Source organism: Petaurus breviceps, unplaced genomic scaffold (assembly GCF_028583685.1).
Source record: "Petaurus breviceps papuanus isolate PSGF00001 unplaced genomic scaffold, PetGlider_PUasm1.0 175, whole genome shotgun sequence".
Lineage (NCBI taxonomy): Eukaryota > Metazoa > Chordata > Mammalia > Diprotodontia > Petauridae > Petaurus > Petaurus breviceps.
This window is the reverse complement of record NW_027185764.1, coordinates 59,195,065-59,267,153: the sequence shown is the minus strand read 5'-3', so window position 1 is coordinate 59,267,153 and position 72,089 is coordinate 59,195,065. Positions and strand designations below refer to the sequence as shown.

Genomic DNA, 72,089 nt, shown 5'->3' with positions numbered 1-72,089 from the left:
TTCCAAATTATCACATACAAAAATTATTAATAGAAAATTGGGCTTATTTAGTGCAGAAGTTTTTCTCTTCCCACAATTTCAGAGCCTGACTGTGGACTTGGGGGTTTTGAAAGGAGAGGTTCATCTGCTTGCCTAGAGGTATGGGCTTCAGGGTGCTCAGGGCTGTTGCCTTGATATAGCTGCTATGCCTTCCCACTTTTGTCAGGTGGGGGAGGGTAACTCAAATTCCCTGTTATTCTTCAGCACTCTCTTTCCTTAATCTGATCTGGGACAAGAGGCTTTGACAAAATTTGTAGTTTTTAGCTGTTCTAACTTTTACTTCAGTTAGTTTCACTTCTATGTTCACTCCTTAAAAAGTTTTTTGAAAGTGAGAACTTTGAATCTGCCTGTCAAAGTGAGTGGGTCTCTGGAAAAATATCCAGTGGTGCCTTGTCCCCTCTCCCCTGTACTGGAGAGCTCAAAGCTTCACCTCTGAGGTGTCTCTTTTTCATATGTTTGTATTTTCCCAGTTTGCCTTAGTGCCAAATAGTAGAATAAATTCTGATTTATCTTTAGCATTAAATTAGGAGTGACACTTTTCACTTTTCACAATTCCAAAAATAACCAGAATGAATTCAATTACATTTTGGTGGAATGATATACAAAACTTTTCTCTTTTAGGCGAGGTAGGAAATAGTTAAATGTTAGCCTGCCTCTTCTTTGATCTGAGGGGGGAAAATTCCTTTTTAAATTTTTTTATCTCTTTCTCCACACTCAAAACTTGGTCAGAGTTGGAATGGAGAGAGAGAGATTTTTAAACTTTTTACTTTCAAAACCTATGTTCACATTGTGCAAATACTTTATACCTTATTTCTTTCTAATTCTATCCTGATACTTCTACACTCTTTGACTTGTCATTACCATCATAACCTAAACAACAAAATATTCTTCTCTCTCTTTCTCTCTCCTCTCCAGCCAGCTGCTTGTATTCAGCAGCAGGGGGAAGAAGGGAGAGGGGAAGAGAAAGAGATAACAGCATTCCAAGGAAGTTCAACTGTATTATAAATCTTATAGGGTGTCAGATTACTCACACTCACACTTATTTACACAAGGACACAAAAACAAAACAGATACAGAAAATGACAGGAAGAATCCTGAAACTCACAGAGAATTGTTAGATATTTGCAAAAATTAGACATTTGATTGGCCTTCCAGATGGTAACAGAGGTCAGGTAAGACTTACTTTATAATTTTCCTTTTTTCTGTTTCTATATATTCAGACTGTGTAGAGACTGCTGAATCACAGTTAATTGTTTGAGCCACCATTGGCACTTTCAGTTCTAATGTTAAACATATCTTTAATATATTCAATATAAAAAAGGAAAAATAGAGAAATTCTGGGGTCCCTCTTCTTTTAATCTTTCACTCATTTGTCTCCCTACTATCTCCCATTTTACCAGATCCACTGTACCATTCTTTGGAAACCAGGGGCAACAATATTCCACACACACTACAAACTCCTCCAGCTGTTCCTTCATGACAGTAAACCCCCTTTCTTTCACTACTTTCTTTAAAACTTGAAGATACTGTTCCTGATCTTTGAACTGTACCCCATACATTTGACCCATGGTGATAGAAAGTTTTTTGAAAATCCCCAAGGTAAGCCTAGATAAGGAAAAATATGAACTTCCCTACCTCCCTTCCTTTTCTTCATCAGGGTGCTCCTTTGATTGTGGGGTAGGGACTGTCTCATCTCCTTCATCCTCAGTGCCCCACGTTGGGCGCCAATTGCCAGCAACTGACATTGTAGGATGGATGGTGAACAAAAGAGTCGGGCTAGGAGAGCATGATGAGATCAATGCCAGTTTATTGATATTTCTCTTGAGTATATATAGAGTACTTGCTTACAGGTTTAAAGAATATCTTGTTTTCTGCTCAGTATGCTTGTGCTCCAATGCACTTTCCCAGGAACAACTTTTTCAAACAGGCTAGCTTGTAATTGCTTCCTTTCAGCCTCTGGTTTATCTCTGAGGACAAGATAACTTTTGCTATGTCAGTTTTACATAATTATCTGAGGGGAAAGTTTCAGGCTGTCTATCAGAGGGGACCTTGCTCCCTCCTACATCTAAGCTAGGTCTCTGAGTTTCCTCGGACCTTAATGCTCCAAGATATTTCAAACATGGCCTTCCACATATATGCATTTTATTTGCTCCATCCTAAGGAGAGACTCAATAGCCTTTTCCCCTCTTTTCTCAGTATTAGAAGCAAAATTAGCATAGAGGACTTCTGATCCATCTGCCTCAAATATATCAGCTAAAGTTTTTATACATTCTTGTCAGGAAACATCTGGTCTTGCCTGTATGACATTATCTATTACCTTTGTAGCTATCTCCCTTAGGCCATCTGTCAGACTCATCACTTTGTCTGACTCAGGGACTTTCCAGTGTCCCAGGTGAACTTTAGCCTGTCAAACCTGTCTCTCAATATCATTCTCCTGGAGGACATGGTTTATGTCCAGAGAAAATGACAATTTGGGGCCTATGGTATCTTTATACCCCAGGAGGTATGGCCTCTACCTTACTCATAAATTAAGTGAAGTTCTTGGGTGTAATTGTGACATTAATTTTCTCTGTAGGAATACCTCCCTTGATTAAAAGGGCTCCTACTTCTTCAAGCAATTTCTCATTCTCAGAGGGTTGACAAATCTGAAGTTCCCAGAAATAACTTCCTACTGTTAATTCCTCAGGTATTGCTATATGGTCAAATTCTCACATAGAATTAGAAAAACTTTCTGAGTCTTCTCACCTCCCTCAGTGGCCATAATTGTGCTTCCTTCTAATTCTTTCACTTTCTGCCCAGCATTCTTAAAAAGTCTTCATTGTTCAGGTCTGGATCTACTGCTAATATTAGGGTACCTCTATGCTTTTGAACTGAAAAAGCAAGATAGTGCCCTTCAATTACCTTACTTCCTGTCATTTCTCGAGTTTGCTCTTTGTGTGCCTGTATTAATTCACAAATATCAATGCTCTTAATAACTGTAGTGTTATCACAACAATGACCTAATATATTAGTATAGTGGGCCTAAACAAAGGAATGGTATAACAAAAGACATGAATTCAAATAATGAAAATAAGACCAACAACTTTCTCAGGTATCAACATATAGCAGTTCACATTAACACACATACAATAGCATTCAGACTTTTAAGAAATACACCATATCAATAAATTCAGCAATAGCTTAAGAGGATGAAGCCAGGCCAATCTCATTTTGATAAGCTTGTTCCAGGATACAACCAGGAAGAAACAAAATTATCTGTGACTAAAGAAAATTCAATTGCTCTGAAGAGAAAAAAGAAAAGAAAAATGCAAACAAAAAATGTTTTTAGTTTGGTAGGCTACCTAATACTTTTTCTCTCCCACACTTTTGGAGCCTTCCAAACACTGAATTGCTACAGGTAAGTTTATTTAATTTGGCAGTATAATTTTTACCCTTAGAAACCAAGTTAAGAACTACTCACTTTAATGAAAAATATGGAGTCAGAGTAGACTGGATTTACTCATTTTTTAAAAAAAGTTGTGACCCAGGAATCTTCTTGGATGCGTTTCAATTTGATCAAGTCCTGAATGTTTTGGAATCAACTCATGTGAAACTCTTTTCCTCTCAGGGAAATTCCAGATAGAAAAACAAACCTCCTGACCTGAGGTATTTTCAGTAGGGAACTCCAATGGACACCAGCCTAAATTTTGCTTCTTTGTGAATGCATATATTGAGCAACTAGACCCAAGTACTATGCTTTAAGTTGCTTTGGGTCTTGCTGATCATAGTACTATCTAGCTTTATTCCTTCAAACTATACTTTTCCCCCCCATCCCTGACCCAAGTCTCTCTCTGTGTTAAATTAAAACAGTCTCAAGGGGAGGGGGAGAGGCAGAGTTTATGTTAATGATCCAAAGACTGTGGCAAGGCACTGTTTTAACTTAATCACAGTCAGAGCTTGAACATGTACACTCACACATAAATTACTTTGGAGCTGTTTATTTCCTACCTCTTTCTTCTGATAAAGGAAATGAATTTGAGGTCCTATGAGGTAGACTACCTTGTCCCAGATTTAAAATGTGAGTCCAGAATTCACTGTTTTCCTATAAATCCCTTTGGGTACTTTGCAAGCTCATGTTTGTTCATTCACATTACTTTTCCAGGTGTCTCAAGGTAGGAGCACAGATGCCAAAACTGGAGCTAAAAACAGATGATGCCATGTCCTTGTTAAAAGATCAAAATCAATCCCATCAGTTATATCAAATGGGAAACCAGGATGTATGTAGATATGTTACTGGTTTAATTATGTTCTCTTTTTCTTTTTTTTTTTAAATCAAATGCTTTATTAACTTCTAGTTTACATCATTCATTTATACAAGCTTTTGAGCTACAAATTTTCTCCCCATTTTTTCCCTACTCACCACCCCAAAAAACCCCTCCTCCAATCTGCATTCTCCCATATCTTCTCCCATACCTCCTCCGACTTTCCAGTAGGGCATGGTGAATTTCTATGACCCAGTGCCTGTATGTCTTATTTCCCAGTTACATGTAAAATAACATTAATAACAATAATTATATATATATATATATTAAACATTTGATTTTAAAACTTTGAATTCCAGATTCATTCCCTTCCTTCCTTGTCACCCACCCTTACTGGGAAGATAAGCAATTCAGTATAGGTTGTACACGTGTAGCTATGTAAAACATTTCCATAGTGGATATATTGCAAAAGACTGACTATATTTCCCTCTCTCCTATCCCAACTCCCACTTGTTCTATTCTCTACTTTGATCCTGTCCCTTTTCAAAAGTGGGTGCATCCAACTTCTGTCCCCCCCAGCCTTCCCTCTCTTCCATCATCCTTCCTCTAATCCCCTTCCCCCCTACTCTCCTATAGGGTGAGATACCCTATTTAGTGTATGTCATTCCCTCCCTAAGCCAAATTCCATGAGAATAAGGTTGACCCATTCCTCTTTTGCCTTCCTGTTCTTCCCCTCCATTGTAACCATTTTCCCTTGCCTCTTATACATGAGATACTTTACCCCAATCTGTCTCTCCCCATCTCCTCTCATTATATTCCTGTCTCACCTCTTAATTTCACCTTTTAAGTATCATCCCTTCATATTAAATTGGTCCTGGGCCCTCTATCTATGTATACCTGTACACATATATACACATATTCACATATGTATTCATATGCCCATATACCCTCCTATATAGACATACATGTATGTGTGTATATATACACATACACATATATATATACATATATACACACATTTCTATTACCTTCAACTATTCTCATATTGAGAAAAGTTTCATAAGTTACAATTATTGTTTTTCCATGTAGGAATGTTAATAGTTCAACTTTGATAAGTTCCTTATGATTTCTTTTCCCTGTTTACCTTACCATGCTTCTCTTGCTTCTTGTATCTGAATGTCAAATTGTCTATTCAACTCTGTTTTTTTCATTATAAATGCTTGAAAGTCCTCTATTTCATTGAATGACCATATGTTCCCCTGAAACATGATACTCAGTTTTGCTGGGTAGGTGATTCTTGGTTTTAGTCCCAGCTCCTTTGACCTCTGGAATATCATATTCCAAACCCTTCGATCCCTCAGTGTAGAAGCTGCCAGATCCTGGGTTATCTTGATTGTGTTTCTACAGTATTCAAATTGTTCATTTCTGGCTTCTTGTAATATTTTCTCCTTGATCTTGGAATTCCAGAACCTGACGATAATATTCCTAGGAGTTTTCTTTTTGGGATCTTTTTCATGAGGTGATCGGTGGATTCTTTCAACCTCTATTTGGCCCTCTGGTTCTAAAACATCAGGGCAATTTTACTTGAGAATTTCTTGAAGGATGATTTCTAGGTTTTTTTTTTTATCATGGCTTTCAGGTAGTCCAATAATTTTAAAATTATCTTTCCTGGATCTATTTTCCAGGTCAATAGTTTTCCCAATGAGATATTTCACATTGCCTTCTATTTTTTCATTTGTTTAGATCTCTTTAATAGTATCTTCATTTTTCATAAAGTCACTAGCTTCCATTTGCTCCAATCTAATTCTGAAGCAATGATTCTCTTCAGTGAGCTTTTGAGATTCTTTTTTCATCTGGCAAATTTGGCTTTTTAATGCATTCTTCTCCTCATTGCCTTTTTGCGCCTCTTTTCCCATTTGAGTTAGTCTGTTTTTTAAGGTGTTATTTTCCTCAGTCAGGCTGTTGACTCTCATTTCATAATTTTCTTGCATCATTCTCATTTCTCTTCCCAATTTTCCCCCCACTTCTCTTATTTGGTTTTCAAAATCCTTCTTAAGGTCCTCTATGGCCTGTAACCAGCTTGTATTTTTCTTAGAAGCTTTTGGTGCAGGAGTTCTGACTTCATTGTCTTCCTCCTGTTCCATGCTTTGATCCTTTTTGTCCCCAAAATAGCAGTGTAAAGTTGGGTTGCTCTGTTTACTTTGCTCCCTTGTTTGCTCATGTTGCCACTCAATTGCTTGACTTTTGGGCTTTTTGCCACAGTAGGACTCTGCTACCACACAGGGGAACTTCATACCAAATTCTGGAGTTTTCTCAGCTGCCGAAGGTATTAGTTGGGTGACCTCTCTGAAGCCTCCACACACTCTGGCAAGCTGGTCGCACACCCCAAGACTTCTACCCTAGACCGCAATCCAGATCCAAGCAAGTTAAAGCAAGAGTCATTATCCCTCAGACTGGTCACTTGGTCCCCCTACAAACTGCAGACCAGGAGCTGAAGCTGCCATGTGGCTGTGGGCTACACAAGGCTTCTCAACCAGGGGTCAGAGGCTGACCGCACTCCCAACTACTGGATCCCAAAGTCCACACTACACTAACCTCTCACTTTGTCCTTAGCATCTATGTGTTGATAATTCTGGAAACCACCACACCTGCTTGTAATCTGAAGTCCCTCCAGCCAGTGGCTGGTCAAGGCTGCCCTGGGGCTAAAACCTCAGGCTTGCATGGGGCTGGGGCCAGCTCCCAGTGTGCTGCACTGGCCACTTGCTGCCAGCCCACCGGGCTGTCCTCAGTGGGAAGTTAGCTTCTCTGTGTCATTTTGTGGGTTCTGTAGCTACAAAGTTTCTTCAGAGTCACCTTTTACATGAATTGAAGGAGGTGAGAGCCAGAGCCCCGCAGAAGTCCTGTTTCTACTCCGCCATCTTGACTCCGCCCTCTCCCCCCCATGCCTCTCCACTCTCAAAAGTCTCGGTAAGATGACTGTCTGTGTGAATGTGTGTTTATGTTGGGGTGGGGTGGGGGGAAAGGCAGAACTATCTAAGCACAGTGGTGTTTTTTGTTTTTTTGAGGGGGGAAGACAAGGCAATTGGGGTTAAATGACTTGCCCAAGGTCACACAGCTAGTTAAGTGTCAAGTGTCCGAGGCCACATTTGAACTCAGGTCCTTCTGACTTCAGGGCCCAAGCTCTATTCACTGTGCCACCTAGTTGTCCTTTTTTTTTTCAGTTGTTTCAATTTTTTTTCTCAATCATTGTAAGGAGAGATGGGGGCATCTACCTGCCAACCCCAAAGGTAACATATGTCTAGGGGTCCTGTAAACCCTATTGCATGTATCCTAGTTATATCTGGACCCCATTGCCTAAGGGACAGCTATAGATTTAATTTAATGAAAAATATGGAGTCAGAGTAGACCGGATTTACTCATTTTTTTAAAAAAGTTGTGACCTAGGAATCTTCCTGGATGAGTTTCATCTTGATCAAGTCCTGAATGTTTTGGAATCAACTCATGTGAAACTCTTTTCCTCTCAGGGAAATTCCAGATAGAAAAACAAACCTCCTGACCTGAGGTATTTTCAGTAGGGAGCTCCAATGGATTCCAGCCTACATTTTGCTTCTTTGTGAATGCATATATTGAGCAACTAGACTCAAGTACTGTACTATAAAATACCTCCCCTCATACCTTGAGGGGGTTAAGGAAAGTCTCTCATTTATGCCATTGGCTAGAGACCCCACCAGTTGTGTGTCCTGCCCCCCTCCCAGTTTGGGGTATCCAAGCACTCCAGTTCCATTTAAGCACTTAACCATCAGATTAACTTGTACAGGGGAACAGTTACTTCAGAGAAAAGTAAGAATAAACATACACATATTTCCCCAAGACTTCAAGTACAAAAATCCCCCCATGCCACCTCAGTCTCTGGACAATGTCTACCATGTGCTAAGTACTTTACAAATACTTCTCAGCTGATCCTCACAACAACTCTGGTAGGTAGATGCTATTGTTATCCCCATTTTACGGTTGAGGAAAGTGGGGCAAACAGGGTTAAGTGACTTGCCCAGGGTCTCATAACTAGTAAGTGCCTCAGACCAGATCTGAACTCAGGTTTACTGACCCCAGGCCCAGTTCCACCTAGTTACCTCCAAAAAGATATCTGTATCTCCCCTAGAACCTAGCACAGGCTTATATGCCAGTATGTGCTTAATAAGTGTTGGCCAAATAAGTGAAAGCATGAATAAACAAAAGCTTTCAATTCAGTGGCTCAGTATTTTATGGACTTCCATAAATGCACAATTAAAATCATGTGGAAAATAAAATTAAATTAAATAAAACCTCAATATCATAGTTATCTTATAATTTGCCTGTCTTCTTCCTCCAACGCCAACATTTTGAGAAATACAAATTAAAATAGCTATGTTTCCAGTTCACACCTATCTGATTGGCAAAGATGATAAAAATGGAAAATTACAATTGTTAGAGGAAAACAGGTCCATTGAGCAACCTTTGCTGGAGCTATGACATAACCCAGCCATCCTGAGAAGATGTCACTATCTTGTGTAAACCCTTTGACCCAGTGATATCATTTCTAGTCATGTACCCTGAAGAGATAAAAGAAGGAAGAAAGGGATCCATGTGTACAAAATATTCATAGCATTTTGTTGAGGGAAGGACTGGAAACTAAAAGGGTACACATCAGTTAAGAGATGTCTAAACAAATTATAATTTATGGACTGGGCCATCACCAGTAATCTTGACTTATGTCTTGCCACTGAACTCCGATGCGTCTGGAGGAGAGAATGAGGCTGATGCCTCTGCACAGCTCTGCCTCACTTAAATCCAATTCACTCACGAGTCAAGACATCACCCTCCTGATGTTAATTTCTCTTTGAGAATGAAGGACAAACAACAAACAACAACAACAATAGTTTATGGCTGTAATGGAGTATTATTGAATTATAAGAAATAACAAAAAGGACTGATTTAGAGAAATCCAAGACTGGTATAAAATGATGCAGAGTAAAGCATTTCTATAACCTTCTGAGGTTTGCAAAGGTCTGTACAGATATTATTTCATTTTATCCTCATGAAAATTCTGGAAGGTAGGTCCTATTATCCCCATTTTACAGATGAGGAAATTGAGGTTAAAAGAGATTAAGTAACTTGTCCTATAGGATCATGCATTTAATAAGTATCTAAGGTTAGACCTGAACTTAGATCTTCCCGACTTCAAGTCTGGTGTTCTATCCACTTCACCAAGTAGCTGCTTATTTTTTCTTTTGCTTTGGTCGAGACCAGTGATTCCATTGGTTTAGAGAACTCCCAGTGAGGAAAATCCCTCTACCAAAGCAGCAACTGCCCCTTATCTTATGATTGTAGGAGAGTTGCCTGGGAACTGAGAACATTTGCTTGCCTGAAGTCACACACTAAATATATTAGAGGTTAAACTCAAGCCCAGGTCTTCCTAATTCTAAGTTTAGCTCTCTATCCACTAGTCAGGCTGTCTCAGAGGCATAATATTGAATTTATGGCAATTAATGATAATGATCATCTGGAGTGGTCCTGAGGAGAACCATCTAATTATAGCTTATTTTAGATTTGAAGATTCCCAATAGAGAAATCTTCCAACTTAACCTCTTGCTTCAACTCTTCTGTGTTACAGGGATCGTATTCTCTATCTAGATTCCCTGTGAGGAAAATAGGGAGATGATGTTACTGAATCATTTCAGTTGTATTTGACTCTTGGTGACCCCATTTGGAATTTTCTTGGCAAAGATACTGAAGTGGTTTGCCATTTCCTCCTCTGGTTCATTTGACAGATAAGGAAATTGAATAAAACTTGCCCAAGGTCACACAGCTAGTAAGTCTGAGGTTGGATTTGAACTCATGAAGACAATTCCAAACCCAGTGAACTTGTCACTGTGCCACCTAACTGCCCCATCTCCACTATTCCTACATGGGATGTGGATGCAACTTAGACCTCTACTAGCTTTTTTTGCTTTGTATTTTTAAGGGATAGAACATCATTTTTAGGATGGACATTTGAAAGGTCTGGAGACTCTGGGAACCATAAGGTTAGAGCTGGCTAGCTGCAGAAGTTTTTGCATCAGAGAAGACAAACATCAAGAATAGGATTGCCCAGATAGCCATTTTACCAGCAGATATGTACTGGGAGTTGTTTGGACAGTGTAGATCCAAGGTAAAATATAAAATACTTATTAGCATAATTAGTTCTGCAAATTGCTTTATGGTCTAAAGAGATTCAAGTATTAGCATCCCAAGAGATGAAAACAGTAGATTTAAGTTAAATGACTGAATCTTGTATTTAAGTTATTCTTGTTAATGCACACTGTGAATCTTTATTTTTAGCATTTCTTTTTGCGTGGGAATAAATTACTTGTCCCAGACCTGATTCATATTGTATATTAAGTGCTGTTCTATTCCTCCTTTTTTTGCTCAGGCCCTAAATGTGAGCAATAAACTGAGCTATAAGTGAAACCATCCCTGGGGCACTGGGGTGGGAAAGGAGGAAAAGGACCCTCTTCCCCTTTGTTAGAGGGAAGCTCCCTCAAGACTGAACCCAGTTCAACTATATAGCTGGGGGCAGAGTGGAAATTTCCTTGGGAAGAGAATGGAGTGCCATATTACCCCAGCTCCTGTGGGACCAACAATGGTTTCTCAAGGCTATTCAGGATATATTAGCTGCCATGTCACATTCATGGCTCACAATGAAATATAAAATCAGGTCTTTTACTCATGAACCATTGCCTAGTTGTGGTATTTCCCATCCTATTCTTGAGCAATTGACATCTGAATATCCTAGATAGATAGATAATAAATATAGGTGACACAGATATAGATGATATGGTTATAGATATATGCATGTCCATATTATAACCTGAATATGCAGATACATAGTCACAAACTATGATATTTGTAAAGAATGAATTGTAAGCATGGGCCTAGCCATTAGTGATATGTATGTACATTTAAGAAGGGAGAGGATGGAAGGCTTCATGGAAGAGGTAGAATTTGAGTTTGATCCTGAAAAATAGGTAGTTTGCCAACAGGTGGAGATGTTGAGGGTGCCATTTTAAGTACGTGAAACTATGTGTGAAGAAGTGAGGAAGCAATAAAAGGAGGGATATAGTCAAAGGAGAGTAAGTGGTCCAGTCTGGCTGGTACATAGAATATGTGGAGAAAAGAAACAAGTAAATAAAGCTGCAAGGTAAGATTGTGGACGATTGGTAATGCCAGTGCGAGGAGTTTGGATTTTCTTTAGTAGCAACTGGGAAACAGTGGAATATCATGCTCAGTGCTATTGTTGTTCAGTCATTTCAGTCATATTCAACTCTTTACAACCCCATTTGGGGTTTTCTTGACACAGATACTGGAGTGTTTTGTTATTTTCTTCTCGAGTTCATTTTGTAGATGAGGAAACTGAGGCAAACAGGGTTAAATGACTTACACAGCATCATACAGCTAGCAAAGTGTCTGAGGCTGGATCTGAACTTAGGTCTTCCTGATTATAGGCCAGGTGCTCTATCCACTGTACAACCTAGCTGCCCAATTAGTGCTATACTGTTGGAATATTAATCTGGCAGGGCACATGTAGGATGAGAGAGAATAAAGAAGGGAAGCCCATTTAGAGGATAAATCCTTAGTCTAGGAGAGAGGTAATGAGGGCTTATGAGTAGGAACAGTAATTACATAGTAAAGCCATCACTGAGATAGAACTGACAATACCTGACAACTTGTTGGATTGGATGCTCAGGTTAGGACTGGGCACTTCCTTTGTTCATGTATATAATGTCCTTCCTTACATGGAGGAACTGAATGGAATATAATATTCTAGGTGTGGTGTAACCAGGGCAAAGTCAGATGAGACTGAAATCTCCCTTGCTCTGGACTCCACAATACTGTTATTCTTGTTCATCGGTTCTCAAAATGTGGTCCAGTGGTGCCTGGGGGTCCTTGAGATCCTTTCAGGGGGCCCATGAAAAAAACTATTTTCATAATAATACAAAGATGTTTTTGGATGTAAGCCATACTAACAAAAAACTCAAGGTAAGGTTATTTTATCAGTTGTTTTAAGAATCATAAGAGGGTTCTGAAATTAAGAAATTTTGGTGTAACTTAACATTGACTTTTTAGCTGCCATGTCACATTGATGCCTCATGGTGAAATAAAAAACCTCGGTCTTTTCCCCATAAACCATTGCCAGTTGTGACTTTTCGCATCCTATACTCATGCAACTGATATTGTTTGAATCCAAGTGAATGAATTTACATTTAGTTCAATATTTCAAGGGATCTATAACCTCACCTCTGTGATTGCTCGTTCCAATGGCACAGATCCATATCTAGCCCTACCTTCTCATCGTGTGTAATTCACAGAGGCAACTAGGTGGTACAGTATACACATCTACTAGTTGTATGACTCTGAGCAAATCCCTTAACTTCTGTAAGTCTCAGTTTCCTAATCTGTAAAATGGGTATAATAGAGCCTATCTCACAAGGTTGTTGTGAGGATCAAATGAATTTATATTTGTAAAGAGCTTTACAAATCTTAAAGCACTACATAAATACAAGCTATCATTATTATAACCCACATTATTCCGTAGATATAACACACTGGATCTTTCAAACACACTGAAGACATCCATCCCTCTCAGTCTTTTTTGTTAACCTCTATTAAATTTGATCCTATGAAATAATAGCTAACATTTATATTGTTTTAAGGTTTACAAAGTACTATACATGTTTACACAAATGTACATAGTTTGACTATAGAGCCAATGCTGTAGCTTGTCAAGGTAGTTTTAAATTATGATTCTGTTCTCCAAGTTATCTAACCCTTTCAGTTTCATGTCATCCCCAATACCACCTCAAACCTATCAGATTGGCTAAGATGACAGAAAAAGAAAATAACAAATGCTGGAGGGGATGTGAGAAAATAGGCGCCCTAATGCACTGTTGGTGGAGTTTTGAACTAGTTCAACTATTCTGGAAAGAATTTTGCAATTATTCCCCAAAAGCTATTAAAATGTGCATACTCTTCAACCCAGTAATACCATGTAATGGTAATCTGAAGACCCCTTTCTGTATTGGCAAGTAAGCAGGTACTTAGCACTTAGTAACTAATCAAACCTCTGTGAAACAGAAGGTATAAACCCCTGTTCCCGATGTAACAGGAAGGGGTTGGCTGAAACAGGAAGTAGCTAATGCTGTATATATAAGAAAAGCCCCAGAGAGGCACAATCAGAATTTCTTGGGATAAGAATCTGGTGGCATAAGCTGTTCTGAAGAGGAGCCCAGGAACCCAGGAGCCCAGGAGCTTCCTCCCCCCAACCTGGATAAAGTAATTCTGATTTTTTGAATGAGCTGCAGAAGACTGAGGAAGCATGACCAGGATGCAGGGACTTTGTCTGTATGTGGCTTGGTTGAGCCTTGAATTCCTGGGAGCAGAAATTGTGAAGGATTTGAGATGGACTGGACCCTGTGAACTTCAGTGTGGAGCAGGACCTGCCCAGAGAGCTGGACAAGGAACTGGGAGCTGTCTGCCAGTGAACCCAGGTGACAGTCTAGTGAATCCAGGTAGAATCTGGAACCATAGAAGGGGATCCAGGGAATCTGAGAATCAGCCCCAAGTCAAGATAAAAAGACCTCTCTGTGGGTACTGAGTAATGATGAAATTGTACTTTACTAGTGACCTAGGGGTGGAGGGTTTGTGTATTTTCTAATGATTGAACTTAGTAATTAATAATACTTAGTAATTGATTGCTGAATAAGTGAGTTATTTTTGAGTTAATTTATTGTGCCCCATGAGTGGAAGACTTTGACTATTGTACTTTGAGATGATTGTTCTTTGTTCTAAATATTGTGATCAGTTTGCTGAAAACTATGTGGCCATTTTAATGATAAGCTGTTGTGAATACTATATTGTGATTTTCTGTGAATGTTTTGCTTTGATTTTTTATGAAATAAAGAGAGTCTTCACTATACTGTGTAATCAGAACCTTAAAAGCTGTTCACAGTAGCATTCTTCTGGAAAGCTGCTCATACATGACATTACATACCAGTGCTAGGTCTGTACCCCAAAGAGATAAAAGGAAAGGGACCCATATGTACAAAAAACATTTATATCAGTTCTTTTGTGGTAGCAAAGAATTGGAAACTGAGGGGATAGCCATCAGTTGGGAAATGGTGGAATAAGTTATGGTATATGAATGTGGTGGAATAGTATTGTGGTATAAGAAAGAAGGAAATAGTTTCAGAGAGACCTGGGAAGACTTACATGAACTGATACAGAGTGAAATAAGCTAAACTAGGACAATTTGCACAGTAGCAGCAATATTGTAACACTGATGAACTGTGAAAGACTAACTCTGATCCACACTAAGATTCACCATAATTATAAAGGATTCATGATGAAACGTTATCTACCTCCAGAGAGAAAACTGATGAGTTTAAAGTACAGATTGAAGCATATTTTTCTCTCCCTCTTTCTTTTCCTTGTTTTTTTCCCCCGCTTCAGATTATGGCTAATATGGGACTTTGTTTTGCATAACTTTGTATTTATAAGGGTTTCATATTTCTTGCCTTCTCAATAGGCAGGGGAGGAGATGGGTATAGCACCAAGCACCCAAGCATACCCAGGGTGGCTGCCAACACAGGTTCTTAGATCTGCTTTTCTAAAGGAAAGCAACTCAAAATGGGTTAGCAATCTTGCTTTAATCAAACATATGTCATTTACCTAGTTCAGGGGAAAAAGGTCAGCACCCCGAACTTCAGAGAATACAAACAGGTTACAAGCAGACAACAAATACAGAGAAACATCGGCAGACAGGCTTCTAACTGTCTGACCATTACATCCATACTTGGTCAGCTACCAGAGAGGGAAGCACCGACACCTGTGTTTTCAAAGCTGGTGGGGCTCAATGGCTGCCCAGAGTTTCATCTGGTCAAATCATATAACTCTTCCCAAAGTAAGCCCCAAAACAAAATCTCACATCAGGATATATATAGCCTTCTCCTGGTTCAGAGAATGTCACAACCCTCTTGACCCACTGCCCAAACACAAAGTAACAAGGTGTGGGTGTTCCTGAAAAACAAGTCTCTCACCACAGGCTCCATGTGACCACATCCAGCCTTTTAGGGGGCAGAGTATATTTTCAAATCAAGGAAGGTTCTCAGAGTCACTTAAGCCTATCAAAGGGCCTAGGGGCAGGGAAGATGTTAAATTCCCATTCCCATAACAATGGGGGAGGAAGAGAATTTGTAACTGAAAATAAAAATGAATTTCATGTTTCACCCAAATCTGATGAATCTAATGAGCACCCCATCTATGGCTTCATCAATCAATCAATCAACAAACATTTATTAAGCATCTGTTCTGTGCTCAGGTATTCTGCTAGATGCTAATATTGAAACAACTCAAGGAGTGTGCATTCTATTGGGGGAAGACAAGTACATATATAAGTATATTCAGGATAAACAAATTTTTTTTTAAAGCAATCAGGGTTAAGTAACTTGCTCAAGGTTACACAGCCAGTTATTATTTCTGGGTGTGGTGCTAAGTATCTGAGCCCAGATTTGATCCCTAGGTCATCCCAACACTGGAGCCGGTGCTCTTACTCGCTGAGCCACCTGGCCGCCCCTAAGCAATTGGGGTTAAGTAACTTGCTCAAGGTTACACGGCCAGGTGTTTCTGGGTGGGTGCTAAGTGTCTGAGTCTGGATTCGATCCCCAGGTCATCCCGACACTGGAGCTGGTGCTCTTACTCGCTGTGCTACCTGGTCTCTCCAAGGATAAACAAATTTAAAATAAATACAGGGTTATTAGGGAGGGAAGGCACTAGCATTTAGGGGAAGATAAGGAATAGCTTTCTTCAAAAGAAACACAATTTCACTAAGCTATCAAGAATTACATTAAAACGTCCAAAACCTCTAACAGTAAGAGATATACACATTTATCCTATCTATATCTTGTATGTACATAATTGTTTACATGTTGTCTTCCTCAATTAGACTCTGAGCTTCTTGAGAGCAGAGACTGTCTTCTGCATTTCTTTGTATCCTCAGCTCTCAGCACAGTGACCGGAACATAGTAGACACTTAATAAATGTTATCAGGGCAGCTAGGAGGCACAGTGAATAAAGCAGCAGCCCTGGAGTCAGGAGGACCTGAGTTAAAATCTGGCTTCAGACATTTAAAACTTACTAACTGTGTGATCTTGGACAAGTCACTTAACCCCAGTTGCCCTGCCCTCACAAATGAATGAATGAATGAAAGAATGAATGTTATTGACTGACAGACAGCAAAGGCTGGCACTTACCAAGGATCATAATAGCCTTTGGGGCTAGCTTATCAGTGCATGGTCTCAAATCACAAGATGCTGGAAAAGAAATACTCACAGTCGCAAGACTGGAAGTGCTTACTGTAGGATGGACAAAAGCAGGTGAGAACCAGCAGTCTTGTGGTACGCTCCTGCTATTTCTGAAACAAGCAGTCCATTCAGTGCATTGTCCCAGGCCTCAGCTACCTGCTCTATGACATATGTTGTAAACTCCACTGACATTTTAAAATGTCTATATATGGGAAGGACACTAGTCTTACTAGAAGTGAGAAGTGCTTATCAGGGCAGCATCAGCCAATCTATATCACATGTTGCAGAGCAAGTCACTGGTCAGACTCCAAGAAGTTCCTACCCTGAGAAGCAAGCCCATGTACTGACTCCATATCAGGTCTATGTCCAGCATATTCAGTGACCCCTAGACCAACAAGGGGAGGTGGGCTTCTTCCTCCTTTTCATTCATTTATCCATTCAGTCATTTAACAAGCATTTATTAAGCACCTGGCAGTCAGGTGGGTATGTCAATCTACACATTTTGCTGTTACTAATTGGGATATGACTTTGAAAGGAAAAAATAAAGCAGATAGATAGATGATAGATAGACAGACAGACAGACAGACAGACAGACAGACAGATAGATAGATAGATAGATAGATAGATAGATAGATAGATAAGAGTTATAGATAAAACACACCATCCATTCACCCCAAATAAGGGATTACTGACCACTTTATGGCTAGGCATTAAAACCATATTCCTACCCTGATTACATGATTTATTTCTCTTGAGATATTCTTAAGGGGTGTCTCTGAAGTGGTATCACAAGGCAGGAGTTACAGAAAAGTGATATAATACATACATAATAGATGTAATCAAGTGAGCCCCACCCCAATCAGTTCTGGCTAGACTATACCCCATGGAGCTGGGCTCCTTCTGGGGACATCTTTACCCTGGTCCTTTCCAGGATATTTGTTGGGACAGTTGGCACAACGGATAAAGTGCCTGGCCTGGAGTCAGGAAGACATATCTTCTTAAATTCAAATCTGGCCTCAGCAACTTACTAGCTGTGTGACTGGGCAAGTCACTTAATTCTGTTTGCCTCAATTTTCTCATCTGTAAAATGAACTGGAGAAGGAAATGGCAAATCACTCCAGTATCTTTGCCAAGAAAACCCCAAATGGGGGGCAGCTAGGTGACACAGTGAATAGAGCACTGGCCCTGGAGTCAGGAGGACCTGAGTTCAAATCTGGTCTCATACATTTAACACTTACTAGCTATGTGACCTTGGGCAACTCACTTAATCCCAATTGCCCTGCCTTCCCCCTTCAAAAAAAAAAAAAAAGAAAACCCCAAAAGGGGTCACAAAGTCAGATATGACTGAACAACAACATATAACACTAATAATAAAAATTTATTAGTTCAGTGATGAAAATTTTTTTGGATTAATAGAGAAAACCCAAAATAGTCCCTTGATGACTGTTTCCCTTCCTCCAGGGCCTCCTGTTTCCCCTTTTGTTTCTTCCTCTCTCTAAAACATGTGGCATCCCTCTCTCTGGGATTCCCTAGGAGGGGTGGAATAGTCCTGTGGTACAGTCATGTTGTTTCTGAAGTAACCGGCCACCTAGCACAGTGGCCCAGGCCTCAGCTGCTTGAACTGTGAACTACACAGTAAACTTGGCTGCAATAAATCCTGGGCAGAAAAGTTGAGCTGATCATACAAGGCAACCAGCACTGGTCTCAGGGGACTTAAGACTGGATCTCAAAGCCCTATTTACCTTTGTCTGCTTTATAATTCTTTCCTGAGCATAGGTGGCTAAATGGCAATCCTGAGATTGTATATTTCCAGCCTTGGAAGACACCTTGTGAGTTTGAGAATTAAGGAGTTTCTGGGTCCCTGAGGTGGTACCTGGTTACATTATGGAAATTGTCCCCTATATCTACTACAGCACTTTTTAGAGAAGATGACCACTAGTTGGAGGATAAATCCAAACCCTAGTCTGGTTTGCCAGAACACATGGAAAAAGGAATTATTTGGCTGGCACAGAACCACAGTAAAAGTAGCTATAAGTTACTATATACAATGTCTATTAATTCAAGATGTGGAGACATACATAACACACAAATAAAATGCTTCCGAGATTCTCTTTCCATTTGGTTGCAACAATCAGCAGATATTGATCAAGAACTCATCACAGCTTTATTTTCTACCTGAAATACATAAAAGAAAACCATATATAAGTGGTGGCAAACTTGTCAAAAGGCTTAAGTCTGTTGGAGAAAAACAATGTACAGGGAACATGAAGGATCCATCATGGTGGGCTTTGGGACAGAACTAAGCCAAGTGCCTGACCATGTTTTCACCAATGCTCCCCTCCTCCCCCACCCCATGGTGAGTCTGAGGAAGGGAAGTAGCAACAATAGCACCCTCGAAGGGCCCATTTTGTAAATGAAGTGGAGGAGAGAATGAGCAAGTCTCCATGGATGCTGCTGGGCCTGGGTAAAGTAGAGCTGAAGGAACTTGTGAACTGGTATATTGAACCTCCTACTCTTTTTTAGTTGTTTAATTCTTTTTTATTTTTTAGTTTACATCATTCATTTCCACAAGATTTTGAGTTACAAATTTTCTCCCCATTTTTCCCCTATCCACCACCCTAAAATAGTGATCCCACTGAATATCCCCTCCCCCAATCTGCTGGAATCTCCTACTTCTGATCTATTTCTAGGACACAAGCTAGGGTCTGTCAAAAGAAAAACTGGAAATGGTCCCTTCCTCTCCCAAAGAAAAGCTGTCTGGGTCTCCTCAAGTGAGCAAAGTGCTGGTATAGATAATGCTATTTATGAACTATTTATGGAGTCCCTGCCTAACTGGTCTCCCTGCTGGGCCCTCTCCCTTTATTAGGCTACACTCTAGATGCCACCCCACCTCATGTACTGCCCTGCAGAAGAGGAAGAAACTTCAGATATTGTTATTATGTTAGGGACAAATTCGGTTTTAGGGAGAATAACTCTTGCTAAGTGCTAGCATATACTGCAAAGCAATCTGCTACAATCCTAATGCAGAGAACCAGCACTGGCCCAGAAGATGTTAAAATTCTCCAGAGATTTTCTTTAATGTGTCTCAATTCCTTAGAGCCCACCCAATTAAACTCCCGGACTTCTCTGCCCTCAGGTTAGTTGCCTGCATAGATAAATATTGAAAAGTTAGTTATTCTAACCCCATTTGGGGGTTAGAAGTATGGGTAGGTTAAGAATGAGAGTTGGTAAAAGCTGAAAGCCCAATTGTTTAGTAATAGATGCTGTCCTTGGGCTGCTATCTTGATTCACTTCCCCCAAAGTGAAAAGTTTTCATTGTATCTGACAGGGCAGACTCACTCAGAGAGCACTTCCTTCTTTCTCTCTCCTTACGCCCTGCTCTTCCTCCCCATCTCCCAAGCCCTGACCCTTATCCTCTTTCCTCAAAGTAGGTCATAGAAATCAGAATCCGAAGGGCCGCACTCTCCAGCTCCAGAACTAGTGGGTCCCAGTTCAGTACTGCAGTGGTTACTTGGACTATTTCCACACTGCCTGTGGCTGTCCACTAAATAAGCCGGTGAGACTGGCAGCATGTGGCAAAAGCCCTGCCGCGGCCGCTGCAGATCCACGGGGCTCTGGGCTGCTAGAAGGACCTAAGGAAGAGCTCACTCTAGCATCCAACACCGGCACCTCACCGCACCGCAGGGAGCTAGAAGGCACGTCTTGGTTCTTCCCTAAGGTCTCTGATAGGAATGAAAAAAAAGCTCCTCCTATCTACCCTAAAAATCAGTAGGAGAAAAACAGAGCAGAGGTGTGTAACAAAAGAATGTGGAGAGGTCGGGGGAAGGGAATGAATAGCTGCAAAAAGATGCTTTTTCAAACTTTCTCCTGAAGTGAAAAGGGAGGAGTATGTGCAGTCCCGCTCAGGTGAGAATGAGTGGGTGGGTGGTGACGATATAGAATCCAGGGCGCAGGGTCTAGTTCAGAGTTGGGGGCGGGGCGGGGTGTCTTGCTATTAGGGTGCCCCTATTAGTGCACCCTAGCAGAGTCAGCGTCCGGGAGAAGACGAAGAGGAGGAGGAGACGCCGGCGCCCCTCCTTTTTTCCGACACGTCATGGGGTCCGCTGAGCTCCCCCGCCGCCTCCCGCCCACCCCAGGCGGAGACACCGAAGCAGCTCCCTCGCAGTCCTCACCGAGGACGGAGGGAGGGCGGGAGAGAGCCGGCGCCGCGGCGGCCGCTGTCGCAGCGGAGAAGCCTGCGGGAGAAGCGGAGCCCCGCCTGCCGCCTAGCTCTGCAGCCTCAGGGACCCCGGGGCTCGGGGTTGCCACTGCCTCCTTTCGTAAGTCATCTTGTGGGGGTGACGCTGGAGTGGGCGGGAGGGGAGGAAGGAACGCACGCTCCCTTTCCCTCTCCCTTCTTCTGGGGTCGCAGGGGCCAGGAGTAGGAGGATCTCTCTTTCCTCAGCCAGGAGATCAACTCCGAGGGCGAGTGGAGGTCCGAGGGCGGGAGCGGGGAGCGAGCCCCAACTGGCCCGGGGGATTGGCGAAAAGCGCCTGGTTCGCCTTACAGGGTCTAGCCCTCCAGACTTTGGCTTTTGGCGTGGCAGAAAACTTTGGTGAGGCGCTCTGCCCTGCGCTGCCATACGCTACCTTACTCTGTCCTTCCCCACCCCTGGCCAGCTCTGTTCTGCTCTGCCAGCACCTGAGGGCTCCTCGTGGACCAAGTCCCTGGGCCCTGTACTGCCAACCGGGAGGCGCGGTGGGAAATGGTACCGCGGAGAGCGCAGGCTGGTGGGGCAGGAAGCTGGTCGGGGTGAGTGTCCTTAACAACCAAAGCCTGCTGTGTTAGCTCCGGCCCGAAGCTGTGTCCGGGCTTAGGGAGCTGCCTGCCAGTAGGGAACGAGCGACGCTTCCAAGTGGAGCAACTTCTCTGCCTGGTGCAGCCTCCAGCCACCCCCGGACTACACAAAAGCTCCCCCAGTTGGGAAAGAGGAAAAAAGGGAGAAGGGAAACGAAAGGAAGGGCGGGCTAGTTGTGGAGTCACAACAGTCACCACGCCACGGGACAGCGGAGGGCTCACCATACGTTAGCTGCAGCCCCGGGGCTGCAGGAGCGCACAGCCCCGAGGGTTCTCCGCCTTGGGATTTTCTAGGGGATCTAGCGGGGAGGTGGGAGTTGAGGGTATAACCTAAGAGATTAACAAAAGGGTTTTCTGTGGACAACAATTAACTGCCTTACTTGCTGGCTAAAAAAAACCTGGTTTTGGCAGCCACGCCTCCCACCTGAGGCTCCTGAAACCCGCCACTCACTGAAACATGAATGACCACTTTTCTCTGCTTGCTTTCCCCTCGTGGTCTGAACACGTGCATTTGCTATTCCGAGTTCTACAACTTACCCCCGGATTCACCTAACGGGGCTGAGGGCGGAAAGGAGGTGGCGTGAAAGTGCCACTTCTTTTTTTATCTGCTCATCTTCAGATTCTGGAGAACACCTGATAAATGCCCCCCCCCACTGAATCAGTTCTTTCCAAGAAACTCACCCCTGCGGGAACCTCATCCTTTCTTCCTAGAACGAACTGTAAACCCACTGAGGTTGGGGTGGGGTGGAAGATTTCGTGGACCTCTATATCACTTCTCAGATATTCATGCTGAATTGCAGGTGAATTATAAACTAAGGGTTTCCTTTGTTTGTTGTTTTTGAGAGAGGAGGAGGGTCCGGGATTAGGAAGTGTTTCTTTAAATATTCACTCCTTCTCCCAGACAGATTTTGAGACAGATAATTCCGTAATCAGAAACCAGAGGGAGGAAGTAATTCTCCAAGCTACAAGTGGCTACCCCGCTGGGTGGCTTTTCCCCTCTAATTTCATTGCACTTTAGCCTTGCATTCCTGTCTTTCACTTGCCTGGACACCTGAAACCTTGGGGTGAGGTCGGAGGAGGGGAAGGAGAAAGGGAACCTTGAAAAGAAGGATGGACTTGAAGACACAGCATAGCATAGTGTTTGAAGTTCCGGATTTAGAATCAGGAACACCTGGGTTCAAATTCTGCTTCTGACAGTAGTCTGTGACCGTGAGCTGGTCACACAACATTTCTCCAGGTTTCAGTTTCCTCATCACTAGGTGGCCTCTGTCTTTAAATCTATGCTCTTCTGAACTAGCTATAGGATTTCTCACCAAATATGCATTTAGTTACTGGACCCTTACCTGAGTTAGAAGTTATGAAGCTGAAATATGAGTGCATTAATTCACAGCCTTCCTCTTGCAATTGTAACCTTCAGCAATCGAGAGTTGGGTGCGGCAAAGTTGTGGTTTCAATTTTCATGTTAAGTTTTTCATGAATGAGAATTCTTTATGTTCCTCCCAGGATCGGCCTAATAGGGAAAACTTATTGTCAAAACTGTGAGAGAAGAGAAGCAGTGCTCTTCCCCCCCACCCCCGCCTTCATTTTAGTGATTAAAGATTAACAACCCCAGTATTTGAAGAGAAAAAGAATTTCTTCAAATGTTATACATGATTTAGCAGGCTTTCATCAACCTGTTAAAAAAATCATACGTGTATCATACCCTAATTAGACCATCTGTGACTGTAAAATCATACATTAGAATTAAGCAGCCTTTTAAAAATCCTTTGTTAATAACTTTTCAAGAAAGTAAGATCTTTTAAAACAAGTGGATCCTTCTGGGGAGCTGTTTCTTTTACTTGCAGTGTCTATAACTCTTTTTCTTTGTGTGAAATTACTAGGGAAGGTAGTAAAGTTGAATTGCCAGTGTTTTATTGTGTGATTACTGTAATTAGCACATAGAAATGAGCCCAGGAGGGGGAAAGTGATATTGTATTGAATATCATATGAAAAGGTGAAACAAGAAACATTCATTTATGTTGGGAACAGGAAAGATTTCTTCAGTTTGGTACTTATAGGTATTATTACTTGGGTGGGGGGGTGATTCACAGGAGGTGGTAAATACTTCGGTCTTAGTAGATATTTAAGCAGATTTAATTACCTAGTTTCAAAAACAGAACAGAAAGGGGACAGGATGATGGCATAACTGAGTATTACATTATGATATTTTATATCAAAATGGCAGAATAAATTTATGTCATTAAGATTTGCTCTTGTTCATGTTCAGTTCATTGTTCCTGATTTCTGTGGTAGTCATCTTTGTAGTTAGATCACTTCTAACATTTATACTTAATAGGAAGAAGTTGGAAAATTTGGATTTTTTTTTAAAAACAATGAACAATACTCTTGAACCAGAACTTAACTCATTACTGAAATGAATCTCATCTATTTGGGAATTCTTTCCAACAAAGCAGATAGCAACCTATCCATACCTGTACCCCATCCTATACTCATTTTGTCTGTGTCCTCCCCAAAGTTTGCTACAGAGAGTCAACCCAATGTTCTGGAAGCCTTCCTTATTTTCTCTGGATCTGAAAGGTGCCAGTAGAGAACTCTGGTAACCCACCTATCAACTTTCTGTCATATAGTTCTTTGATGATATCCTTTATTTTTGTTCTTCAGAATTCTTCATTGGTTATAAGTGACAGCCTGCTTACACCTGCCACAAACCTTTCTATTGTCCTCTATGTGATACTTATCTTTAGTTTCTTCAGAAGACATGGTATTACAGGTTTTGATGACATATGACAACACCAGGGAGATATTTGTATTGAAAATTTGAACGTTTACTGTTCTGAAAAGCTCAGGGTCAATCTAAGTGCTTTGCAGTCTCCTGAAAGTTCTCCTTTTCAACTTTGGGCCCACATTGGCCACCTCTATTGGCTGCCCCAGATACACATGCCATTAGACAAGCTCTGTGGGGTGTCCATTCAGACGCTTGTTGAAATATGGGCAATCCATTTATTTGGTCTTTCTCATGGTGATGGAGAGACCAAACTCCTTTGAGTGATTGCAAATTTCTTCCATGAGATTCTGGTGTGTTAGAGGCTTAGTGGAGTTAACACAATATAATTTTTAAAAAAAAGCACCTGAAGGATTCCTCACTGAGGAGGAATCTCTTCACCTGAATTCAGTGAGTAGGATCATCTCCATCATGCTGGTAAATGCTTTTCATTGAGTATATATCTCTGTGTTTAATGCCTCACCTGATGTTTACTATCACAGGGTCCTTAAACAGGGTTACTTCTGTTGTTAAATCTTAAAAGAATAATAATAATATTCTAAAGAATATTAAATGATCCCCACATGTAAATGGGAAACACTGTATTGTAAAAGAGCTAGTAAGGTAGTGTTCTGTGCTACTGAGTTTAATTTTTTTTTCATAATCAACAAACAAGCATAATGGTATCTTATTCTAGTCATCTTTGATTCAATTGTGATCCAGTGTTGAATACTGTTTGTGAAAACCTTGCTTATCTGCTACAAACATCCTCATTGAAGACCTCAATGAGGTCTCAATTGAAACCCTTAATTCATGTATAGATGGCTCAGATAGATTATACAGATAGGACAATCGGAATATAAATTTGTTGTTGATCAGTCACATCTAACTCATTGTGCAAGTTTGGGGTTTTCTAGGAAGAGATACTGGAGTAGTTTTCCATTTTCTTCTCCAATATAATTTTGTAGTTATTGATGTTTTCTCTTATTTTTTTTCTTTTCTTTTTTGCAATCAGTAGGAGCCGAAATTTTCTGCATTCTTTGGCATATTTTGTAAACCAGTCCCTCAGTGCCCTCACAATCATATTGCCAACAGCACAGATCTCTGTATATACTTGATCACTTCCAGCTGCTTTTCCTGACTGTTTTCTCTTTAGTCCCATTTGTACTTCCTCTGTGAGTCCCTCAGGGACTGTGATATCAGGGTCCCAGTGTGGTGGTTCCACTATCCTTTTTGGAGAAAACCATCTTTTCCATTTTCCTTCTCTTTGTAGTTTACTTTCCATTTTCACGATAGATAGATAGATAGATAGATAGATAGATCCTTACTATGTACCAGGCACTGTGCTAAATGCTGGAAACTCAAATACAAGCAAAAAGAAAGACCCTACTGTTGTCAAAAAGCTTATATTCTAATGAGGGAGATGATACATCAAAGGGAGATGGAAAGATGGGAAGAGGAGAAAGAATGAGAAGGTAACCAAAGGTGGTTTGGGGAGACATTGACTGATCTCGGTTTAAAGAGAGTATGATGGTTAGCCTAAGGGCTTCCTCAAATGGAAAATCATAACTCACCAATCAGAGGAAGATTCCATGAGAGTGAAATGACTTTGCATGGTTGGATATCTTGCAAAACTTTCTTTAGATAGGTTTCACCTATCACTGCTTCTCTCTGTTGGATGAGCTGATACTGCTTATAATCATCCATCATCCTTCTTTGTAAGATTTTAAAGATCTGTTTGTATTGTATCCTGGTTTTGTATTTACCAGACCTCTCTCTCCACTTCACAAGCAATTCAAATGTTTGCTAACTTCTGTGGGTTTTTTTTTTTCATTTTTTGGTCTCTTTGTAATAGCAATTTATATTGATTTAACTACTGGATGACATTATAGCTAATGTCAATGCTTTTTCTGTTGTTTACATGTTTTTAAATTTTTCAATAATTTGTTTAAATATTCAAGGTTAAATCTTAGTTGTATATCTTATCTCGCTTAAAATTTCTGTTCTTCCTTTTTATTATAAATTCTGAAACGATAAATTGTCATTTGGACTGCACAGATAAACTGCCTAAGGGATGTACTAATATTGTATGTCTTTTCTGATATGTTAAAATTATAGTCACTTTCATTCTATGTGTCTTTGTTTGATGTCGGCCACATCTAGCTCTCTAACCCAATACTTAATTTCAAAAAAAAAATTGAAACATAGTTTAGTGCTGTTGCCTAGCGTCTTTCCAAAGTAAGAAAGTAATTAAGGTTTTGTAATAAAGCTTAATAGTGACCCTTAACATTAGTACTAAGAAAAGCTTTGCACCTTGGCACATCAAATGTTTCTACCTCCCATACACAAGGATTATACTGTGTTGACTTCAAAGAAAATTCCTACTCTGTTCCATTCCAATAGGAGTACATAGAGCGCTGGGTTTGGCATCAGGGTATCTGGGGCTAAATACTGGGTCTGCCACTTGTTACCTGTGAGATCTTGGGCAAATCACTTATCTCTCTGGACCTCAGTTTCCTTTCCTGGAGGACTTGGGCTTTCCAATAAAGCCCCTTCCACCTCTTCCTGTGACCCTCTGAGTGTTTACTGTTTTCCATCTCGTACTTTTGTAACCACCTTGTATTTGCACACACACAGTTCCCCTTTCTTAGAAGAGATTTCTTCATCCATTTCTATCTGGCAAAATTCTTTTTCTTCCTTCAAAGGCTAATTCAGATGCTCCCTTTTCCATGAAGACTCCTTTGACTTCCTCCTTTTTATTCTAATCTCATGTCATTCTCTTTAATCTTTCCTATACAGTTAATCTTAATCAGTTTCTAGATGTTCTGGTTTATAATTATGTATTTTTTCTAAAAAAAATGAGTTTTGTTGTTGTTCAGTTGTGTCTGCCTCTTTGTGACCATATTTGGAGTTTTCTTGGCAAAGAGACTGGAATGGTTTGCCTTTTCCTTCTCCATTTCATTTTACAGATGAAGAAACTGAGGCAAACAGGGTTAAATGACTTAAGTGCTCATGGTCACACAACTAAGAAGTGTCTGAGGCTGGATTTGAATTCAGAAAGATGAATCTTCCTGACTCCAGATGAGGCACTCTATCCACTGTGACACCTAGCTATCCCCGTCCCACCTCCCTCCTGCCCCAAAATGTTCTCTGATGATCATAATTGTTAGAACTGAAAGGAGAACTTAGCGACTGTTTAGTCTAACCTCCTTATTTTACAGATGAAGAAACTGATATCCAGGGACCTTAAGTGACTTGTCCTTAATTACTCCCCTTTGAGTATCAGTTTATGGACAGGAACTTACAGAGAGTACTTAATAAATATCTGTATTAATTGAATTGGATTCTATAATTTGTCTTTTGAGTTCCAAAGACCTAAAAAATTATATAACATAAAATAAAACTAGTTAATGAAACTTAATGTAATAATCATTAAGCCCCAAATTTGAGATCCCAGGAAGAAATACAGAAGGGGACTGGAGGATTATTTCTTTAGGAAATCTGAAAAAAATCACATGACACCTGGCAGAGACAAAAACAGGTAAATTTTGGCTGCGCTTTCACCCGGTAATCTTAGACCTCCTCAGTCTGCTTTCAGCCTATCCTTCCAGACATATTTTACATCACTCCCTTTCATGTACTTGAAGACTCATCTTCCTGAGTTCAAATCTGGCCTCAGACATTTCCCAGCCATGTGACGCTAGGCAAGTCACTTACCTGTGTTTACCTCAGTTCTTCACCTATAAATTGAACTGGAGAAGGAAATGGCAAACCACTCTAGGTATCTTTGCCGAGGAAACCCCAAATGAGGTCACAGATAGACATAACTGAAACAGCTGAACACTACAGCAAAAACTTTTATGTACTCTTCTTTTCTGGCCTACTTCCTGATCTCCAACTCTATCCCTTTGCCTGGTGCCTGGAATTCACTCAGTCTTTCTTCCACCTCTAAGAATCTTCTGACTTCCTTCAAGGCTCAGTTTACTTACTTAACTGTTTACTGGTTGTAATCCTCCAGGAGAATGTAAACTCCTTGAAGGCTGGTGTGATTTGGGATTTTGTCTTCATATCTGCCTAACAAAGTGCCTTAGGTGCTTAATAAATGGCTGTTGAATTTAATTAAATTATCAGTTAAACACAGCAGAAACTGACATTGAAATAAAATCAAAGATCAATCCTGATTTAAGAATAGAGAAGTGTATATGTTTTTTAAAATTTATTCATTTAAATTTAAAATACAGAACAAAACAAAACCTTTCCATGTACACAGCAGAACACGACAGGATTCAATATAAAACAATAAATTTCTATTTCGTGAAAACCCATGTAATAAATCCTACAAGTTGTTTTCAAAGCAACTCAGTTATCTGTGCTTTCTTCTAGGTTTTCTTTTGTTCTACTGTGCATATAATTGTTAACATTATTATATACAAGTGGATAGTGCAATAAAAGTCAAAGCTTATCCTTTTGAGGACTACTTCTTATACATCTTTTTACCATCCTTAGTACCTAGTATCACTCTGTACAGTGAATTCCTTTGTAAAAGGAATCAGATAATTGATAAGGTTCCTTTCTGCACTGGGTCCTTTGATAAGATCTATGACAAAGTAGTTATCAAAAAGTGTTCCCTGATGACCATTCATTTCTTTTTTTTTTTAAGCTATTGGGGTTAAATAACTTGCTCAAGGTTACACAGCCAGTTATTTCTGGGTGTGGTGCTAAGTATCTGAGCCCAGATTCAATCCCCAGGTCATCCCGGCACTGGGGCCAGTGCTCTTTACTCACTGTGTTACCTGGCCATCCCTGATCATTCATTTCTAGAACTGGAAGAGATTATGGAGGTTTTTAGTCTAACTCCATTATATTGCAGATAAAGAAACTTAAGTCATGGAAGGTATTTACTTGACTTACCCAAGATGACCCAGCCATGTATAGGAGAGCCACATCCATATCCTTGCTCTTCAAACTCCCAGCACTTTTATCTTTTCACTGTGAAGAACACAGTATTGTCCTTCAATCTTGTTTTCACTGATAATTTGCTTAATACATTCTGCTTTGTTTCTGAAGTTAGCAGAAAGATTAGGTTCAGCTCCTCCATAGTCAATAGATGACAATTTCAGAAATTTGAAATTGGTGGGGTTATTTTACAGAAATAAAGACAGAATACCATGATATGAGCAATAGCAGTTGTTTGTGGGTAGTTTGTAGCAATATGACAAAATGACAATATTACCTAATTTGCTTATTCAGTGCTAACAATTGAAATACAAAAGGATTACTTTATAGAACCAGAAGTAATAACAACAAAATCCATCTTGAAGAACAGAAGGTCAAAATCCTCAAGAGAAAATATTTTTAAAAGTGAGAAGAAGGGGGCCAAGTAGTGCCAGATCTGAAACTCTAATACAAAGCAGTAATTATCAAGGTCATTTGGTATTTGTTAAAAAAAAATGATCAGTGGAACAGATTAGGTATACAACATGTAGAAACAAACAACAACAACAAAAAAGACTAGCAAAATATTCTCAAAGTATGCAACATAACCCTAGCTATTGGGGTAAGGACTCATTATTTATGGAAAGCCATCTGGCAGAAATTTGATTTAGACCAATATCTCATATCATATGCCAAAATGGATTCCACATGAATACAAGAGGTAAAATGACATCATAAAGAAATTAGAGAAGCAAAAAAGGAAATACCTGGATGGAGAAGAGTTCATCAGTAAACAAGGACTACAGAGGATCCTAGAAGATAAAATGTACAATTTATGTTCTATAAATTGCTTCTCAGAAATTTGTCAAAACAAAACTAATGCAGTTAAAATGAGAAGAGAAATAATTAACTGGGAAAAATCTTTACAGCAAGTTTCAGTGCTAAAGGTCTGATATCCAAGATAGGTAAGGAATTAATTAAAATAAAATAACAGGAACCATTCCCAGTAGATAAATGGTCAAAGGATATGAAAGATGGTTCTCCAAGGAAATCCAAGCTATCAACAGACATATGAAAAAAGCTCTAAATCACTAATAGAGAAATGCAAATTTAAAAAAATCTGAGGGGGGCAGAGTCAAGATGGCAGAGTAGAAACAGGACCTCCAAGCAGCTCCAGCTCCCACCTTCCCCAATCCATGTAAAAGGGGACTCTGAATAAACTTTGGAGCTACAGAACCCACAAAATGACACAGAGAAGCTAACCTCCTGCTGAGGACAGCCCAGCAGGCCAGCAGAAATTGGCCAGCTCAGCGCTCTGCGAGCCGAGCTCAGCCACACACAAGCCGAGGTTTTAGCCCCAGGGTGGGTCTGACCAACCACCAGCTGGAGGGACTCCAGATCACCAGAAGCTGTGGTGGTTCAGAATTATCAACATATAGATACTAAGGACAAAGTGAGAGGTCAGTGCAGTCTGGACTTTGGGACCTAGTAGTTGGGAGTGCGGTTGGCTTTTGCCCCTGGGGTGAGAAGCTGCTGATGGCTGCAGAGTGTAGGGGGACCAAGTGACCAGTCTGAGGGGTAATTGCTCTTGTTTAACCTGCTTGGATCTGGATTGCAGTCTAGGGTGGAGGTCCTGGGGTGTGTGACCAGCTTGCCAGAGTGTGTAGAGAACTCAGAGAGGGCACCCAACACCCTCTCTCACCTCCAGCAGCTGAGAAAACCCCAGCGTTTGGGACGAAAGCTCCCCTGTCTGCTAGCAGAGTCCTACTGTGGCAAAAAGCCCAGGGGTCAAGTGACTGAGTGACGAAATGACCAGGCAAAGGAAGCAAAGCAAACAGAAGAATCCAACATTAGACTCCTATTTTGGGGACAAAAAGGAGCAAAGCATGGAACAGGAGGAAGAAAATGAAGTCAGAACTTCTGCTCCAAAAGCAGCTGGTTATAGGTCATAGAGGACCTTAAGAAGCAGATAAGAGAAGTGGAGGAAAAATTGGGAAGAGAAATGAGAACGATGCAAGAAAATAATGAAATGAGAGTCAACAGCCTGACTGAGGAAAATAACACCTTAAAAAACAGACTAACTCAAATGGCAAAAGAGGCTCAACAAAGCAATGAGGAGAAGAATGCCTTAAAAAGCCTAATTTGCCAGATGGAAAAAGAATCTCAAAAGCTCACTGAGGAGAATCATTGCTTCAGAATTAGATTGGAGCAAATGGAAGCTAATGACTTTATGAGAAATCAAGATGCTGTTAAACAGGTCCAAACAAACAAAAGAATAGAAGGCAATGTGAAATATCTCATGGGAAAAACCACTGACCTGGAAAATAGATCCAGGAGAGATAATTTTAAAAATATTGGATTACCTGAAAGCCATGATCGAAGAAAGAACCTAGAAATCATCCTCCAAGAAATTCTCAAGGGAAAATGCCCTGCTGTTTTAGAACCAGAGGGCAAAATAGAGGTTGAAAGAATTCACCGATCACCTGCTGAAAAAGATTCCAAAAAGAAAACTCCTAGGAATATTATAGCCAGGTTTTGAAATTCCCAAATCAAGGAGAGAATGTTACAAGCAGCCAGGAAGAAACAATTTGAATATTGTGGAAACACAATCAGGATAACCCAGGATCTGGCAGCTTCTACACTGAGGGATCAAAGGGCTTGGAATATGATATTCCGGAGGGCAAAGGAGCAGGGATTAAAACCAAGAATCACCTACCCAGCAAAACTGAGTATCATGTTTCAGGGGAAAATATGGTCATTCAGTGGAATAGAGGACCTTCAAGCATTTGAAAAAATATATATAAGAAAAAAATCTGAGATTCTACTTTACACTCATCAGATTGGCAAAGATGGCAAAAAAAAAAAAGGAAAATAACAGTTGCTAGAGGAGCAATAGCACACCAAGCACAATAATGCCCTGTTGGTAGAGCTGTGAATTGATAGTCATTCTAGCAAGCAATATAAACTGACTGAAAGTTACTCAATTGTGCATACCCATCCATAGCACTATTAGACTTGTACCCCAAAGAGTTCAAAGAAAGAGGAAAAGGACATATACCGTGTTTCCCCGATAATAAGACCTATTCCGAAAATAAGCCTTCCCCTTACTGTGTAAGATTCCTCTAAAATAAGCCCTCCCCCGAAAATAAGCCCTATTGAGATTGCTACTGTAGTGAAGGTGATCCCCTGCGCTACACGCTACATTGCACCGTCCCCCCCCGTGAAACGCACGCAGCGCTCCGAGCTGCATCCAATCAGAGCTGCAGCAGTGAGCGCGTCATCCTGTTCTTCCCCAGTGATTTGCTTATTGAATAAAGGTACATTTTTTTGTTCACATTTACCTGTTTATTAAAATTGCTGTCAATGTTCATTAAAATAAGCTCTCCCCTGAAAATAAGCCCTCTGGTGTTTTTCTGTCCAAAAAAATAATAAGACAGTGTCTTATTATCGGGGAAACATGGTATACAAAAACCATTATAGCTGCTCTTTTTGTTAGAGCAAAGCACTGGAAACCAAGGAAGAAGAGGAGTGTCATCAATCGGGGAATGACTGAGCAAATAACATCATATGAAAATGATGAAATATTACTATGCCATGAGAAATGATGAAAGGAATGGTTGATGATGAATGGTTGATGAGAGAAACCTGGGAAGACTTGTATGAACTAATTTATAAACTACTAAAGAGAAAGCAGAACACAAAGAACAATTTATACCATAACAACATTATATCTATATGTTATTCCATCATTTCAGTTGTGTTTGACTCTTCCTGACCCCATTTGAAGTTTTCTTGGCAAAGATATTGGAGTAATTTGCCATCCCCTTCTCCAGCTCGTTACAGGTGAGGAAACTGAGGCAGATGGGGTTAAATGACTTGCCCAGGGTCACACAGCTAGGAAGTATCTGAGGCCAGATTTAAACTCAGGAAGATGAGTCTTCTGACTCCAGGCCCAGCACTCTATCCACCTTTTCCACTTAGCTGCCCCATGTATAGATGTCTATATACTAGATAGATACTTTATATATATGTTTGATGTAACAATATAAAAAGATAATTTTGAAAGACTAAATTCAAGAGAACTCATGATGAAACATGTTCATCTCATGACAGAAGGGTAACAGACTCTGTGTGCAGATGTCATACATGGACACAGTAGGAATTTATTTTGTCTAATTATACATTTTTGTTACAAAAGTTTGAGGGTTTTTTTTGTTTTTAAGTGGAGGAGGGTAGGGGTGGCATGGATAGGCTTATCCAAAAAAAGGAAAAGAAAGAAGATTATAATAAGCATTTATAAAAAATAATAACTTTTATATAGTGCTTTTAGGTTTACAAGCTGCTTTATGTATGTTATTTCATTTGATTCTCACAACGACACTGTGAAGTATTATTATGCTGTCATTATCCTTATTTTACAGATGAGGCTGAAAAAGCTTAAATGATTAGTCCATAGTAGCTAAGTAAGTGTCTGCTGCTGAATTTGAACTTGGTCTTCCTGATAAATAGGAGAGTACAGAAGTAAGATAAGAAAAAAACAGATGAGAAGGACAGCCTTGAAAGTTACACCTAAAAATTTTTATATAGTTAGAAAAGAAAGCTATATAAAATCAAAATTTGTAATTTCATTACAAATGAAATTTGTGCAATTCTTGTCCTGTTTTGTAAATGGAAATGCTCCATTTTGTTTGGTGTTTAAGTTCAGAATTTTCAAATAAATCAATTAGATGAAATGAGATTTTATTGCAAGTCTCCAGATCACAGATCCAGCAAGGTAATTTTTACCCAAGACCCTACAATTTTGGTAATCCCAAACAAAATTTTTTTGAACACTATAAAGAACTTACATTTTCCCTTGATCTGTTACATTATTTTTATTTTTAATTTGGCTACTATTCTTACTGTTTTACTCTAGTTGTTCATGTATCAGAGACCTCATGGCCGTGTGTATTTAAAAATTATATAAATCATATGCAAAAATGAAATGGTACCCAAAGTGTGCTTTCTTCTATTTAAAAAAAAAAATCAAACTTCCTACAAGAGAGAGTGTGTGTGTATTTGTGTGAGTGTATGTGTTTATGTGAAACTATGAGCAATAATTTGATCATAGGAGGAAAAATAAGAAATGCTCTTTCCCTTCTTTTTTCTTCATCAACCTCAGCAAATCTTCCAGCTTCCAGGTCCCTTTTCTCACACCTTAGTCTTGCTCCTCCCACATACACTCAGAATCTGTCTAACACTCCCCAATGCTCTCAAATGGCCTTAACTAGACTCTGTAGTCCCATGTTACTCTCTTCTTGCTCAATTTTTATTCCTTTACCTGTAAGGTTCTTAGGATAATTTCAGCATTGCATATGGTTATGTGCGTATGCATATATGTACTATGCAAGTACATTTGTGTTTGGAAAATTGTACTTCTAAAATCCAGAATTAGAGCATGTTAAGAAATGAGTTATTAGAAATCTTCTATTCTACCATAATCTCTCCAATACTTTTCCAAGATACATTCTAAAAAATTGGATCCTAAGGGCCAAGGAAGGACAGACATGACTGAAAAACAACTGAACAATGACAATATCCATAGAACTCAGATAAATATAAGGTAGCTTGTCAGAATTTTAGACATGCTATGGATGGATCATCACAGTGAAGCAAACCATACCAGTTGTGAAGCCCATCAATCAAGCATCCAGGCATGCTTCTTTGAATTGGAAAAGCCAGACTCATCCCCAGAATCTGATTTACATTCATTTCTAGTCCTGGTCAAGCCTGAAGTCATTTCTGGAGCATACCCTGATGAAAAGCAGTGTAGCCTAGCAGCTAAGAGGCTGGTTTCATAGAGAAACTCAGAAAGACTTATATGAACTAATGAAAAGTGAAGCTAGGAGAGCCAGGGAGACAACACCCACAATCGCTACCACAGAACAATAAAAATTAATATGGTGAAAATATAAAGATTAGTCTTGGCTCCAAAGACCTATGGGATGTTGCCTCTCTCTCTACTTCATTGCAGGGATAGGTCCACAGGTGGGGAACATTGTATTTCATTCAGATTTTTCTTTTGATCAGTTTTACTGAAAAAATTTTCCCCCTTTTCTTTTTCTTTAAAAAAAGGTTTTTTTGTGATATAAAATTACTCTCTAGGAGGGGTTAAGGGAAGGGATAGTGGAGAAATTGAAGTGATGAAAAAGCAAAATATATCATAAAAATTGTTTTTCTTTAACAAGTAGCCAAGTAGACAGGTCCTGCCTCTGACATAGGTTATCTGTGTGACCCTGGACAAGTCACATAAACTTGAGGCAGCTCTCCAAGACTTTTAAGTTGCAAAGAAGGTATTGACCTGGATTGGTAGGAGGAAAGGAAGGAAACAAGCATTTATTAAACACCTACAGTATGCCAGGACCTTTTCAGATATTTCTTTTGATCTTCACAACAACCCTGGGAAGGAGGTGCTTGTGTTACCCCTATTTTACAGTTGAGGAAACTGAAGTAAAAAGAGGTTAAATGACTTGCCCAGGGTCATACAGCTAATAAGCATCTGAGGCTGAATTTGAACTCAGGTCTTCCTGAGGCTAGCTCCAGCACTCTATCCTCACTGCCTCTAGAGAGAATTTCCTCATCAAAGAGTCCCTGCTATCAGTGAAATCACAAATTTACTTACTGTCCCTTGATCAATTTCATCCTAGGAAAAGAAGTCTGAGCGACACTCCAGTCAAACTAAGCTGCTTTGATCTCCCAGGGGGAAAAAAATAGCATCAGGGAGATATAGATTTCACTTATGGGAGTTGTGAGGTCTCATGCTTCTGGCCCTCTGAGAGTAGGTCTTCTATCATTCTGGTCTGAGGTGTGGTGGATTTGCAAGAGCAGATACTGCAAATCAAGAGGTTTTTGTGTGCCTGGAGAGTTCCCTGTTGCAGTTCTGTCTCCCAAAGAAAAGGAAAATCTTCCTGATTCTTCCTGGGAGAGCATGGACAAATGACATTGATTAGCTGTTTGAGTCAACAGAACCTCCTTGAGGGTAGGAATGTTTCATTTTTGCAATTATCTCCTCTACACAGTTCCTGGCACAGGGAATAAATGCTTGTTAATTTACTGATCAGCTGATGAAGGGAAAACCTTCCTCTTCCCAAATTCACCGCCCTCCCCCCCCCCCCAACACACACCCCATTCTTATAGGATGAAAGAATTAGAACTGGAAAGGACCTTAAAAGTAATGGAGTCCAACTCCTGAGGCTCAGAGAAGTTAGGTGACTTTGTCTAGGGTCATACAGCTAGCAATAATAATAATTGTCAAAATAGAGTACTTTAAGATTTGTAGAGTGCTTTATATATATCTTATTTCAGGCCTGTACAACCTGAGCGTGTCAAAGGATTTTGGGTGGCCCAAGAAAAACTTAGAGGAAAACATCCTTTGTATGCAGAGGAAATCCTTTGACTGGCCACAGTTTGTACAGGAGTGTCTTATTTGATCCCCACCAAAGCCCTGTGGGTAAGTCAATCAGTCAACAAGTATTTATTAAGGATTTACAGTATGCCAGACACTGTGCTATGATAATCCTTATTTTTCAGATAAAGAAACTGGGTTGTCAACTTAAGTCACACAGTCAAGTTAGCAAGCATCTAGTAAGTGTCTGAGCCAAGCTAGGAACCCACCACTTCCTGACTCCAGGTCTAGCATTTATCTACTCAGTGTATGACCTAAAGCTTCCTTGAGCAGGCTTTGGAGGCAGGCTTTGGATATAGGCCTTTCTGAGTCCAGGTCTGGTACTTCATCCATTAAACCATCCAGCTGCCATTGGCCAAGTGTCTGAATCAGGATTTGAACCCAACTCTTCCCAACTCCAACTCTCCTTACTCCAGCAGGCTTCCCTGCTCCATCACCATGGCCCCCCTCCTATGAATATCACTGTGTTTCTTTGCTCAGGATTTCTGCTGTTTTGAAGAACAGTGATGAAAGGCTTGTGTTTGGCAAATTAGTTTTTAAGCTCATTATTTTTCACTTGGACACCATTGGAAATCTTGTAGTTGAAGGGGTTCTTTATTGAATTTGTGTTTGAAAGCGTTGCTCATTCAGTCTTCCAAGGTGAAGCAGATGATAATCTTCAGGGAATGCTCCTAGGCCTGATATGCTTCAGTTGCAGGTGCCTTGGGCAAAAATACCTTGTTTTCAAGGGCTAGCATCTAATTCCTCAGTAGATACTGTGGCAGGGTATTGTCTTCATTTATCAGTTGACCTTCTGGGATCAAAGAGAAGCTTTGTCAAAGGGGATGTTTTGTTTGCTTGTTGGCAGAATGACAGTATCTTCAGCATTGTTTTGGCTGCCTTGGAAATAGTTTTATCCAATAAGGATGAGAAAACGAATCATTTTGAGTTTGTAATATCTGGGAAATGATCACAGTTAAAGATCATTCTTAAGGAAAAGCAGTTTATGGCTTCTGTAGAGCACAGTCTCAGTTGATCTTCAGCTGTTTTTAACAGCATGCAGTTGGCTGTGATCCTCACAGAAGCCTTTTAAAGAAATTAATTGACTTTGAAATTTTGAACAGATAGGTCATAGAATTGTAGTTCTGAACTACCAAAGATTGTTTAGTTATGGCATCATAAGTTTTGAGGTAGAAGGGAGTTTTGAGCTTACCAAGTACAGTGCCCTAATTTAACAGATGGGGAAACTGAGGCTCAACAAGATTATGTGTATTGCCCAAGGTCACACAAGTTGCTTAATAGGACGCAGAACTGTGATTCAAGCTCAAGTCCTTAACCCGAGGATGGGGAACCTGTGGCCTCGAGGTCACATGTGGCCCTCTTGGGGTGCTAAGTGTGACCTTTTGACTGAATCCAAATGTCAAATCAACCACAGAAGGAAATGGCAAACTACCCTAGTATCTTTGCCAAGACATCCCAAATAGGGTCACAAAAAGTCAAACATGACTGAAAAACATGCCAGGCATTTTACAATTATTATCTCATTTGATCCTCACAACAGTCCTGGGATATAAGGGCTGTTATTATCCTCATTTTATAGATGAGGAAACTGAGGCAAACAGGGTGGAGTGACTTTTCCAAGGTCACACAGCTAGTAAATGTCTGAAGACAGGTTTGAACTCAGGGAGACGAGTCTTCCTGACTCCAGGCCCAGCACTCTCTCACTGTGCCACCTAGCTGCCCTTACTCCGAGAACATGCTAGTAAATAAATCACTGTAACCAGATAACATCGACCAAGAGCTAAAAGAATTAAAGGATGGAATTGTAGAACTACAGGCTAGAATGTGTTGCCTCTTGTTAAGTAAGTGAGATACTGACTGTAAGGTTAACTTCTGTTCACGAGAAGGGATTCAGCATTGACCCTGGGAACTACAGATATTTGTGACTCTTGCTTTGGAGAAGCTCAGAGAGGATTACTGAACAGAATACACAATTCCATTCCATATAAAAGTACAAGGAAAGACAAAATGTACTTGGAAGGAAAAATCATGCCTGTTTTCATCAACTCATAGAATCTTAAGAGTTGTAACCAACTCTAGAAGTTCTCCATTCCAACAAAAAACCCCAACCACCTACAGAATGGTGTAGGAAGACAGGGATGCCATTATATCAGAGGAACCGAGGAACTGTTAGTTGGTCCACTCTCGAAAACAATTTGGAGTATGAGAATAGGAGAAAGGTGATTAAATGGTTCATACCCTTTGATATCAGTCTCCCTCCTGGGCATACACCCTGACAAGAATGTCAAAAACAGAAAGGAAAGTTTTGTAATATACATCACAATATTCATTGCAACACTTTTTGTGCTGGGGAAGATCTGAAAACAAAGTGAATATTCATCATGTGGGAGATGGCTGAACAAATTGTGGAATTTAATGTGACAGATTATTATTATTATTATTATTATTCAATGAGAAATTATGATTAGAAGGAAGTCAAGGAAACAAGGGAATACTTGTATAAACTGATATAGGAGGTGAGAAGAACTAGAGAGGTAATGTATATAATGACTACAATAATGTAAATTAAAAGAAAACTAATAGGAAAACAAATTCTGAGTAATTGTAAAGAACACTCTTATGGCAGGTAGGTGACACAGTGGATAGAGTGCCTGGCCTGGAGTCAGGAAGACTCATCTTGATGAGTTCAAATCTGGCCTCAGGCACTTCCTAGCTGTGTGACCCTGGGCAAGTCACTTAGCCCTGTTTGTTTTAGTTTCCTCATTTATAAAATTAGCTGGAGAAGGAAATGGCAAACCACTCCAGTATCTTTGCGAAGAAAACCGCAAATGGGTTCATGAAGAATCTGACATGCTTGAAATGACTGAACAATAACAACAATGAACAATCTTGGTCCTAGAGAACAGAGAGAGATGCCTCCTTCTTGGTAGAGTGTTGAGTTTGTGAAGATAGAACACTGTGTATACTATTAAACACTATCATTGTATTAAGTCTTTGCTGTAATTTTTTTCTTAATTGCAAAGGAAAATTCAGCTTAATGGAATACAGGAGGTGGCAGTTGGGGTGCTATCCTGAATGACTATAATGTAAGAAACAAAAGATATCATCAACATTTATTTTTTTCTTAAGTTAATCCAACCCCTACCTGAAACAGACCTCTATAACATTTAATAAGCTGGAATTTGTTAAAGGGAGTCAGTAAGTATGCAAGTAAGGAGGAGGCTGTAGCTAAAAATGGTTTAGAACTTCAAGCAGTCTTTGTTAAGGTCCCACAGTAGAAGCTATAAAACTCATTACATCACCACAAACACGAGGGAAATACTTTGTTGTGGAAAGGAAACTGACTTAAAGATAGGAAACCAAAGGTAGGGATATATGGGCCCCTTTGTGGATGGCAAAGTGAGGTCTCTTAAGAATCATTGTTGGAACTAGTTTTATTTAATGTTTTTAGAAATAATCCAGAAAAGGTAGCATCTCTTAAATCTCCAGACTTATAAAGGGTTCAGAGTTTTTCTGATGAGTTTACTGATAAAAGGGGACTGCAGAGAGATTTCAAGAGGCTAGCAGCATCATTGTAGGAAAGTATAAGAAAATCCATGTAGGGAAAATAATTCAGACTCTACTTATGAAATGATGGGTCTTAAATCGTGAGTTATAGACTTGGAATAGGAACTAGCTGCCACTGTAGGCCTGCAGTTGCCAGTCCATGGCACTCATACCAAAGACAGCAATGTGATTCTTAGTGGTGCTTGTTGGCTGAGGATGTTTGGAATGGGAATTTCCTCCTAGTGCAGTGAGCTAGCCATCACCCAAGGTCCTCAGATCAGTAGTCAAAGGCCACTGGTCAGGAATAGTATGGAAGACATTCATGGTATAGGTACGGTGAGGGCTAGGTAGCTTCTGAAGTACCTGCCTGCTCTGTGATCTGTAACATTTTATTGTGAAAGAGAAATTGACTTTTCAATTCAATAAGAATATATTAAACCCATTACTAGATGCAAATCACAAAGAATACAAAGAAAAAATGAACAACAGTGCCTGGCTTCAATGGGCTTGTGTTCTACTTTTCTAGTTTGACCAGAGAAATATTCATGAAATATTATTACCTTCATTATTAGGGCAGCCACAGGGCACGGTGGATAGACCACTGGCCCTGGAGTCAGGAAGACCTTAGTTTGAATTTGACCTCAGAAACTTATTAGTTGTCTCCTAACCCTGTTTGCCCCAGTTTCCTCATCTGAGGAAAATGAGCTGGAGAAGGAAATGGCAATCCACTCCAGTATCTTTACCAAGAAAACCTCAAGTGGGGTCTGAAAGAGTCCAACACTAATGAGCAAGAAAAACTTTCATTCCTGACTCTCTTATAATGTAATGATTTTTCATCATCCATTTAGGTTAGAAATAAAATTCTGGCAATCGATCAATAAGCATTTATAAATAATAGCTAGCATTTCAATAGCACTCAAAGGTTTGCAAAGTGCTTGACATGCATTATCTCTTTTGATCCTTGAAACAACTCTGTAAAGTAGGTGCTATTATCATCTCTCTTTTACTGATGAGGAAACTGAGGCTGGAAGAGGTGCTCAGAGTCCTAACTAGAAAATATCTGAGGAGGGATTTGAACTCAGACCTTCCTGATCCCAGGTCTAGGACTCCAGGCATTGCACCACAAGCTTCAGTACCATGGGACTGACTGTGTGCTAGGTGCTAGGGAGCGATCCCTCCTCAAAGGCAATGTGAATACATTAAAATAACAAATTCTGGCCATAATATAGAACATAAAGGCCATCCAAATGCTGGGGGTGTCCGTCTTTATGTAGAGGTATCTATGACAATGAAAATCTCCAAATCTGAAGGTGGGACAAAGAGAGAGTTACATGCGCGGAGGGATTTTTTCCCCAGAGGGAATTCTAAAATAGCAGTTTTCAGTGAGCTGGATTTTGCCACTAGTTACTCTTCTGTTTATCTGTCATCAGTTATTCATTGATTACTCACACCAGTGAGTAATTGATGACAGAACTTGGCTCAACATAACCTGTCAGTCTCCTTTTTTAAAATCACTTTCACTTCCACTTGAAGATTGACATTTCCTAGGCCCGTTGCTAGAAAAACAAAAAGAATGCAAAAAAGGGGGGGGGGGGGAAATCACAAAACTCTCCAGCACTTCTCAAGATTCGTTTTTATGACTCCAGAGATACTTTCATGGTGACAAGGTAAAAAGCACTGGTATCCTCAGGGATAGAATGCTGGACCTAGAGTCTGGAAGACCTGAATTCCAATCCAGTCTCGGATATTTACTGTGGGTGTGACTCGGTCAAGTCACTTAACCTCTGTCTCTATTTCCTCATCTGTAAAATAGGGCACACACTTAGTAGCTGTTTGACCCTGTTTGCCTCCATTTTCTCATCTGTAAAGTGAGCTGAAGAAGGAAACGGCAAACCACTGCAGTATCTTGGCCAAGAAAACCTAAATGGGGTCACGAAGAATTGAAAACAACTGAAATGACTGAACCAAAAATGGGGGTAAGGCTAGTAGCTACCTCCCAGAGTGATTGTGAGGATCATAGAAGATAGTAAAGGTAAAGCACTTTGCACACCTTAAATTGCTTTGTAAATGCTAGATTTTGGTTTTTTTAAAGGTTAATATCTGTTTCCTGGGGTGCGGGACTCACGGCCTCAAGGCCACCTGTAGCCCTCTAGGTCCTCAAGTGCAGTCCTTTCACCAAAACTTTGGGCTGTACTTGAGGACCTAGAGGGCTACAGGTGGCCTTGAGGCTGCTGCTTTGCCACCTCTGCCTTTAAGTTAATTCAATTTTAAAAAATAAATAAAATGAAGGGCGATGTGGAAACCTGTGTAAAATGTTGCCTAGATCTAAAAATGGTGTAGATGTAACAGGGTGAAAGGACAACCTTCTACTCCTATGAAAGGATATTGCCATGCCATTTGCTAAAGTTGTTGTTATTGAGTTGTTTCCAAATCTTCATGACCACATTTGGGATTTTCTTGGCACAGACATTGGAGCAGTTTGCCATTTCCTTCTCCAATCCATTTTACAGATGAGGAAACCGAGGCAAACAGGGTGAAGTGACTTGCCCAGGGTCACACAGCTAGTAAGTCTCTGAGGCCAGATTTGAACACAGGAGACAAGTCTTCCTGATTCCAAGCCTGGTGCTCTGTACATTGTGCCACCTTGCAACCCTAATTTGGTCATTTACAAAAAGACTTTTGCTAATTTTTTTTAAGTCTTTGTTGCTCCCTTCATGGTATTTCCAGACCTCTTCTACATTGACTGCAAGTGCGTCGGACCCCCATCTCATGACATGTATCCAGCCTCCTGAATTTATTTACTTTGTTGTCTTTTTCTGCTTGATTCTAATATAATTCGTTACCTTGTCAGTCTTTTCTATTATACCTACAAACAGCACGTCCTGCAAAGTATACATACATATATCCCTTGAGATCTATTAATTACCTCTGATTTTTGATATAGTTTGGTCTTATCCAGGGTCAGAGACTTGAGAATTTTTTTTCTTTCTAGGAAGAAAACCTTAAATTGTTTACATAAATATGAGTTATTGCTGTTATGAATATAGAGGATGTCCCATATAGTTAGGTACTAACTTTAAAATATAAGGAAATTAAAGTTAAACATTTCATGAGAATGTTCAATAAATTTTAAGAAAATAAGGAACCCGTAAGTTTATGTAGGCATCTCCTTTCTTGTAGAATTTATGTGTCATGATCAGAGACAGTTTCATCTTATCACAGAATAGAAGAAACAGGAAGTTGGTGAGGGGCCAAGGTCTGAAGTAGCAGATTCGGGTGAGCTAAATGCCAGAGTCCTCAGTGGTCTGGACGTCACTGGAAAGATTTAAACTCTTTCACAGGCTTTAAATCTGGGAGCTCTTTTCCCCCCTTCCCTTGTTTTTGCATCTTGCCTTTCCTAGATACCCCCAGACCATTAAGTTAGTACCCAGTTGCTTCTTTTAATTGCACAAGAACTACATTTGCCAACCAAATTACACAAAATTGTCTGGTGAGGTCCCTTTTCTTCTTATAATGCACCACATCAGAAGACATGCTCAGCAATTTTTCATAGTCTGGAGTAGGTTTTTGAATGCTTCTCAAGAAAGGAAAGGAGATTCCTTGATATAACTCTGGTATGGTTGAAGATGAATGCTCATTGTTAAGACTTGCTTTGTCCTTGAGAAACTTTCAATCTTCATTTTATCCAATATTTATCATTGTTGGGTTGATAAGATAAATGAGTTTGTGATGTGCTCATAGGTTTCTAAAGTAAGCATCCCTGGGGGGGTGCTGGAATAATCCAGGGGGGCAGTAGTAGCCTTGGGTGCAATTAGGGGGCTTTGAGTAAAAATAAGGGGCAGTGGAAGCATAAGGAAAAAATAGAAGAGGAGAAAATTTTGAAAAACTATTTGTACGTTTCACCTGTTGTGTAACAGAGTTAAAGTTGTAGTGATTACATTATTTTCCAAATAAACACACAAAGTTATAACCTATCAGTGGTCAAGTCCACCAACAAATTTTAACAAGCAAGTGTTGGTAGGCGAGTATATGTACAAATTTTGGGAAGTCTAGCATTCTTTGGCAGACATGTATGCATGTAATGACTTGTTTACAATGCAATACTATATGGTTACACGATGTAATATTGCATTATCAAAATTTCAGTGTAGGAAAAGCCCCACAAATTTACAATAAATTATTAAATTTAAGATGTATCATTTAAAAAAACTTTCATATCTTTTTAAAATGATATAGATTTTTTTTAAAACCATTGAAGGGTTAAAGAAAGTAGATTTCCTGGGGTGGCTAGGTGGTGCAGTGAGTAAAGCGCCGGCCCCGAAGTCAGGAGGACCCGAGTTTGGGTTTCGGCCTTAGACACTTAACACCCACACAAAAAAACTAGCCGTGTAACCTTGGACAAGTTACTTAACCCCAATTGCCCTCCAAAAGGCAAAAAAAAAAAAAAGTCGATTTCCAGGGAGGCACTGAGTATTTTTTTTTTAAAGGGACAGAGGGGGCAGGAGTCCAAATAAGTTTGGGAACCTCTACTCTAAACTTATCACATATATTCCACTTTAAATTTGACTAATAGAGAAATGCTAACTACTACTTATTGTTCGCCCACTGCCACCAGTTCTCCCCACTCCCAAACACATGTAAGCTTGTGGACCAGTACTTAAGACCTTCTAACTGATTGGCCTTTAGGGAGAAGGATATTTTTTCCACAAGTATGGCATGAACTTTGTCAACACATTGATGAAGCTTAGTATTAGAAAAGATATATCTCCCAATTGATAAATGGTCAAAGGATATAAACAGGCAGTTTTAAGATGAGAAAATTAAAACTATCTATAGTCATATAAAAAAAATGCTCTAAATCCCTATTGATTAGAGAAATTCACATTAAAACAACTCTGAGGTACCATCTCATACCTATCAGATTGGCTAATATGACTAAAAAAGAAAATGACAAATGTTGGAGAAGATGTGGGGAAAGTGAAACATTAATGCATTGTTAGTGGATTTGTGAACTGATCCAGTCATTCTGGAGAGCAATTTGGAACTATAACCAAAGGGCTATAAAACTCTGCATACCCTTTGATCCAGCAATACCACTACTAGGTCTGTATCCCAGAGAGATCATAAAAAAGGGAAAAGGACCCACATATACAAAAAATATTTATAGCAGCTCTTTTCTGGGGGTAAAGAATTAGACATTGAGGGGAAACCCATCACTAGGTGAATGGCTAAACAAAATATGAATGTAATGGAATACTATTATCCTATGAGAAATGTTGAGGAGGGTGATTTCAGAAAAACCTGGAAAGACTTACATGAACTAATGCTGAGTGGAGTGAATGGAACCAGGAGAACATTGTCCACAGTGACAGCCGCAGTGTTCAATGACTGACTTTGATAGACTTAGCTCTTCTCAGCAGTGCAATGATCTAAGACAAGTCCAAAAGAGTAATGATGGAAAATGCTGTCCCCATCCAGAGAAAGAATTATGGAGTCTGAATGCAGATCGAAGCATACTATTTTATCTTTTTTGTTATTTTTTTTCTTTCTCATCATTTTTCCCTTTTGCTCTGATTCTTCTTTTACAACATGACTAATGTGGAAATATGTTTGATATGATTGTATATGTATAACTTATATGAGATTGCTTGCCATCTTGTGGAGCAGGAGGAGATGGAGAGAGGGAGAAAAAACATTTAGAACTCAGAATCATACAAAAGTGAATGTTGAAAAATTAATAAGACATCATAGAAAAGATATATAGTACTGCAGTGATGTCCAAAAAAACCCATTAGAGCCTAGTCCCACAGTGGAATCATTCAGCCAGAGGTCACTGGCCTATATGATTGCTGGCCTTGATACTAGCCATTCCAAAGCTGTCTGTGTCCCCACAGATAGATAAAACCTGAGCCGAAGATAGCTGCTGGGAAGGACATCCAAGTACTAACTTCTGCACCACCAACCTGAAGATACTCACCTTTTAGCACCACATGTACTTTTCATCACTGAAACTGATTTTTCCGTTGCATGTGGGCAGTATGCATGTTATATGGTGTATGTGCATGCACAGTGGACTAGTGGATAGAGAATCAAGCTAGGAATAAGAAGACCTGGGTTCTGGGGCTGTATCTGAAATGTGTTGACTCTGTGATCTTGAGCAAATCACTTAACCCTCAGTATCTCCAGTTACCTCTGTATATTTCAATTTCCAGAGTGGGTATAGGTCTGCTTTTGGAAGAGGGATTTCCCTCATCAGGAATTCCTTATTAAAATGAAATCATAAGTCTGGTAAGAGCACATGTGCATTTATATACATACAAACATGCACGGATATGTAGGGGTATGTATGTGTCTGTGTGTGTGTGTGTTTTTTAGCCAGATCTGTGATTTCAGTGGCATGAGAAACTCCTGATGAGGATTCTTGACCTCAGTACCCATTCTGCCCTGCCTGCCCCACTGTTTTTTTTTTTAATAGAATCCATTTCTCATAGTTTTATAATTATGGCAGCCATGAATCCCAGAGTTTCTATAGAGGGCAGATCAAGTTTCATATATTGTCCCATTGTCCTCATAAACCATTGAAATGTTCTAGAAATTTCTTATATTTGGACAGTAAAATTATATTGAAAATGTACACAAATCCCAAGAGAGAATCACAGGCTGAAAAAACAACTACTCATAGAAAGGGGCATTCTCTCCCTTATTATATAGATATATGACTTTCTAAGTATGCCTCTGACTAGCTTTAGAGTGTAATGTAGTGGTGACAATCAGGATATTTCTAGTAGTAAAGCCCAGGAAATCAGCTGCGTATGCTAATATAAAAACCTCCAGGCAATTTGTGGTAGTAAGGCAAAGTTGATTTTGTAGGAGGAGGTTATAATGAATTATTTCTAGGTGGTTTGTGGTTTGTAATGTGTTAAAATTATTTAGTCATGGAAATTCAAGTTTTAAAATCAGTTTACAAGCAAGAAAAGAAAGTGTACTTTTAATAAGAGTTAGTTAAAGGCCTATCCTTTTAAAAGAAATATGATAATCAGTCAATAAGTATTTATTAGGCATCTATGATGTTCCAGGCACTGCGAATGATAGACAATTAATATTTTTCACCAAAATTAGTAGCAAAATAAACATTAGTCACTTGTTCAGTCATTTCAATTGTGTTCAAGTCTTCATGACCCCATTTTGGGGTTTCTTGGCAAAGATACTAGAGTGGTTTGTCATTTCCTTCTCTGGCTCATTTACAGATGAGGAACAAAAGTAAACAGGGTAAAGTGACTTGCCCAGGGTCACACAGCTAGGAAGTATCTAAGGCCAAATTTGAACTCATGAAGATGAATCTTTCTGATTCCAGGCCCAGTGCTTTATCCACTGTGGCACATAGCTTACCTGACATCAGTCACAGTAAGATTAAAAAAAATAGCTTTTAGTTCTGTAGCTTTCAGTGTTTCATTAAAGAAATGTCACAAAAGTTTAATTCAACATGCATTTGTGGGCAGAGCCAATCTAGCAGATTAGGGGCAGACACCCATCTGAAGTCTCCCAACATTCCCCTCTAAACAACTTTAAAATAATACCTCAAATAAAATTTTGGAGCAACAGAGCCAACAAGTTGGAGTGAGATGTTTTACTGGCCTAAGAAAACTTAAGGGGGGGTGGAGGGGACAGCTAGGTGGTGCAGTGAATAGAGCACTGGCCCTGGAGTCAGGAGGACCTGAGTTCAAATCCGGCCTCAGACACTTAACACAAAAACTAGCTGTGTGACCTTGGGCAAGTCACTTTACCCCAATTGCCCTCCAAAAAAAAAAAAGAAAACTTAAGGGGTCAGCAAGAAAAGTCTGTGATACTGGGGTGGGGAGGCCTGTCAGGAGCTCACACACGTGGCCAGGAATAGTGGCCAAAGCACCACCACCAGACCCTTCAGGATCTCTCAGCCCAGAGATGGTAAGTGGGGTCTGGCAACTGCTCAAAAAAAGATGACAAAGGACTCTTTGCTGGCACAGGCTATACCTGGCACTGATTGACAACTCTTCCCCACAAGTGGTTTTGGGTTACAGTTCCAGTGTGGAGAGGATGACCCAGGGGTAGGGGGCAGGGGCCCTGGTTGCAGTTCCAAAGCAAAGAAAGTACTAGCACTTGTGACTGCAGGGAACCAGGATTCTTTCCTGGGTAAAGACCAGAACACAGATCCAGGAGAGCAGTGACCATACCTCTTCCAGGATTATACCCAAAACTCCTAGAATCCCAGAACTGGGTCTGAAAATAGCAGCCGGAAACTTGGGACAGTCCCTCCCCACCCCCAGGTGAACACAGTCCAACTTTTACAGAAAGTTCAAAGCCAAGAAAAATGAGCAAACAACCAAAAAAGAATTTTACCATAAAAAGTAACTATGGTTTCAGGAAAGACCAGGACATAAACTCAGATGTACTCAATGTAAAAACAGCTACCAAAAAAAGGCCCAAAGAAAAAATGTTAATTGGACCCAAACCCATAAAGAATTCTTGGAAGTGGGGCAGCTAGGTGGAGCAGTGAATAGAGCACCGGCCCTGGAGTTAGGAGGACCTGAGTTCAAATGTGGCCTCAGATACTTAGTACAAAACTAGCAATGTGACTTTGGGAAAGTCACTTAACCCCAATTGTCCTACCTTCCCCCCTCCAAAAAGAAAAAAAAAAGAATTCTTGGAAGAGTTAAAGAAAGAGGTGAGTGGTAGAGGGAAAATTAGGAAAAGAAATTAGAGTGATGCAAGACAGTGATGAAAAGAGAATTAACAGCTTTGTAAAAGAGGTACAGAAAATACTGGGGAAAATAAAGCCTTAAAAAACAGAACTGGTCCCACTGAAGTGAAGAGCTCCTTAAAAAGCAGAATTTGTCAAGTAGAAAAAGAGGTACAAAAGCTCATTGAAGAAAATAATTCCTTAAAAATTAGAATTGGGCAATTAAAAGCTAATGACTCCATGAGACATCAAGAAACAATAAAACAAAGTCGAAATAATGGGGGAAAATAGAAGAAAATGTGAAATATCTCATAGGAAAAAGAACATAACTGGAAAATAGATCAAGGAGTAATAATTTTAAATTATTGGACTACTTCAAAGTGACAATCAGAGAAGGAGCCTAGACATCTTATTTGAAGAAATTATCAAAGAAAACTGCCCTGATATCTTAGATCCAAAGGATAAAATAGAAAGTGAAAGAATGTACTGATCAGTTTTTGAAAGAGATCTCAAAATGAAAACTTCCAGGCATATTATAGCCAAATTCCAGAGGTCCCAGACCAAAGAGAAAATACTTCAAGGACAGGATACTTCAGAAAGAAATAATTCAGATGTCATAACAGGATCACACAAGATTTAGTGGCTTCTGCATTAAAAGAGAAGAGGGTTTGGAATATGATATTCTGGAAGGCAAAGTAGCACAGATTACAATCAAGAATAATCTGCCTAGCAAAACTGAATGTAATTCTTTAGGGTGGATGGGGAGGATGGATATTTAATGAATTAGAGGGTTTTCAATCATTCCTGATGAAAAGACCAAAGCAAGGGCAGCTAGGTGGCTCAGTGAATAGAGCACCCACCCTGGAGTCAGGAGGACCTGAGTTCAAATCAAGCTTCAGAAACTTAACACAAAAACTAGCCATGTGACCTTGGGAAAGTCACTTAACCCCAATTGTCCTCCAAAAAGCAAAACAAAAGAAAAGAAAAGATCAAAGCAGAATAGAAAATTTGACTTCCAAATATGTCTCAAGAAAAGCATAAAAAGGGGGTGGCCAGGTGGCTCAGTGAGTAAGAGCACCGGCCCCAGTGTCGGGATGACCTGGGATCGAATCCGGGCTCTAATACCTAGCACCACACCCAGAAATAATTGGCCGTGTAACCTTGAGCAAGTTACTTAACCCCAATTGCTTTAAAAAAAAAAAGCATAAAAAGGTAAACACAAAAGATAAATCATAAGGTACTCAATAAAGTTGAACTGCTTACATTCCCATATGGGAAGATGATACATATAGCTCCTAAGAATTTTATCATAATTAGGGAAGTTAAAAGGAGTTAACATACAGAGGGCATGAGTATGAATTGATTATATAGAAAGATCTCAAAAAATAAAAAGGTGAGAAGGAGAAGGAAGAAGGGGAAGAGAAAGGTAGAATGGGGAAATTTTTCTCACATAAAAGAGGTATGCAAGGAAGAACTTTTACAATGGAAGGGAAAATGGGGTGGGGGTAGCAGACAATTCTTTAACCTTGCTCTCATTGGAATTAGTTCAAAGAGGGAATAATATGTATACACTCACCCAAGGGTAAGGGGATAAGGGAAAGGGCAGGGGGATGATAAAGGGAGGGCAAATTAAGGTAGGCAGTTAGAAGCAAAAAGACTTTTGTGGAGGGAATGAGAGAAGGGGGAGAGGGAGACACAGAGAAAGAGAGAGAGACAGAGAGAGAGAGAGAAGAAGAGATGGAGGGAGATACACAGTTAATCATAAATGTGAATATGAATGGGATCAACTCATCCATAAAACAGAAGTAGATTGCAGAATGGATTAGAAACCAGAATCCAACAATATGTTGTTTACAAGACACAAGTTAAAATAAAGAACTGGAGCAGAATTAAATATGCTTCTGCTGAAGCAAAAAAGAAGTAGCAATCATGATCTCAGACAATGTAAAAGTCAAAATAGACCTAATTAAAAAAGGTAATCAGGGAGAACTACATTATGCTAAAATGTACCATAAATAATGAAATACCAAAAATGTTTACAGCAAGTTTCTCTGATAAAGGCCTCATTTCTCAAATATAGACTGAGTCAAATTTATTTTAAACAAAAATGAGCCATTCTCTAATTGATAGATGATCAAAGGATATAAACAGGCAGTTTTCAAAAGAAGAAATCAAAGCTATCTGTAGTCATATAAATAATGCTCTAATACACTAAAGCAAATTATAACCACTCCGAAATAACACCTTACACCTATCAGAAATGACAAATGCTGGAAGAGATGAAGGAAAGATAGGTATACTAATGAGTTGCTGGTGGAGTAGTGAACTGGCCCAACTGTTCTAGAGAACAATTTGGAACTATGCCCAAAGGGCCTTAGTGTTTACCCTTTGACTTAGCAATACCGCTATTAGGTCTATATCCCAAAGAGATCATAGAAAAAGGAAGAGCATCTATAGGCACAAAAATATTTTTATAAAGTAGCTCTTTTTGTGGTGGCAAAGAATTGGAAATCAAGGGAATGTTCATCAGTTGGGGAATTGCTAAACAAATTGTGGCTTATGATTATGATGGAATCTACCATGTTATAAGAAATGACTAGAGGGATAATTTCAAAAAAACCTGGAAGAAAATATTTGAACCCATGCAAAGTGAAGTGAGAACTGGGAAATCATTGTGCATAGCAGCAAAATTGTTGAAATGATGTTCAACTGTGAAAAACTTGACCACTCTGATGAATACCATGATCCATGACAGTTCCAAAGGACTCATGATAAAAAAAAAAAATGCTATCCACCTTCAGTGAGAGAGTAGATGAACTCTGAATGCTAATTGAAGTATAATTTTCTCACTTTATTTCTCTTTTTAAAAAAAAATACAAGGGGTGGGCCAGGTGGCTCAGTGAGTAAGAGCATCGGCCCCGGAGTCGGGAGACCCAGGATCAGTTCCGGCCTCAGATACTCGGCACCCACACAAAAATAACTGGCCTTGTAACCTTGAGCAAGTTACTTAACCCCAATTGCTTTAAAAAATATATGACTAGTATGGAAATATATTTTATATGGTTTCACATGTGTAATTGGTTATATTGCATGCTTTTCAGTGAGTAGGGAGGGATAGAAGGTAAAGAGAGAATTTGGAACTAAAACTCTAAAAAAGAAATGTCCAAAATTAATAATAATTTAAAAAATAATGCTTGTTTAATTGAATAAACAAACAAGCATTTATTAAGCACTCCCTATATACCAGGCACTCTGCTAGGTACTGTGGTTAGACAAAAATGTAATTGTTTCTGCCCCCAAAGAATAGACATTCTGTTGGGGGATGGGGCAAGGAAACACAGCAACAACAGGTACATTGAAAATTATATAATAAAGCAGGTTTTAGCGGGAGGGCACCAGCAACTGAATAAGTTATGGTGGGACCCTTGCACATACTTAGTAAATGCTTATTGATTGATTGATAGGAGGAGCTCTGATCTCTTACTCTTCAGTTCCTATGAGCAGAATCCCCTGCTGTCTAAGCACAAATCACTTCCCATTCTCTCATTCCTATCCACATCAATTGTAAATGTCTCCTGTTGGTTTTTCTGTCTGAAATTCCAATTCCATAATTAACTCATTGTAACTAACATAATTAACATTTCATTCTACCCCATTTCCTCTGGTGTTCCTTCTGTCTTCTACTACTCACAATGCCTGGATGACACGGTATTCTTGGCCAGCCATCCTTTCCAGTCCTAGTCACAATTTCTCTCATACCTCTCCACACTCCTTCCTCACACACTGATCCTACAGGAACCTTATACCCGATTGCCACTTCCAGACTTTCTTTCTGACACTTACTCAGCAACCTCTACTCCGCTGAGATTCACCCTATCCAGATTTATCACTGAATTGGAATCTGGTGGCAATTATCTACTGGTTCCCCAGTCATTCTGCGTCCTTTTCAAGTTGCTCAATAGTTGGTTCATAATCTTCTCCACTACATCTATTCAAACACTCGGGGCTCTTTAATCTCCCAAATCCCTATGATCTACCCTATTCTTCCATTTCACCAAAACCACACTCACCTTTTACTCATGTGTTCCTTTTAGTTTATCAATAATTCTGAAAGCCCTTTATGTAGCCACAATCCCTTACCATTCCATCCCTCCCTATATCTTACTCCTCCTAAATTATTTGGATACTTCAAGATAAAAGGTCCGAATTAAGCTGACATGTAAAGGAAGGAACTGCATGGTAGCATTTTCCCTAAACTATCTAACTTTGTAATTATTGCTTACCCATTTAGAAGAAACAAGGTTCTAAGAGCTTGAAGGGTTCTTAGAGCTCCAAATAAATAATCATTTAAGCACCTGCTTTGAGTAAGACACTGACATTATCATCACTGTGACCTCCAATCCTTTCCTCAGAACTCTGCCAGGTCATCAACCTTTCTTGCTCAACTGAAATTTCTCTCTCCAAAGTTCCCAGCGATCCATTCCAGTGGCCTTTTCCCAGTCCTCATCCTTTTTGAACTCTCTGCAGCATTTGACACTCTTGACCACCCTCCTTTCCTGAATACTCTCATTTCTCTCTCTGTTCTACTGCCCATCTGATTATTCCTTATACTCCTTTTTCTATGTATTTCTTTCATCCTTGGTAATGCCAGTACCTTGCTCAAAGCAGGTGCTTAAACGATTATTGATTTGGATCGCTAAGATCCCTTCAAGCTCTTAGTACCTTGTTTCCTCTAAATGGGTAAGCAATTATTACAAAGTTACATAGTTTAGGGAAAATCCTACCACACAATTCCTTCCTTCTTGTGGCAGCTTAATTCAGACTTTTTATCTTGAAGTATCCAAATAATTGTTTCCAGTGTCCACTTCATTTTGACAATAGAGGTTAAAACTAAATGATACTTTCACTTTTTATTGATATTGTAACCAAGAATTATGAATATCTGAGGCAGGAAGAAACAATAGACAATTATGAAACATTACATTATAAATAAATATAAATTAAGAAACACTGCAATTATGTAGTGGCTACTGGACTGCTTGGGGCTTTTTGTGGGGGGAAGGGTGAAAGGTTGAGAACAGTAATTATATGACTTTGCTATATGATAATAGTGTACCTGTATGTCTTTGAAAGGAATGTGACCCAGAGGAGGAAAAGGGTTCTAAACTGTGAGAGGAAACTTTTAAACTCCCCTTTCCTAGTAGCCATGAAAATAACCAACCCAGCAACCACTGGACAGTTTTCCTCTCTGGCCCACTCAGAGCAAAAGAATAATCTAGGATCCTTTGGGATGGCAAATTGCAAGCACTCAACTAGGATCAAGGAAAGGCACCACTCATATGTCTCCAACTAGACTGGGGAATTATCAGAAGGCAAAGAAAGTCTTATTGGTACCCTTCAAAGTAACTAGCACAGTGGTTGCTCAGTAATTCTAATTATTTGATTAAATGGAGCCAAAAATTTGATTTTCCCATTTTCTTTTAAATCTATTTTTGGTAACCTCATGTAATGATAGCAATCGTGCTCATACTTCTCTTGTATGGCTCACAGAGCCTAGCCTAGCATTGGCTCATAAAAAAAAGTGCCGAATAAATACTTGTTGATTGATTCAACCTGAATATAGCCCATCTGAGTGTGGGAGATGTCATAAATCTTTAGGAAATGCCTTCTGCATGCCTCTGGAATTTTATTTAGGGAAAAGGATACCAATTTCTGTCCCCTGCCCCAACCCAAGCTGTCTGTTCTCAGGCTCCATGTTGCTACCAGTCTTGGTTATGAACATAGTTTCCAAACATGCTCTCCCGTGCACAGCCGCACCAGAAATGTGGTGGCAAGTGAATGGAACTCATTATGTTTCCCTCCGATCCTTCCCATCTCCCAAACTTCCCTATTTCTGTCAAAGGTAGAACCATCCTTCCAGACTCCCAGATGGATAATCCCGGCATTGTCCTAGAGTCCCTTACTGTCCCTCACCTCATATATCCAATCAGTTGTCAATTCTTGCTGTTTCTACATCTCTTGAATCTGATGCCTTCTCTCCAATCACACAGACTTTCATTACTTCTCACCTAAATCATCACAGCAGCTTCTCTGTCTCATGTCTTTCACCACTCCAGTCCATCCTACAGAATGCTGCCCAAGTAATTTTCTTTAAGCATAAATCTGATCATGTGATTCTCCGTTCATCTGACTCCAGTGTCTTTCTATTGCCTTTAGGATAATATATAAACTCTTTTCTTTAGCTTTTAAAGTCCTATACAACATGGCCCTGACCCAGCTTTCCAGTCTCATTGGACATTACCTCCTGCTGTCTTCAATCCATCCAAATATGCTTTCCTAATGTTCCTCGCATATGGTGCTCTATCTCTGGACTCCCTTTTCCATGACTCTGGATTGACCATTCCTGATGCCTAGAATGCTCTCCCCCTTACCTGATTCATTACTCCTGACCTTCTCTCTTCACTTAAGAGGCAACTCAGGTGCCTTTCCTGACACTTGCCAACTGCTAGTACCCTCCCTCCCACATTTCTTTGTATTTAACTATGTTGAATATATTTGCATTTATTAACTTTATATTGCATACACATTTTTTGGTTTTATTGATGTCTTTAATTTTTTCATTTTAAACATTTATAGATTACTCCCACTTTGTGAGCAGTATCTACAAAACTAAATAGTTAAGTAAAATTAATAATATGGTAACCGCATTGAATAGTTCATGCAATATCCTACATCTGTAGTACCCCACCACCTCTCTATTTTAAAAAATAAACAAAAATTTATTTATTTTTCTCCCTCTTGCCCCCCATAGCATTGAAAAAAAATTGAAAAATAAAATTAAAAATTAAAAAAAGAAAAAAGAAAATTCCTTGTTACAAATATGCATACTCAAGCATAATATTCCCCCTATGTGTATCATTCTGCACCACAAATCCATTGCTTCTTCATAATGGATAACATTTTTCATCATTGGTTCCCAGGAATTATGGATGGTCATTAAATTGGTCATAGATCTTATAGATTTCCAAGTCATTTTTCATATGTTGTTGTAAAATTATTTTCCTGGTTCTGCTAATTCTACTCCATTTATAAAAATCTTCAGAATTATTCATTTTTATAATATTGATGTTATAGTATGAATTGTTCTTCTGTCTTTGCTTACTTCACACTGTGTTAGTTCTATGTCTTTTTAAAATCATCTATTTACTCATTTCTCATATATTTCTTATAGTCTGACAATATTCCATCCTGTTCACATATAGCTTATTTAGCTATTTCTCAATTGTTGGAGATCCTCGTAGTTTCTTATTTTTTGCCATCACAAAAAGATCTGTTAAAATTTTTTTGTACATATAAGACCTTTTCCTCATTCTTTGATCTCTTTTGGATATAGACCTAGAAGTGATATAGGTAGATAAAGGGAATGCACCATTTAGTAACTTTTTGTGTATAATTCTAAATTGCTTTCCAGAATGGTTATACCCATTTACTGGTGTATCCAAAGTGAATCAATATACCTGTTTTCCCACAACCCTTGCAAAATTTATTATTTTCCTTTTTTGTCATCTTTGCTACTTAATGAGTAAGGCAGCATCACTGAATTGCTTTAATTTGCATATAAATTTATTTTTATATGTCCTCATTTATTTTCTTTTTCATTAGAATGTAAGCCCATTGAAAGCAGAGATTACTTTATTATTTACATTTGTACATTTACATTTACTACATTATTTACACTTGTCTCCCCAGTGCCTAATAGCACCCAGTCCCTGCCGCATAGAAGGCACTTATTAAATACTTATTGATTGATTGACAGATTTCCTGGCCCTGTTTTTTCATCTATATGATATGATACTAGTTGAATCTAATAACTTAAGCACTTTATATCCTTTACTTCATTTGATTCTTATACTAACTCTGAGAGGTAGATAATGTAAATATTATTACTCCCAAGAGGCATTAATGTGGAGTCAGAAGAAATCTTGATTTGAATCTCACTTCTCTTTCTTGCTGACTTTGTGACCCTGGGAAGAATACTTAACCTCTGTGCCACAGGCTCCCTCTCTGTAAAATGGGTACAGTAGTAGCGCTAGTCTTACAAGATAATAAAGATCAAATAGGATAGTGGATGAAAAGTACTTGGCAAGCCTTAAAGCACTATCTATAGATGTCAACTACTTTCATCCTCATTTTATTTATAAGGATACTACAGTTAGTAGAGAAGCAGCAGATAGCTTAATGTTGTGCAGAGTAAGTGCTTAGTAAAGGTTTATTCAGTTTGTTAACAGAATTAGAAGAGAAAAAATGGAAAGTGTAATTTGTCAGAATATAAGTAATACTACTTAGTCATCTATATAAATTGCTTTTTGTATGTACCTAATGAACATGAAGCACAGTAATCGTTCATATCATTAAAAATATATATTAGCCTAATTTGATTATAAATAATTAACTCAGAATGTTCATCCTGGTTAGTTTGCTGCTCATGTATTCTGGTCATCTGCTTAAATCAGGTTTGTAGTAATTGATCTCTAAGATGTTTTCTGTCTCTTAAGTCAATAAAATAAATTACAGGACATAGTCATCATTCATAGAACATTCAAGGTATATAGGTAAAGAGAGGGCCCAAGAGTGGACTTGTGAAGAATTCCGCAACATATGTTTCTTGTACTTATGGGGTATAATTTGCTTTGCTTCCCAACAGTGCCTTGGTACAAATCAGAGCTTCCTTAGTTGAAATTTAAGTGGAGGTTAGGGAAAGAAATTTGTGGTTTGCTTTTTAAATAATGGGTATTGATGATTACTTACTATAAATTGACTCAGTTTTCATAGTCATTGTTTCTAATGTAATGGGTTAAAATAGTCACATCATCAGTATATGTTTATTGAGCTTCTCCCCTAAAGATAGTCTAAGTGGGCTCATACCAAGGGTGAAAGGATGATTTAATAGGAAAGCAGCATAATTAATCATATACACAACAAAAACTACACAGTTATATCATTAGACACAGAAGAAAACTTTTGATAAAATGCAACACAATTTTTTGAAAAATGTAGGCATAGAAGGACTCTCCTTTAATATGATCAGAAGTACATATCTAAAGTCAAGATCTAGCATTATTTGTAATGACAAATAACAGAAGTTTTTCCAATACAAACAGGTATAAAATAAAGCTACCCCTATTCCCACTAATATTTTATATAGTTTTAATAATGTTAGCTATAGCTAGCTATAGAAATAAGACAAGAAAGCAAAATTAAAGGTTTAAACAGCAGGAAAAGATTATCCAAAAGAGTTAGTAAATGCATTCAATAAATCGACAAATAGTTGTTAAAGCACCTACTGAGCACTATGGTAGGTAATGGAGATTCAAAGCCAAAAATTCAACAGTCCTTGCCTTCAAGGGGGAGACAGCCTATACATAAAGAAATAGGTGTTCAGCCATTTCAGTTGTGTCAGACTTTTTGTGACCTCACTTGGGATTTTCTTGACAGAGATACTAGGCTGGTTTGCCACTTCCTTCTCCATCTCATTTTACAAATGAGGAAACAGAGGCAAACTGGGTTAAATTACTTACCCAGGGTCACACAGCTAGTAAATGTCTGAGGCCAAATTTGAACTCAAGGAGATAAGTCTTCTTGACTCCAGGCTTGGAACTCTATCCATTGTTCCACCTACCTTCTCCAAAGAAATATATGTGAATGAATGAATGAATGAATGAATGAATGAATGAATGAATAAAAAGTTAATGAGGGAGGGAGAGCTAATAAGTAGGGGGATCAGCAAAGGTCTTATGTGGAAGATGGAGTTTGAGCTGAATGTTAAATGAAATTAAGGATTCTAAGAGGTACAGGTAAGGAAGAAGTACATTCCAGGAACGAGGGAGAAATGATGCAAAGGTAGAGATGAAAACTTGAATGTCACAGGTGAGGAGCATGAAGGCCGGCATAACTGGACACAGGGTTTGGGAAGGAGAAGAATGTAAAATGAAGTTGGAAAAGTAGGTTGGGGGCAGGTTGGGAAGGACTTTAAAAGCCAAACAGAGGAGTCTGTATTTGATCCTAAAGTCACCAGAGTTTATTGAGTAGGGCGGGTGTCGAAGTTGACTTGGAATGGGGAAATACTCGATTCAGGAGACAAATTAGGAAAATATTTCAATAGACCAAATGATTACCCCCAAACAAGGACTGTGGTTGTGTGAGTAGAGAGAAGAGAATGGATGTGAAAGATGTCATTGGAGGTAGAAACAATAAGATTTGGCAAGTGACTTGATACATGGAGTGAATAGTTGAAGGTAATGGCAAGGCTGTGCACTTCATTGACTAGAAGAATGGTGGTACCTTCATTTTAGGAAGCGATGTGGAAGGAAGAAACATATTTAGTTCTGTTTTAGACATAAGATACCTGCAGGATATCCTATTTGAAATGTTCAATAGACAGTTCAAAATAGACTCCCACAGCACAAAAGAAGGACTAGTAAGAGATATAAAGAAAGACTAGTAATATATTTAAAGATATATTACAAAAGATACAAGGGCCATGGTATTGAGCTCTAGAAGTTTACCATCTCCACTGTTGTTTCTGTTTAATTACTAGTTGTGTTTTGTTTTGTTTTTTGCTTAAAAGATGCAGCCTAGCATGTGGAAAGAGCATTAGACTTGAAGTCAAGAGAGGCCTGGGTCCAAGTCCTACCTTTCATTCTTGATAGCTGGGTGACCACAGACAAGTCACCTAACCTATTCAAGCCTCAGTTGATTCACACTTGTAAAATCAGAGTGATGATATTTGTAATACCGAACTCTCTCTAGATGGATTGATGTGTGTAAATTGCTTTAAAACCTTAAAGAGCTACCAAAATGTCAACTATGATTATTTTCACAGCTCAAGTTCTGTTAACGTGGGAAAAAGCAAACAACTTGTGCAGGTTTTCTGCCTTATTATTTTGATGGGTTTTTTTTTTTCTCTCGAGGTTAGGGCGCCGTAGCATGCATTTGTATCTAATTTTCTCTACTAGTGCAACTGAATTCTTTTCTCTTTTTACAGAATGAAGGGATACGTGTGTTCTTCTAAATATCCTCTGCGACAGAAGATTCTCATCCTGTTTTTGACACTATGGTTGTTCTCTTTATTGAAACTTTTAAACGTGAAAAGATCCTACTTCTCTGGAAAAGGCATTTACTTAGTCGAACGATCTTTAAGCACTTCATCTTATGTAAGAAACAGGTATACTTTTGTCAGAGGTGAATCCAGGTATAAAATTAACTGTTCCCATATTTATGAGCAAGAACCTGTGGAGATTGGCAAGACATTGGAGATAAGGAGGAAAGACATCATTGATTTAGATGATGAAGATGTTGTAGAAATTACTAGGGACTGTAAGATCTATCAGGCCATAAGAAGATACCACCTGAAGCCTGTTTCAAAGGAAGAGCAAAGATTCCCAATAGCTTATTCTTTGGTTGTTCACAAAGATGCCATCATGGTTGAAAGGTTGATTCATGCAATATACAACAGTCACAATGTTTATTGTATCCATTATGATCAGAAATCACCTAACACTTTCAAACTAGCCATGGACAATTTAGCCAGGTGCTTTTCCAACATTTTCATTGCTTCCAAATTAGAGACAGTGGAATATGCCCACATATCCAGGCTCCAAGCTGATTTTAATTGCTTATCTGACCTGCTGAAATCCCACATTCCATGGAAGTATGTTATTAACCTGTGCGGACAAGATTTTCCTTTAAAATCTAATTTTGAATTAGTAACTGAGTTGAAAAAGCTAAATGGGGCAAATATGTTGGAGTCAGTGAAGCCAAGTAGCAGCAAAAAGGAAAGATTCACTTATCATCATGAACTCAAAATTGTGCCTTATGACTACATGCTAATGCCTGTAAGGACAAATATTTCCAAGGAAGCTCCGCCCCATAACATTGAGATTTTTGTGGGTAGTGCTTATTTTGTTTTAAGCCGAGCCTTTGTTAACTATACTTTCAATAACCCCGTTGCTAAGGACTTTTTTGAGTGGTCTAGAGATACATACTCCCCAGATGAGCATTTCTGGGCCACCATGATCCGAGTACCAGGAATACCAGGAGAGATTCCCAGATCAGCACAAGACATCACAGATCTACAAAGTAAGACTCGACTGGTCAAATGGAATTACCTGGAAGACCATTTCTATCCTCCCTGTACTGGCTCTCATCTCCGTAGTGTATGTATCTACGGGGCAGCTGAATTAAGATGGCTTATGAAATATGGTCACTGGTTTGCCAATAAATTTGACTCCAAGGTGGACCCAGTTTTAATAAAATGTTTGGCTGAAAAGCTTGAAGAACAGCAGAGAGAGTGGGTCCGTTTATCTTCAGAAAAATTATTTATATTTGGAAGTTCCACATCTGCATCATTGTAGATCAACCACAATAGAAATATTGTGACGATGTGATGATTGCTTTTAATAAAGGCTCTTAATAAATAATATGTAACATCATTATAATTATATAAATGTTATTCTCCCATATTTTGAAAGATGTCTGATATATGGGGATGGAAAGAAGATTATCATAAGTTGGCATATAGTGGTAATTTGCTTGTGTGTATCACACCTTTTACAATTCCACTGGATGGAATTTTTGTGACTTTCAAAATATTTAGGCATCAAAGGGCAAGTTATAATAATGAGGCATATCATGCCCTTGGGAAACATCCCACTGAATTCCTATGTGGTATCTTTCTAGTGACTTTGAGAACTTCATACTGGTAGTATCTAATTACTACATTTTGAGTGGTCTAAAGATACATACTAGTAATTAGATACTGCTGAAGGAAGTTTGGCCAGAGCACACAAAAAGCAACAATGCATTTTGGATGGTCTTTAACTACAGTAATTAACATTCCATGTCTCTCTCATTTCAGTTGCCTAATTTAAGAAATAAAAACTTTTAAAAGAGTAGGAGGGAGGACTGTATACTACCTCAGAAGAGCTCAAAGAAAAGTCCAGCTTCCTGCCATATTATAGTTTGCAAGTAATTTAGTGCACCATGTACTCAGGGTGCCTGAAGACTCTGTTGAAGGTGCCTGATGGCACATGTGTGGTGGTAAAACTCCCTGGGTAGAGTTGAAGATCCAAGGTGTTTCTGGGATTCTATGCCCTACATTACTCAGTGATACCATTGGATGGCACAATTTTTTTATTCACAACTATTTCTTTTAAACTTTCACTTTCACCTGATAAAACAAGGGTTAGTTAACGTTTTGAAACATTAACCTTCAGAATCGAGGGCCAGAGTGCAGTTTTGGTAGAATAGATGCTTTCTTTGTTTTTGATGTAACTTGTGGAACTGTCATGCTTAGCCGCATTGTGAATTTTCTGAAAAAGTAGGTGTGAAAAATAGCAGCTTTCTAAAGTAAATAACTTGATGATCCTTCTTATTATGCCCATGGCAGTTGTTCCAGAATGTGATGCAGTAGAGCAATGAATTTGGCATCCGAGGATCCAGGTTTGAATCTTGGTGCTGCCACTTACACCTCTGTATCACCTTTGGCAAACACTTCACCTTCTGGACCAGTTTCCTCAGATATTAAAATGGGGAGGAAGGATTAGACTCAATGACTTCTAAGGACCACTCCAGCTCTGAATCTATTATTTCAAAAAGATAAGTTGTAAAACTGTAGAATAGAAATTCTGTTTACCCCATCTCTTAAAAATGAAGAAATATTTTTCAAGTGAACAGTTAAAATACCTGAAGTTCTTACATCACACTTCAGTGACCTGTAATGATACTAGTGTGGCTAGTTCCCCACCAATGCATCTTACAGCCTTTCCCAGCCAGGACTTAGTGTATTTATTATTCATGAAATCTGTCTCTTGGTGGTCAATCCTCTGGTGATAAACCTCTTTCAACTTTTCTAAGTTGGACTTTAAGATGACAAGCACAAAGTCTGTCCTTCAGCTATGGTCAAAGCTAAATGAGGACCTTTCACAGTTTGTCTCCTGTTCTCATTGGCCTTTGAGAACCCCTCAGGGTCAGTGGACAACTGACTCACTCCATTTGGTAACATCAGAGTCAGAGTGGGGGATTTGAAGTCATAATGCTGAGAAATTCTGTTCCCTGGAGCTGGTTAATGGAGTTTTTCTTAAGATAAGTAATTAAGATGCAAATTATTTTTATGTAGCTGTGATAGAAAAAGGAAGAAAATGTGGGAGAGGGTGCCAGGATTGAGGAAAGGTTAGAGTCTTAGCAACCTCCTCTTGCAAAGTTGCAGAATTTTGGTCAATGTTTTTGAGTGTTCTTAGTTCAAAGGCTGCCTCAGTAACTACCTACAAAGGTAGTTATCTATGCCAAAAAACCCTAGTTGGATGATTGTAATGGCGATACTTGATTGTGTTATTCCATATATAGTTATTTCTGGGTTTTGTTCCATAATCATATGTGAAATGCACTTTGATTTATTTTATGGGGCATGTTGCTTGCTGCTAAGTAAGATGACATCTTTCCCTCTCTTTTTCCCTCATTGCTTTCTTTCTTCTCCACATTTCCTTCCAAGCATTTTGACCAAGCCTCTGCTCCTAAAAATGTCACCCTCTGAGATACTTCAGTGATTCTGCCAGAGGTTTCTTTTGTAATTAATTAGACTAACTTAAGTGGACAAAGACCTATCTCATTCCCAGATCTTATTGATGTCTGTGGTGGCAATGAGAACTGGGTAGCTGCTGAGATAGGGATCATGTCAGTGGATGAAGTGCTAGTTTTGAAATCAGGACTACCTGGATTCAAATTCTGTCTCAGGCCAACTGTGTGACCCCGGGGCAAGGCCCTTCACCTCTCTGGGCCTTAGTTCCTTATCTGTAAAATGAGGAGGTAGAACTAGGTGGCCTCTAAATTCACTTCTACTTCTAAATCTGCAACCCATTACCTAGACCAGTTTCTCTTCTCTTGAGGTAAACCCGTGCATTGAGAAATTCTGTTATCGACCACTTTATTGCCACATACAAATGGGAACACAGAGCCATTCCATTCTAGCTCTAATTTCAGTGATCCTGTGGTTTATTAAATGCAAGGGACTGTGCTGGGCACAGGGGAAGGTAGAAGGAGAAATAATGCGTGGTCCCTACCCTTAAGGAGTTTATATAATCTTAGAAGGGAGGTAATATCAGCATGTCCCTTTCTCTAGTTCTTTCTGCACAGATTGTCAGATTAATTTTCCTAATTCACAACTCTGATCAGATCACTCCACTGTTCAAAAAACCTTCTCTCGTTCCCTACTGCCTACCAAGTAAAGTACACAAATGCAATAGCTGCACTTTGCTTTCTCGTTAATCTTTTTTATACATTGGATAATCAGGTTGACTCTGTCATGTCTGGGAAGCTTGTACAGTGAACTGAGTGCTGTGCTCAAGACTGAGATGTGCACACTCTTTTTCAATCTGTTCTTCCTGGTCTTTTGCAGTTACTCTTCCATCATTCAAGGATATGAAAAAACCTACAAATACTTTGTTTAACAGGTGCCCCATTCCCTTGTTCTTCAAATGTTCCTTTAAACCCTGACTTCTGTTAGAAAATCTTTCAACATTTAGCTCTGTCCTGTCATTGCCCTCCCAAGTATTAGGGAGTCTTTAAATTAAATTATCTTACACATAATATTTATTGGATTTTGATTGTAAGCTCTTTAAAGGTGAGAACAGGAATTTTGTGATTATAAATGACTTCTATATGGGTATTAAATAATGTTAATAATGAAAGATGCGACTGTCTAATTTATATCATGTAAATAATGCCATGTTGCAAAAGCTTGATGATAAATGTCAATGTTTACTGCTTTCGATACCATGAATTGAAATAATTTCTATATACATGAAATGGAAAGTGTCCTCCTGCCCCTCCAAATGTGACAACAGATGTATATTTTAACACATTTGATAAAAAGTAACTTATCAGGAATTTTGAAATTATAAAGTGCTCTATATATAATATACCTGTTCATAGAAAATATAACTACAGAGTGACGAATTTTGTTTTGTTTTAGCATTTTGACAGACTCATTTTGAAATTCTCTCCTTGTGGGTTAGTTACATTTTCAAAGGGCACATCTTTTCAATTAGATGCATTTTGAATACATTGTTAGTGCATTTTTGTATTATACCACTGTTGAATGTTCATTTTCTGATATTTTAAAATAAAATGTGTTTGAAATGAACTGAAAAAATTGTATTGCATGATGCTTTTGAGGCAAACCGATGGATCCTGGAGGTCGTCTCCATGGAGTCATTTTGTAGATATCTTCTAAATCCACATTCTTTTGTCTAAGGTTGGTCCCTAAAAATAGACAAATGTTGAAATAAATAGAAACTGAGGAGAGAACATAATATATATGCTGGACCAGTGTCCCGATGAGTTCTTCATCATTTCAGTGGGCCTTAAGAGCTGGAATAGAGTGACAGATTTGGTATAAGAAGGGAGAATGAGAAATGATAAAATTTCTGTCATCTGAGACAATTCAACTTACATATACCCATGCCATGTATACTCCAGGCATGTGTGTATGTAAGTATATATACATGATTTTATCGATACTTTTCATTTTGTACTACATTTATTTTTAGATATGTCACTTTTCTCTCTCTTCCTCAGAAAGCCATGCCTTGAAACTGATTAAAAAAGAAAGGGGGTGAGGGAAGGGTAAGGAAGCAGTTCAGCAAAACTAAACCATACATTGACCATCCAGAGGTATTTTGAATACAAAGCCATATAAACAGCTGGATTCCTCAGATTCCCTTCCCCTTAATCTTTTTTGTTCCATCAATTATGCAGTGAATGCGCAGCTCCAACCTAAGAATAGGGACTGAAGACTGTAGTCTGGGAGGATGGGTGACACTAAATGCGCTAGTTATGAAAAGAGTATGAAGTAGTGTGGGAGTGGAGGAACTGTTGGGTATGAAATATCAACACATCAAAAGAGATCTATGAGACCTGGTCAGATAGGAAAAGAAAGTCTTGGCACAAAACAAGGGAGAAGCATTATCTCTGTTATCAGGGGCCTAAAGCAATTCAAATACATCAGGCTAAGAACAAACACTGGTGGGAAGACAGCTTCTCAGCCTCTGAAATTGTATCTTGCAGAATAGCAAGAGGGATTTCATAAAGAATAGAACAGGATCTGTGTATGACTTCTATAGCATGTTAAAGGAAAAACTGGGTGAATATCTAGAATCTCAGGGGTGGGGAACCTGCAGCCTCAAGGCCACATGTGGCCCTCTAGGTCCTCAAGTGCAGCCCTTTGAGTGAATCCAAACTTCACAGAATAAATCCCCTTAATAAAAAGATTTGTTCTTGACCAACCATTCTGGAGATCAATTTGGAACTATACCCAAAGGGCTATAAAAATGTGCATACTCTTTGACCCAGCAAAACCACTTCTAGGGGCTGTATCCCAAAGAGATCATATAAGTGGGAAGAGGACCAGTATGTACAAAAATATTTATAGCAGCTCTTTTTGGATTGGAAATCAAGGGGATGCCCATCAATTGGGGAATGGCTAAACAAATGGTGGTATATGAATGTAATAGAATACTATTGTGCTATAAGAAATGAGGAGCAGATGGACTTCATATTAACCTTGGAGATACTTATATAAACTGATGTTGAGTGAGAAGAGCAGAACCAGAAGAAATTTGTGCATAATTACAGACACAATGTATGTGTGATGACTAACTTTGATAGGCTGGGCTCCTCTCAGCAATGGAAGGTTAGAAGACAACTCCAAAAGATTCTTGATGGAAAGGGCTACTCACATCCAGGGAAAGAACTACAGAGTCTGAATGCAGATGGAAGGGTACCTGCTCTCTTTTTTTTGTTTGTTTTGTTTCTTCTTTCTCGTTGTTCACTCCATTGGTTATAATCCTTCTTTACAACTTGAATAATGTTTAATGTGAAGGTATTTGTAGATCCTATATTTGATTGCATGCCACCATGGGAGAGAGGGGGGAGAAGAGGGAGGAGGAGAAAATTAGAAACTAAAGGGATTGTGCAACTTAATGTTGTAAACTAAAAGTCAATAAATTTTTTTTTAAATTAAAAAAAATTTTAAAGCAAAAAAAAAAAAGATTTGTTCTATGACACTTGGACTCAGTCAAAAGGTCACACCCGAGGACCTAGAAGGCCACATGTGTCCTTGAGGCTGCAGGTTCCCCATCCCTGAGCTAGATGACTGATTAAACAGGACTATAGGGAGGGGTCAGGAGAGGGTAAAAATGGCCTTCCCCCTTTTTTAAGGCATTGCCTAATATTCTTCTATATAAATGTGTGTGTGTTTTTCCAATTACATGTAAAAAATAATCTTTAATATTTGTTTTTTTAAATTTTGAGTTCTAAATTCCCTCCCTCCTTTCTCTCCTTCCTCATTGAGAAGGAGAGCAATTTGATATAGGTTATACATGTGTAGTTATACAAAACATTTCCATATTAGTCATGTTGTGAAAGAAAATATCTCCCCCAAAAAAAGAATAAAGTTTTTTTTAAGGCATGCATAAATTTGCATTCAGACTTCAGTTTTTTTCTCTGAAGGTAGACAACATTTTTCAATATAAGTCCTTCAAAATTATCTTGGATCATTGTATTTCTGAGAATAAATCATTCACAGTTGATCATTGTACAATATTGCTGTTACTGTGTACAGTGTTCTCATTCTACTCACTTGACTTTGCATCAGTTCATGTATGTTCTTCCAGGTTTTTCTAAAAGCATCCTGCTCATCATTTTTTATGACACAATAATAATCCATCACAATCATATACCACAACTTGTTCAGTCATTCCCCAATTGATGAATATCCTGTCAATTATCAATTCTTTACCACCACAAAAAGCACTGATATAAATATTTTTTGCACATGTAGCCTTTTGGCACATATTTTCCTTTTTTTTTTTTTAATCTTTTTGAGATACAGACCTGTTAGTGCTATTGCTGGGTCAAAGAGTATATACAGTTTTATAACCTTTTGGGAATAGTTCTAAAATGTTCTTCAGAATGGTTAGATTAGTTCACACCTCTACCACCAGTGCTTTAGTGTCCCAATTTTCCCATATCCCCTCCAATTTTTTGTCATTTTCCTTTTGTCATATTAGCCAATCTGATAGGTATGAGGTGGTACCTCAGTTGATTTAATTTGCATTGCTCTAATCTGTAGTGACTTAGAGCATCTTTCATTTGATTTCTCTGTCTGAAAACTGTTCATATCCTTTGACCATTTATCAGTTGAGGAATGACTTGTGTTCTGATAAATTTGACTCAGTCCTCTTTATATTTGAGAAATAAGACCTTTATCAGAGAAACTTGCTATATTTTTCACAGTTGTGATGACTTCCCTCCATCCTATTTTTTCCTCATTTATCCTCTCTCCTTTCACCCTGTCCCTTCTCAAAATTGTTTTGCTTCTGACCACCACCTCCCCCAATTTGCCCTCCCTTTTATCACTTTTTCCTTCTCTTCCACCTTCCCCTCCTACTTCATGGTAGAGTAAGACAGAGAATTTTATGCCCAACAGTGTGTAGGTTATTCATCTTTGAGACAATTCCAATGAGAGTGAGGTTCAAGCATTGCCTGCCTGCTCCACCCCCCAATCTTCCCTTTCACTGTAAAAGCTTTCACTTCTCTTTTATGTCAGATAATTTATTCCATTTGACCTCTCTCTTTTCCCTTCTCCCAGTGCATTCCTCTTTCTTACCCCTTAATTTTATTTTTTAGATAATCATCCAATCAACTCACACCTATGCCCTCTGTCTATGTATACTTCTTCTAACTGCCCCAATAATGATAAAGTTCTTTCCAGTCTATTTCTTGACTTTTAACTTCACTGTCCCAAGCTTTAGGTTTTTTTGTGCTGCTGTTTTCTGAGTTAGTTCTAGGGTTCCCTGAGTTTTCAGTTCTCCCAAGAAGAGGTGTGGTTACTGCTCTCCTGGACTATGCTCTGGTCTGTGAGTGACCACAAGCACTCTTCTGCCCTGGAACTGTGACCAGGGTTCCTGCTCCCCTGCAGCCATGGGCTGTAGTGTGCTGCTGTTCCTTCTAACCCCAGGACTGCCACCAGGAACTGCAAATGGGCTACACAACAGAGTCCTGCACCTGGTGCCAGCAAAGGGTCCCCTGTAATCTCCTGGTGACCAGTTGTCTGGACCTCTTACCATCTGTAGACTAAGAGCTCTGGATCAGTCCCCCCAAGGCCTGTTACTGTCTTGCCTGGACCAGTGTCCTGCCCTGCTCTCCCCTCTCACTCCAGTGAGACATACTTTTTCTGCTGACTTTCTAAGTTGTCTTGGGCTGGAAAAGTGTTTCATCCTTTCTTTTTGTTGATTTGGCCACTCTAGAATTCATATTTTTTTGAAGTTGTTTGGAGGTGAATTTGGGAGAGTTCAGGCAAGACTCTGTCATCTTGGCTTTACCCCATTATGTAATATTCTTGACTGATGCTTTACTAACCTAATATTAAAGCATCCAATCAATTTAATCTTTTAGGTAATCCTCTAGGAAAATCTACCCATTTGAATGAACTTTAGAGTCCTGTACTTTGAACAGATATTTTGACAGCTTAGGTGAACAAGAGCCCGTAATGAAATAGATATTTCCAAGACAGGTCCTAAATAGGAAGAGTACCTTGGCTATACCCTTAATAGTGACTGTATCCCCAGGACATAGTATAGTGTCTGCTACACAGGAAGCACTTAATAATGCTTGATTGTCTTTGCAGAACTAAGCCCTGAGATTTACAATTCTCTCTTTTCTCTGGTGGTGCTTATCCCTCACCCAATGTCTACTGTAATATAACATAAACCTGGTCCACATAAAGGAAGTATTTTACTACAATACAAAGAAAGAAGTCTACATTATGTATTGGGCAAAGTTATAGGGATATGGTCTTATTTTACTCAGTGAGCTTGGCACAAGTTTGAATTATTAAACAATACCTTCTGAGCTGGCTTATTTTTTCTCTTCCTCTAGCCAGTTACTGTCATAGCCAGTTCTTCCCAAAAACTTATCACAAAGTCCACAAAATGACCCTTAGCTGATAGAGCTTAAAATCTAATTGTTCTGGGACTTGCCCCCTCAGAGCTTTCTAGCCCTTCATTCTGGGGCTATTATTGAAGGTTTCCTCAGGACTCTTCTGGGAGCTTCTGTGCCTTGTGGAAGCCCCAGGAGGCCCTTGCTTCCAGCAGCTTATCCTAGACCACAGGGGCACACTTCAAAAATTTACTGACAACACAAGACTAGGAGGTATAGCTGAGACATTGGATGACAGCGAGGAAGGAGCCAAAAAAGGTCTCCTCAACCTGGAAACATGGCCAATTATACTTTGTGTCCCCCTGACCAAAATCAACTTCCTAAATACTAGATGAGGGAAAGGCATGGTTAGAGAGGAATCTGGCGATTTTATGCATATTACAAGCTCATTATGAGTCAGCAATGGTGGCCCCCAAAATGAAGGCAATCTTGGGATATGTTGGGAAGCCATGGTCTAGGACCAGGTAAGTGATAGTCTCATTGCTGAGGCCAGATCTACCTGAATTACCATGTTCAGTCTGTTTTCTTCCTTCCTTCCTTTCTCATTTTTTGGAGGACAATTGGGGTTCAGTGACTTGCCCAAGGTCACATGGCTGGTTTTTGTGTTGTGTCTGAGGTCGGATTTGAACTCAGGTCCTCCTGACTCCAGGGCCAGTGCTCTATTCACTGCGCCACCTAGCCTCCCCTTCAGTTAGTTTTCAAATTGTATTCAGGACACAAAATTTTAGGAAAGGCATTAGGAAGGAGGAGAGTGTTCAAAGGTTGGCGACAAGGATGGTAAAGGACCTAGATGGACATCATAGCATAGGAAGATAGGTTAGGGAAACTGGAGATATTTGACCTGTTGAAGTTAGGGATAACAAAATAACTAGTGTTCAAGCATTTGAAAGGCTGTCTTATAAGAGGGATTAGCCTTTTCTATTTGTCCCAGAAGAAGAGAAATGGAGTACTGGGTAAGGTAAATTTAGGATCTGGATTGGGGCAGCTGGATGATAAAATTGATAGAGTGCCAGGTCTGGAGTCAGGAAGACTTATCTTCCTGAATTTAAATCCAGCCTCATACATTTATTAGCTGTGTGACCCAGGGTAAGTCACTTAACTCTGTTTGCATCAGTTTCCTCATATATAAAATAAGCTGGAGAAGGAAATGGCAAACAACTCCAGTATCATTGCCAAGAAAACTCCAAACGAGGTCATGAAGAGTAGGACACAACTGAACAACAACATTTGGGGGGAAAACACCCTAATTATTAGAGCTATCTAAAAGTAGACTAGGGTATGTTAGTAGATAATGACTTTCCCTTTAATGGAGGTCTTCAGTCAAAGGCTGAGGACTTCTTGTCCACCATGATATAGAGGAGATTCTTACTCTGGTATGGTTTGGATTAGATTAATGTCCCTTACAACTCTCAGATTCTGGGATCTATAAATGTGCCATCCTCTACTCCTTTCTACTGATTAGTCTGTCTGGCTCTGGCTCTCTTCTCTCCCCCAAGGGCCCTTTATAAACATGTATTTTCATTATAACCCTCCACCCCATGGAGTCAACACCCTATTTGGATGCCCTAGCAGTACTTTTTAAACAACATGACCCCCCCCCATGTGGGGTCATGACCCACAGTTTAAGAAGTGCTTAACCCTGGTTAAGGGGTCTCCAGCGGAAAAAGTTTAAGAAGCCCTGCCTAGAATGTTCATCTCCCCATGAGTATTTGCCATTCCTCCTACTCATCATAGAGAAGTACATTTGTAAGGCTTTAATCTTGGGACAATGGTTTCATCTTAAGTATTAACATGAAATCTAGCTATTCTATACTTAATTAGGTTATTTACTTGACTTCAGTTAAACTGGAGATATCTCAATATCTACAGCAATTTGGGCATGGGATATTCTTGGTTTGGTTTTCTACTTCATCATGATAATAAAGTCAAGTCATGGTTTTGATTCTTGTCTGATCTGACATGATTTATTCAATTTAATAGCCACAAATTGATCCCCAGCTCTGGTCAAACATTTTATAATTTTGTGCCATTGCTTATGAGGGATACTCAGTAAGAGAATATGGCCATATTATTGCAAACCTAGCAGCACCATAAGAAAAGTAGCAATGGAAATTTAACCTAGAAACATGGAATAGCTCTCTC

At 39.2% G+C, this 72,089-nt stretch overlaps 1 protein-coding gene across 6 annotated transcripts; it reads left to right on the top strand.

Annotated features, from left to right (window-relative positions):
* Nucleotides 1-20,128: 20,128 nt before the first annotated feature.
* Nucleotides 20,129-65,100, top strand: GCNT4 (glucosaminyl (N-acetyl) transferase 4). 6 transcript variants are annotated; one of them, XM_069085189.1, is made up of 3 exons: nt 20,129-20,444; nt 59,938-61,108; nt 62,341-65,100. In XM_069085189.1, exons 1-3 carry the CDS (start codon nt 20,386-20,388, stop codon nt 62,362-62,364), a joined length of 1,254 nt encoding a protein of 417 aa, XP_068941290.1. In that variant the 5' UTR covers nt 20,129-20,385; the 3' UTR covers nt 62,365-65,100. The 6 variants fall into 6 exon arrangements, with proteins under 6 accessions (XP_068941290.1, XP_068941285.1, XP_068941289.1 ...); XM_069085187.1 differs by lacking the exon at nt 20,129-20,444 and adding exons at nt 20,682-20,973; nt 41,991-42,153 and having other exon boundaries at nt 59,938-65,100; XM_069085186.1 differs by lacking the exon at nt 20,129-20,444 and adding exons at nt 20,682-20,973; nt 41,991-42,209 and having other exon boundaries at nt 59,938-65,100.
* The last annotated feature ends 6,989 nt before the right edge of the window (nt 65,101-72,089 follow it).

Excerpts from the sequence above, each read along its gene's own strand:
- GCNT4 (XM_069085184.1), top strand. The coding sequence starts at position 20,386 with ATGAAAAAAAAGCTCCTCCTATCTACCCTAAAAATCAGTAGGAGAAAA. Across the intron at positions 20,445-59,937 it reads AGGAGAAAAACAGAGCAGAG|AATGAAGGGATACGTGTGTT; the intron begins GTGTGTAACAAA and ends CTCTTTTTACAG.